This window comes from Nuphar pumila, chromosome 11, assembly GCF_984573655.1.
Source record: "Nuphar pumila chromosome 11, dmNupPumi1.hap1.1, whole genome shotgun sequence".
Classification (NCBI taxonomy): domain Eukaryota; kingdom Viridiplantae; phylum Streptophyta; class Magnoliopsida; order Nymphaeales; family Nymphaeaceae; genus Nuphar; species Nuphar pumila.
Genome location: NC_143259.1, coordinates 12,250,438 through 12,322,526, shown reverse-complemented (window position 1 = coordinate 12,322,526; position 72,089 = coordinate 12,250,438). Strand labels below are relative to the sequence as shown.

General features: G+C 37.0%; 2 protein-coding genes across 2 annotated transcripts; both read left to right on the top strand.

Moving 5' to 3' along the window:
- Positions 1-25,240: 25,240 nt before the first annotated feature.
- On the top strand, positions 25,241-26,530 carry LOC149821984 (E3 ubiquitin-protein ligase PUB23-like). The gene has a single exon (XM_089980203.1). It carries the CDS (start codon positions 25,241-25,243, stop codon positions 26,528-26,530), a length of 1,290 nt encoding a protein of 429 aa, XP_089836329.1.
- Positions 26,531-57,843: 31,313 nt separating this feature from the next.
- Positions 57,844-59,325, top strand: LOC149821983 (E3 ubiquitin-protein ligase PUB23-like). The gene has a single exon (XM_089981211.1). It carries the CDS (start codon positions 57,944-57,946, stop codon positions 59,258-59,260), a length of 1,317 nt encoding a protein of 438 aa, XP_089837337.1. The 5' UTR covers positions 57,844-57,943; the 3' UTR covers positions 59,261-59,325.
- The last annotated feature ends 12,764 nt before the right edge of the window (positions 59,326-72,089 follow it).

Genomic DNA, 72,089 nt, shown 5'->3' with positions numbered 1-72,089 from the left:
AAAACACGTTTAAGGTAGGGTTCATCCCATGCATAACATAGATCGAATGCAAACATATAAATTGTACATCTTGCTGATTCTATGGGCTGATTCATAGCTGATCAAATCTGGAATAGGTTTGGAAAATATTTTAAAAGTGTTTTTAACTCAATATCATGCTTTAAAACAGATTTACAAAAATCATTTTTTGTAAATCTATGCCTGAACGGCTAAACCAGGAAATCGGGTAACCTGAAATGCATAGTTATGTGTTCCTACGTAATTTTAGATGGTTAAATCTTTGTTTTCAACATGATTAGATGTATATTTATTTTCTTTCATATGTTTACAGTATGAATCATGTTTCAGTAAATTTATTTTATGTGCTTTATGGTGTTTTTGTATGCTAGCATCTTAAACTAGTTATTATGTACAAAAGTCATGATTTATTTTGATAGTTTAGATTTCAAAGCATGTATCATGATCATATGATGTCTCTTTATGATTGTAGATGATGTTTAGATATTGTTCATGTATTAATGCATGATTAAAAATTGATATTCCATGTTTATGCTTGAGTTTTCTTATTTTTCTCATGATTTATATTATATTTCTCATGTTGTCTTGATTTTCTTGACCGATCTATCGTGGTAAAATAAATATGACTCTTAAATCAGATTACCAATGACACAACCCTTTTAGGGATACCTTTCAGACATCTAGGATGTGTCTCATAAAAAATGGGCCTTATTGGAGGCACAAAAGTGAGGGTTATGACTGCTGCAACCCAAGACAAAAATTTTGTCATGTATGCAGAGCAATTCTTGATATTCGATCTTGCAGAAAATCTAATAAATCAATGGTTTCGAGTTCATGATTATTTTTTAGATATGTTATGTACATCATATAAATAGATCTAAAAAATATATAAAAAAGCATGTTTTGTTTTCTGTAAATCTTAAAGACACACAAATTGTGTAAAATTCAAGATTCTGCAGAAAAACTAGATCTGAAACTGTCATAGATAGGGCCCAGTCTAGAAAATTTATACGATGGATTTTTTTGAAAAACTCAGATTCTAAAAGCTAACAAACATACCTTTCACAAAAAAATTTGGGAGGGCAAAATCCCTCTCGGATTGGGTCTGATGATTGCTTATTTGGGAAACAAGATTCTGACAGGTTCTGTTAGAACAAAAAACAGTCTCGGGTCTATGAATTTCTACGAGCATACAAAATTATTTTTATGAGATCTACCACATGGAATTTAAATTTAATAGCCTCTAATATTACTGTAAATTTTTATGAAGTTATATATGTTCGTTTTGATGATCTATCAGACCCGTGAACAACATGTAAATTCTGATGTTATACAGTTCTTGATTTTAAATAATATCTTGACTTATGAATTTATTTTTCTAAAATCATGTGCTTGATTTTAATATGAGATGTTAATCATGTATATGTTGATGTGAGATTTGACATGAATATGCTGTATATATGCATGTAGATTATTTATGCATGATGGCGCTGGATGTTAAACATGAGAATTAAGCATGATAATTAAGTCAAGTGGTGTGCATAATCATGTATGTGTTATTCTATAAAATTTATGGATCATGTTGAATTGAAATGAGTCTCATGCATTATGGAGTGTGGTATGTAGTATGAGTTATGTTGTAAGTCATATGAGGCATGCATACATGGGGCTCGAATATGAGATAGGTTCGATGGAACCAATGGGGTGCTTGTGAGTACCTGATTTGACTTTGTTAAACATGCTCATATATATACACATACACACACACACTTTAATTTGTCTCTTGTGTGCACCTTACTAGAAAGCACGTACTTTGAGTTGAGTTCAAATAAGCTATGTTAGGACACCTTAGTGATTGTAAGGGTGTGAGTTCTAGCCTTGTGAGATCATAGTTTGAGCTGCCCATAATGGAGCTTGGGGTTGTTGAGCCTAGTGCAGAGTGCACATAATGTGTAGTTTAACATATTGTAAATAACAACTAATAGCTCATTTATTTCAGTGACATATTTTGGAGAGGGTAAGAGGTATACTCGCCGACTAACACATTTTGAAGAGTAGGAATCAAAGAGTAAGAATCAATTCTCTAGTCATTGGTGTAGGGGGCTGGGGGTGTCAATTTATCCTAAGTAGACAGTCAGGCTCTGAAGAGTAGGGATCGATTCTTTAGACCATTATTAAGTTTCTCTCTCGGTTAAAGACCTATTCAGTGGATGTTTAGCCTAGTTCTTCAAATCAATAGGTTAATTAAAATAGATATATAGCATAATAAACCCTTATCTGATTACTGAGTCAGGATTAGGTCACGAGTATATATCATTTATTAAATTAAAAAAAATAATACATTAAATTTGGTTCACCAGTGGTTAAATGATTCATTGAATATTGACATAAATTTCTATGCATGTCATGTATAATTTCTAATTCATGCATATGTTGGTATATATGGATCATTTTTATTATTGTTTTGATTACTAATGATATGATGTAGATATGTTACTTGATGGTAAGATTGAATTATTGTGTAATCTTGTATGATTAAATTATTATTGTTGTAATCTTTAACTGTATTAGGTTTATATGCTATGACATGCTATGATTTATTTGCATTGGAAAATATGTATGTTTTATACACTTATATTCTTTCTATGCCTATGTCTAGGGTGTTTTCCTACTAGGTTGTGGCTAATGCCCCTACATTTTAATATTTTAGGTAACGAATAAGCTAGAGGGCGATAACATGATGCTCAGTGTTGTGTCAAGAGGATCATATTCCTTTAAGCATGTTGGATGGACTAAATTAATTTATTTACTTTATTATTTTTTCTTTAGTCTTGTAAACTTTGATATTGGAAAGACTAATATTTGATTTATTGTAATTTAATTGATGGTTTGATTCTATTATTCCAGTCTTTCAAGTGTGTGTTGGTAACTGTAACCCGCCCAAGGTTTGAACCAAATCTAAAAAGCGATTTCGTTGTATTCTTAAAAATCACGTAAAGGAATTTAAAAAAAACTCTAAAATTTTTTGTTTCAAAAAATTAGGGCGTCACAGGCTGACAACCAACCTTTGACCTCCTTATCTGGGAGTGACACCCCTAGGCCTATAAATACCCCTAAGGAGTGGTTTCTCTCACTTCAACTCATCCTCCTTCAGAGTTTCTCTCTCTTCAGTCTCTTATTTTTTTCTTTCCTCAGTCATTCTTTCTCCTATTTAATAAACTTAATTGTTTCTTTTCCTATTTCTCCATCTATTTGACCTCAGAACCCTACCTGCCTATCTAGAATACCTACTAATTATAAAAAAATCGATCATTTACAGATTGATAGCAGAAGCCCTATCTTTTTTAATGCAGATTTGAGACCTTATCGCAAAAGCGCTGCCAAAATCTTTGCTCACCATCGGAGGTTTTGAGAAAGCACATAAAAAATACTACCAAAATCGCCATGATCAACCACAGACTTTAGAACACACTGCACAAGCACTGCCAAAATATACTTCTAATAAATAAATAAGGTATGTACCCGTATAACTCATTTGAGCATTCATATAGATTTATAGAATCTCTTATCTCTCTCCTGAGCCCCTAAGATTTCTAAAATGTAGTAATTCTGTCAAAATCTTTCTATATTTATACTCCTATATAGGGGAGGTTCTGTCAAAACTTTTAAAATAACTTTTAGATTTTTCATACTGAAATAGGGCAGATACTGCTCGATTTTTTATAATTTTTGAATACCACTATTTAGATAGGGTAAGTAATACTCAGGATGCAAGACATAGTAAGTATTTTTGTTTATTTAAATCTAAAGGACTCAATTTAATTAAAAAAAAACTATTACTATTTTTGGAAAATTTTAATTGTATGTCACCTATTTAAGGATTTAATTTTAGAATTTAATTTGATATACTGTGTAGGATGTGAAATAAAATAGTAGGCCCTGAGGTTATGACACTATTTTTCTTAATATAATTGAAAACATCTCACACTCTTATTTACAAGAATCATGACTTCAGAGCCGTAATTTAATTAAAATAATTTTATGAGACTTATATGTAATATGTAGCTAAGATGAGCATACATATGCAAAATTCTGGTTAAGACATAAGTGCTAACCTAGGATTCTAGAATTATCTAGAGATCCATTCTTGATTGAATGTATGCCTCATATTAATAATTCATGATGTTTGTATTTAATTACAATTATAGTAAATATTCTAACCATATATTGATGCATTTTTAATAGCATGAAAAGTTTTGTGGTTATTAACCCAAAAGTGCAACTATTATAAAATTTTAAGCATGTTATATTTATTTTAAAAATGGCATGCATTGAAAATATGATCTCAAAAAGATAATAAAAGTTGCACTAATGATTTGGAGCTTGTCACATTGAAAAATGGTAGATGAGTAAGTCAGTGAAATGTGAACCGAGCACCAATCAGGTGAAATTTTCAATTGTCTCTATGAAGAGTAATTTACAATACTAGGTAATCTAGATAAAATTTCCCGTGAGCATAAAAATCCAATATTAGAATCCCTATGACGATGAAAATCCAAGATTAAGAAATCTAAAGGACAATGGATCATTTCCCTCAACCACAATGGATTAGGGAGATTTTCAAGCTCGGCTGAAAGAGCAGGTAGTCCAACAACTATGTATGTGTGTTTAGCAGTTGTATTGCGATTGTAGCCAGTCACGAGAATCTTTGATGAAGGTTCCTTGACTCTAGAGACAACGTCTCTACTAGCCAAGGGTAAAATGTAAAATGAAATGTGTGAATAAATACTCCCTAAAGGTATGAATACTTACAATGTATCGAGCTAGTGGTATCTCGGATATTGAATCAAGATAGTCACTTAATTCTGTGAAATGTTTGTTAGCATAATATTTAATGCAAAAATAATTAAATTTAAAAGATAATAATATGGTTCATGCATATAGACTAAGCATGTAGATACATAATTATTTGTTTAATTAATTGTTTAAATTGATTATTTAAATTACATTATTTTAGTCATAAACATAAATCATAAGGGATTGTGAGATGCAAGCAATTTTTTATGATCATTTAATTAATCACAATAATTAGATTTGGTTCAGTTAAAGATATTACTATATGAAATGAAATATGAATATGTATTTAATTGTGATTGCAGTAAAACACATAAAAGAGATGTATCTTATGCATATATATTATGACATATGAGAGGTGTACTATATTTTTGTGCACATAATTTTGTACATACTGAAGATTTTATAGAGGTCTACTAATGCGTACTTTAACATTAAGTTGTCTCACTTGTTTTATTTAAAAAAATTCAGGTTCACAGAGATGAACAAACATATACTACAGTACACAAGTACTCAACTAAAATTTTGATTTAGATTATGTTAATTTGATTTCTCTATGAGTCTTTATTGTTTTTGGCCTGTATAAACTCTGATATTCATTCAATGGAATAAAATATTTTTTGAAATAAACATTGTATTTTAGTTTTTGTTACTTTTTAACCTCTGACGGGCCCAAATATCAAAATATATTTTTATTTTAAAATGACTTTCATTATGTTTAAAAAATATATATTTGTGAAAGTTTTAAGTCTCTAAAATTTTGGAGCATTACATTAATCAGGTCAACTATAAAAGAAACCATACCTGGACCCGATAAGAACTACATGAACAAGACCCAAACCTAAAATAATATCTTTTATCACTTTTATATTGAAAATTTGTGGGTCTTAATCAGAACTCGGGTCGGGCCCGGGTCTGGTATAAAATTTCATAAACTATACATGAGTCCATGTATTAATCAGACCTTTGTGTCTAGATTTGGGTCTTAATCAAGTTTTTTTATTTGTCACCATACTCGGACCCTATAAGGTTTGGTTCGGGTCAGGTCCAAGTAAAACCGACCCGTTGACAACCCTAGTCCCAACCCTGAAACCAACACCCTGAAGTTGGATCCAGACAGGCTTTGGCTTCTCTCTCAAGGAAAATGATTTGTTGAGCTGCGAAAAGAATTTCATAAGGTTGGCATTCTATTGCTCTGTAAAAATTTATTTGGATTTTCCTTGAATCTCCTCCATCATTTCTATCAGTTCTATATATTCCCCTTTTCTGATTTTAGGATCTATTATTGGTCACCCTATCGCTACTATTCCAAGTTTCAAAGCATTTGTTTTTTTGGAAAATGGTATCTCCATGCTTTTTTTTTTTGAAAAATAACTCAAAAACAAAAGAAAACATCATTTTATCCTCCATGTCCTTCACAAATATAATTCCTCAGGAATTTTGAATGCGCTTATATCCATTAGTTTAGAAATTGGGTTCAATAGATATTTTCATAAAATATATTTTTTGGGTAAAAAGTAAAAACACCAGATGAAAATTATCAACAGAAATAAGACAGGAAAATCAAATAGGATTTTTGTGTGTTATATTTGTTATAGCAATGAATCACAATATTTCAATATCTCATGGTACCCTTGACTATATGTAACCCTTAGTAGAAATATTACCCCATTTCATCACATTTTTTTGTGTGTGGATCAAGCTCATAGATATGCCAACACATAGCATAGGTTGTATAGCTTCGTAGTTTTATGCCACCAACACGATGACTGTAGGTATAGCAAGTTGAGCTAGTGCCCATGTCTGTGCTGGTGCAGTTTCTTGGGGTTATAAATGTAAAAAAAACTCTATGAATATGATCTGTGCAGTTTACCAAAAACCAGTTTTAGATTGTCTGATTGCATTGTATAAGCAGATCTTTTAAAGGCTTTAAAATTCAACAGTCCACGATGTATACAAATATTATGATTGAGAATATTATGCTTTTATATGGGAAAATCTGTGGTAGTTTTATATCATGATACCATATGATGGTACACACTATTGTTTGTATGGATCTAAGCTACCAAATGATAGACCTAACCATACATATGTGTTTAGCATAATTTATTTACTATGTTAGAAGGTTTTATCGCGTCTAGTAAATCATAAGGTCATATTTTTGAGAATGTGAAAATCAATGGTTCAAAATTCATGAAAATAAGGGTGGTGTAGAAATGGTATAAAACATTATATTTCATTCAACTTTAACATATGAAAATAGCAAATAGAACATGTTAAACAATTCAAAGGTTAGATTTTGCATTTGGAGCATAGATCTATGTAAATCAAGTGCGCTAACACTACAAGAAAAATGATAATTAGCGATGAAAGTTTATAAAAAAAATAATTCGTCACAAATTTGCAACGGATTATCTAGAAAAAACTATCCGTCCCTAAAATTGGAATTACTTGCGGAATTAGCGACGGAAAAAATCGGTCTCAAAATCCGTCACTAATTAGAGATGGATTAGCGACGAAAAAATTTTGTCTCAAACTCTGTCGCAACTTCGTGACGGATGAGCGACAGAATTTTTCTGTTGCTACTTTGTCGCTAATTGGCGATGGATTTTGAGACGAAATTTTTCCGTCGCTAATTTCCCTTGTAAAACCCTAATGCAAGCCCCTTTTTGTTTCATCCCTTGCACGCAGTCACCGCCTGTTGCCCACCTCCCGAGTTCTCTCCTTCACCTCTTCCTTCTTCCCTCACTCCATCTCTCTCGCCGCTGTGTGCCACCGCTGACCACCGTCGTGTGCCGACCTCCTCTTCTTCCTCCTCCTCCCCGAGTCCTCTTCTCACCTCCTTCCTTTCCCATCTGCAGGCCGCCGGAGCGGCACCATCATCGACCTCCTCTTCTTCCTCCCCCTCCCTGAGTCCTCTCCTCACCTCCTTCCTTCCCCATTCACAGGTCGCCGAAGCGGCGCCATCGCCGACCTCCTCTTCTTCCTCCCCCCTCGTCGAGTCCTCTCCTCACCTCCTTCCTTCCCCATCCGCAGGCCGCCGGAGCGACGACATCACCGACTTCTCATCCCATTAATACAATAAACACATAAACGTAAGAACACGGGAGAGTTCGTATTAGAGAATGCGAGAACGACAATGGTATGTACTTATTGTATTAATAAATATTGTAATATACAAGTTACAAGAATTACATTATCATAAACATTGTAATTCTTAATTATTAATTCATACTGTAATCATTACTTTATAGGAGTCATACGAGCAACAGATGTTAGAGCAATATTACGATGACTCCACTCAGCATCCGTCTTTTGATCCTGCAGCATGGGTGACTGCAACCGGTGAACCCCAAAAGGGTTGTGTGTTCGGGTTTGAAAGTAACATGAACACCACACCAGTCATTGCCTCCTGCAGTCAGGGCTCTCAGAGTTCTCCCGCCAGTATCAACTCCCATCATCCGATTGACTCTGCTGTTTCTTGGGATGGTGTTCGCCAGCTTCTTCAGGACACAATGCATGACTTTTTACATGAAGTCATTCCCAACCTTGTCCATAATGAGTTGTGCAACTTTATTCTGGATAGGAGAACTTTGTCGGCATTCAACATGAGCTCTGGTGCCCGTCAGGTATGAATGATTGAATCACTATGAATGTTTTATTGCTAGCATTAGAACACATGTATGCATGATTGAATCACTATAAAATTTTTGATAACCTTATAACACAAATATGCATGATTGAATTACTATAAAAGTTTTTTGACAACCTTAGAACACATATAAGCATGATTTCATCACTATGAAAGTTTTTTTACTGCATTATAACACATATATGCATGATTGAATTACTATGAAAGTTTTTTGACAACCTTAGAATACATATAAGCATGATTTCTTCACTATGAAAGTTTTTGACTGCCTTATAACACATATATGCATGATTGACCTACTATGAAAGTTTTTTGACAACCTTGGAACACATATAAACAAGATTTCATCACTATGAAAGTTTTTTGACTGCCTTATAACACATATATGCATGATTGAATTATTATGAAAGTTTTTTGACAACCTTAGAACACATATAAGCATTATTTCATCACTATGAAAGTTTTTTGACTGCCTTATAACACATATATGCATGATTAAATTACTATAAAAGTTTTTGACAACCTTAGAACACATATAAACATGATTTTATCACTATGAAAGTTTTTTGACTGCCTTATAACACATATATGCATGATTCAATTACTATGAAAGTTTTTTGACAACCCTAGAATACATATAAACATGATTTCATCACTATGAAAGTTTTTTTACTGCCTTATAACACATATATACATGCTTGAATTACTATGAAAGTTTTTTGACAACCTTAGAACACATATAAGCATGATTTCATCACTATGAAATTTTTTGGATTACCTTATAACACATATATGCATGATTGAATTACTATAAAAGTTTTTTGACAACCTTAGAACACATATAAGCATGATTTCATCACTATGAAAGTTTTTTTACTGCCATATAACATATATATGCATGATTGAATTACTATGAAAGTTTTTTGACAACCTTAGAGCACATATAAGCATGATTTCAATCACTATGAACGTTTTTTTACTGCCTTATAACACATATATGCATGATTGAATCACTATGAAAGTTTTTTGACAACCTTAGAACACATATAAGCATGATTTCATCACTATGAAAGTTTTTTTACTGCATTATAACACATATGTGCATGATTGAATCACTATGAAAGTTTTTTGACAACCTTAGAACACATATAAGCATGATGTCATCGCTATGAAAGTTTTTTGACTGCCTTATAACACATATGTGCATGATTGAATTACTATGAAAGTGTTTTTACAACTTTAGAACACATATAAGCACGATTTCATCACTATAAAAGTTTTTTGACTGCCTTATAACACATATATGCATGATTTAATTACTATGAAAGTTTTTTGACTACCTTATAACACATATATGCATGATTGTGATACATAACACATTTATTTGATAGCCTTATAAACCATATATGCATGCTTGAATCACTATGACATTTTTTTGACAACCTTTAAACACATATCTGCATGATGGAATCACTATAAATTTTTTTTGTCAGCCTTAGAACACATCTAAATTTTGTTAATGTCCTTCACTTTATTGCTAGTCTATGTGTCATTCAACCATATTACTTTGATTGCCTTAGATTAGATGCATTGCATATAATTTATTTCATTATATTTTGTTTATCAATATTAACATTTCGGTTCTCTTGTAGGATGCTGGAGATGATCAACGTAGAGGTGCTGATGGAGGCATGGATGAAGAAGCAGATTGAGACAATGAAGAGTATGATGCTCCAAATCTTGGCGATGATTAGATTCATATGTTGATTTTGTTTTACGTACTTGTTGTTTCAAATGAAACTCTTTGTATATGTTCACTTGTAACTAATTAGAACTTGGCAAGGATTATAGTGGGTTGTTAAATTTGTTTCACTTATAGCTTGTGCTAAATTTGTTTCACCTACTTTGTATATGTCTTTTTTATGTGTACTTTATTTTTTATACAATGTTATATAAATTGTATAACGAGAATTTTTTTCTTGATATTTATATTTTTTTTATTTTTTTATTTTGTGATGGATTAGCAACAAATATAATCTGTCATGAATATAGCAACAGATTAGGGACGAATATTAATCCGTCTCAAAAACTGAATTAGCCGATGTTTTGCGACGGAATGTAATCCGTCGCTAATCCATCAATAAATTGGCGACGAAATTTAGCGACGAAAATGTATCCATCGTGAAATTTTAGTGACGGATTATCGACGGATATGTATCTGTCGCAAAACCAAATCAGTCATTATTTAGTGACAGATTAACGACGGATCATGACATTCGCTAATCCATCGTGAATTAGGGACGAAAGTAGCGACAAATCAGTTCTGTCGCTAATTATCGACTAGGAAATTACGACGAACGCTATCCATGGCTAAGTCATCGTCAATCCGTCGCTAAACGAATTAGCGACATATTTGCGATGGATTATCATTTAGTGTCTGTCGCTAATCCGCAGATTTCTTATAGTGTAAGGTGGCATACCACCATAGAAGCACCCTTATATGAAAACTACGTACATTCCCTAATAAAAAAACCATGCTGTGAAACTGATGAAATAAATGGACACCTAGGAGTTTTAGCTAAAGAGTATGGTGTGCGGCTGATATTTTTCCAAGTTAATCAATTCTGGCTTCTCCGGAATATGGTTGCTTAACCTATTAGTCATATTTCACCTAATGCCCTACAAACACCCATTACACCACATTAATTTTCAAATGGTTTTGTTCTTCATTTGATTTGATAATTTCAACCACTTGGACAAGCTTTTCAATTATGTCCTCTTCGTCCCTTTGCCTTTTTTTCGGTAGCTTAGACCATAGTGACTGGTTTGGTGATTAGCTCTTCTTTTTTTCAACTTTTAATGGTGTATCTTATTCTCCATTTGTTTGGGAATCACTATGAAAAGATGTTATTTTTTTACCTTTTTCTGTCCTGTATCAAAACTATGAGATTGTGCATCCATTTGTAAGTTTAGCTTTTTTAATTATTGTTTCTTTCGACTTAACCAGGGCCCCAACCTCATGAGAATGCAACGATGAAGTGCTTCCAATGAATCAACAAAAACTAATGATAAAAAATAGTTGCCAATTTTTTTATGCAAGAACAAGCAAATTTGGGACCACAAAAAAAATACAAAAATAGCCTTAAAGTGCGTATAATAGCTTTTTATATGACAACAGATAAGATCACATAAATAACATAATTTTTTGTGTGCTTCATGAGGTCCACAAAAAAAAGTGTGTATCGCCTTTCGATCAGTGAAACTTCATCGGGCAGATTTTAGTAAATTATGGTAAAAATACTTTTTTTTCTACCTTCCTTTTATGTCAGGTATCAACTTGTCACGGTTTAAAGCATATGAGATCGTGAATCCATTTGTAATTAACCGGGAACCCAATTTCGTCGAAATATAACGATGAAGTGTGGATGATAAATCACAAAAAAATAGTAATTAGAAATAGTTTTTTGGAAAAGTCACCAATTTTTTTTGCGCAAGATCAAGTAAGTTGGGGACCACAAAGAAATCTTATAAAATATGAAAATAGCCATTGGGTGTTGATAATCACTTTTTATACCACAAAAAATTGCAAACATGAAAATCACATTCTATAGATACCAAATATATGCAGTTTTGCTAACATATTTGGGAAGTAACTATTATAAGGAGGTTTGCAAAACTTGTTTTTGCTCACTTCGTGAAGACCACAAGAAATATGTGTGAACATACATTTAAATGAGGGTTAAAGAAATGAGAAATGAAGTTTTCACTATTTTTCATGATTTTTATATAAGATATATGATTTTTTAAGGTATTTATGATTTTATAATTAACAAAGAAGACCACATAAATAACATAATTTTTTTGCATGCTTCATAAGGTCTGCAAAAAAATACACCACAAGAAAAATGTGGATTAGCGACGGACGCTATCTGTTGTTAATCCATCACTAACGTGTTTAGCGATGAAATAATGATAGAAATTGGCCGTCGCATAATCCTTGTCGCCAAAACATGACAAAATTTATCTGTCATAATCTGTCATTAATTAGTGACGGATCATGTTTGTCGCTAATCCGTCGCTAAATAAGGACTGATTTGGTTTTACGAAGGAATATATTTTGTCGCTAATTCATCAGTAAAATTTAACGATGAATACATATATGTTGCTAATGTCCATCGCTAATTGAGTGAGGGATTAGTGACAGATTAAATTCTGCCACAAAACATCGACTGATTTAAATTGGCGACGGATATTAGTAACGGATAATATCCATCGCAAATCCGTCACAAATTATTATTTTTTTTTTGAAATATGAATATCGAGAAAAAATTCTCGTTATACAATTTATATAACCTGTGTATAAAAAACAAAGTACACATAAAAAATACATATACAAAGCAGATAAAACAAATTTAACACAAGTTATAAGTTACAATACAGTCCTTGCCAAGTTCTAATTAGTTACAAGTACGTGAAACAAATTAAACCGATGAATCTAATCCTCGCCAAGATTCGGAGCATCATCCTCTTCATTGTCTTGATCTGCCCCTCCATCCATGCCTCTATCAGCTCCTCTACGCTGATCATCTCCAGAATCCTACCAGAGAACCACAATGTTAGTATTGATAAACAAAATATAATGAAATAAATTATATTCAATGCACCTAGTCTAATGCAATCAAAGTAAATGGTTGAATGACATATAGACTACCAATAAAGTGAAGGACAATAACAAAATTCATATATGTGTTCTAAGACTGACAAAAAAAAATTCATAGTGATTCAATCATGTAGATATGTGTTCTATGGTTGTCAAAAAAATGTCACAGTGATTCACGCATGCGTATAATGTTTATAAGGTTGTCAAATAAATGTGTTATGTATCACAATCATGCATATATGCGTTATAAGGCAGTCAAAAAACTTTCATAGTGATGAAATCATGCTTATATATGTTCTAAGGTTGTCAAAAAACTTTCATAGTGATTTAATCATGCATATATGTGTTCTAAGGCAGTAAAAAAATTTCATAGTGATTCAATCATGCATATATGTGTTCTAAGGCAGTAAAAAAATTTATAGTGATGAAATCATGCTTATATGTGTTCTAAGGTTGTCGAAAAACTTTCATAGTGATTCAATCATGCATATATGTGTTCTAAGGTTATCAAAAAACTTTCATATTGATTCAATCATGCATATATGTGTTATAAGGCAGTCAAAAAACTTTCATATATGCTAATATCATGCTCATATGTGTTCTAAGGTTGTCAAAAAACTTCCATAGTGATTCAATCATGCCCATATGTGTTCTAAGTCAGTAAAAAAACTTTCATAGTTATTCAATCATGCATATATATGTTTTAAGGTTGTCAAAAAACTTTCATATTGATTCAATCATGCATATATGTGTTATAAGGTAGTCAAAAAACTTTCATATATGCTAATATCATGCTCATATGTATTCTTAAGTTGTCATAGTGATGAAAGAATGCTTGTATGTGTTCTAAGGTTGTCAAAAAACTTTCATAGTGATTTAATCATGCATATATGTGTTATATGGCAGTCAAAATTTTTTACAGTGATGAAATCATGCTTATATGTGTTCCATCATGCATATAGTAGCTTAAAATCTAGTGACATGAAATAAATTACATGAATCTTTATACTTGATGGGCACCGGAGCTCATGTTGAATTCAGACAAAGTTTTCTTATCCCAAAAAAAGTTGCACAACTCATTATGGGCAAGGTTGGGAATGACTTCATGTAAAAAGTCCCGCATTTTATCCTCAAGACGCTAACAGACACCATCCCAAGATATAGCATGGTCAATCAGACGATGAGAGTTGATGTTGGCGCGAGAACTCTAAGAGCCCTAACTACAAAAGGCAACGACTGGTGTGGTGTTTATGTTACTCCCAAACCTGAACACACGACCCTTTTTGGGTTCACCGGTTGCAGTCACCCATCCTGCAGAATCAAAAGGCGGATGCTGAGTGGAGTCATAGTCATATCGCTCTACCATCTGTTGCTCGTATGACTCCTACAAAGTAATGATTATAATATGAATTAATAATTAAGAATTACAATATTTATGATATTGTAATTCATAGTAACTTGTATATTATAATGTTTATTAATACAATAAATACATACCGATGTCGCTCTCGCCTTCTCTGATACAAACTTTTTTGTGTTCTTATGTTTATGTGTTTCAACAAACACATCCTTGTAAGGCATAATGCCTCTTTTTTATGTTTTCTGCAAGGTTAAATGATAAAAAAACCAATTAAAAAGTATGAAGAAATACTTAAAAAGTTGACAATATATATTGATGAGTTATCATTTTCTTCTGTTGGCTCTCAAAAGTCCTAGATCCACCTGTGTGTAGATGAACATTGGCATCTTCGCTCGATTTTGTGCAGCCTTTGATGAGCGGTTTCAAAATTCATTGCTCGCCCATTTGTTGCACATTCCCTCCCAATAATCTCTCCTGATAGTAGAAAGGCCATGGCCCTTCCACTGCAGTGAATCATCTATCCCACCATCTGCTTTTATTGTTGCAATCTTCATATTATGCAGCATGTCGGCAAATCGATTGACAATCACCTTTTGCCACACTACCCTCGCATCTTTCTCCTCGTTCGCAGTTGCGAAGCGATGCGAAGCCTACAAATACTTTCAAAAAGTTAACACACATGACTATAACAAAAAATTAAATATGAAACACATTAGTTATGATAAATGTTTGCTTACCATGAATGAGGACAATAATCTTTCTAACACCTTCTTGGGGTACTCTTTTTATTGAGCGACTGGTCCTGGCAGATGTTGCAGTAGTGACTTCCTAATTTCTCGTACTACTTCTTATGGCTTGAACCTCGTGCTGCACATGAGTCGATACACATTAACAATCAATTGTTGGTATACAGTATTTATAAGATAAGTATTGGACAAGTGACAATGAAATATATACGATCGACTATCGATATACACTATTTGAATGAGTCGTCGTGTGTCAGACTGAGAAGGCCCTGCATCCGGCGTTGTCTCATGACGTGTATGAATAAATGATATAGGTGGGTCATGTGCAGACGAAACATCATCTATAGAAAATTGAGTTAGAAATTCACACAATGCACATTTAAACTAATCAAGTATACAATTAGTTAAATGATATACCTATCAAAGTTGCCCGTGAAGATGAAGGCTGAGACTGGCTACCACTGGGTGCTCGACCACTGTGACCTCCACAAACCATATTTTAACAAATAAAAATTTTATTTGGATCAGTTACACAACTCTATATCTTCATGGATACATAATCAAATCAAAAATAACTTCATGCAATACATTCAAATCATTATAATACATTGCAATATATTCAAATTATTCAAATCATTCACATCAAATCGATGCAATATAGTGCAAATCATTTAAATCATTCACATCAAACATTGCAATATATTCACATTATTGCAATACATTTCAATACATTCAAATCATTTAAATTATTCACATCAAACATAAGGTATGTATTACAAAATGTATTTTACTAGCTCGAAGCATTGATAACTTATCATGTGCAAAACCATTCATTTGAAGCATGTTTGAAGCATTGATAACTTATCATTCATTTTCATGTGCAAAACCATTCATAACATGATACATTCATTTGAAGCATGTTTTCATGATACAATTTTACACGAAAGGCATAATCAAATTGAAAATAACTTCATGCAAGCATGGATATAGTCACATCAAACATTGTAATATATTCAAATCATTCATATCAAAACAATGTCAAACATGTACCTATAACAAACACACTCCAATATCCTGGTAACTGCTACCATGACTAATATGGAATCCGAACTCCAAAAATAAAAACACTTTTATTTTCATACATTAAAATCATGCTCAGCATGATCTCTAAACTCCATCAAAGCAGTCTTAGATATTCACAACTAAGTGAGTGTGTGAACAAAAAAGTGTTGCATCCAAGAAATTAAATAACCTGTGGTGCGCTTGCATCACTTACTCACCACGGGTATTTACCCGATTTGCATTTCTTTTGCTTTTGCATTTTTTTCTTATTTCTTTTTGCATTGCATTTTTAACCGCATGAGATGCGTAGCACTAAGCATCGCGCAATTAGCTCAGCTACGTACCTGCAAAGCACAAATATACAAAACATTATAATATAAAATAATCTACTTCATCGCATCCCGTAAGATAGGGAGACAGGGAGGGGGACGAGCCCCTCCCTCGCATCCTGTAAGACAGGGAGGGGTGCAAAAAAAGAACAGGGAGGAGGCTGAGCCCCTCTCTCGCATCCCGTAAGACAGGGAGACAGTGAGGGGCGGTTCAGCTCCTCCTTGGCGAAAAAAGAACAGGGAGGGGGTTGAGCCCCTCCCTTGCATCCCGTAAGATAGGGAGACATGGAGACAAGGAGGTGGCTCAGCCCCTCTCTGGCAAAAAAAGAACAAGCAGGGGGCGAGCTCCTCCCTCGTATCTCGTAAGACAGGGAGATGGGGAGGGGGCTCGACCCCTCCCTGGCAAAAAAAGAACAAGGAGGTGGTCGAGCCCCTCCCTCGCATCCCGTAAGACAAGGAGACAGGGAGGGGGGCGAGCCCCTCCCTCACATCCCGTAAGACAGGGAGACGGGGAGGGGGATCGGCCCCTTCCTGGAGAAAAAAGAATAGGGAGGGGACCGATCCCCTCCCTTGCATCCCGTAAGACCGAGAGACAGTTAAGGGGCTCAACCCTTCTCTAGCAAAAAAGGAAATGGAGGGAAAGAAAGAGGCTCACCAGCTGGCAAAAAAGGAAAGAGAGAGGGGAGTCGGGGGTTACCTGAAAGGAGTCAGCGTTGGTGTCGGCAGACGAGAGAGACCGGAGTCGGAAGAGGGAGATGGGGTGAGGTCAGAAGGGGTTGTCGGATGGGGCTCGCCGATCGAAAAAATGACGAGAGCGAAAGTGAGGGGAGCAAAGGTGAGAGGGGGAGGTTGACGGGCGACGGACGGCGGGCGACCGACGATGGGCGGTGGGTGACAGACGACAGACAACAGGCGTGGGATAAAACAAAAAGGGAAAGAAAGGAGCTCGCATTAGAGTTTTACGGAGAAAATTAGCGACAAAAAATTTTCTTCGCGAGTCTGTCGCTAATTAGCAACAAATTCGCAACGAAAAATTTCTACCGCTGATCCGTCGCTATGTTGTGATGGGGTTTGAGACAAAATTGTTCCATCACGAACCCGTTCTTTAATTAGCGATGGTTTCGCAACGGATTTTTTTCGTTGCTAATCCTGCAAATAATTCGAATGTTAGCGACAGATAGTTTTCTCTAGCTAATCTATCATAAATTTTCATCACTAATTAGAGTTTTTCTTGTAGTGTTGGGTGGATCTTCTTTTGACGAGGGAAGTGATATATTGCATGAACTTAGTGAGTTTTGCACATGGGAAGGGTAAAAAGGTCCTAACAAAATTAGCTACTCGTGGTTTTGATCATCAGGCAGATTTTAGAAAATTGTGAAAGTTTTAAGAAAACACATCATTTTTATTGTAAGTACGATCATTTTCATTTTCATTTTAATTTTAATTATTGTTATTCATCAAAGTCCACACTAGAGACAACTAAATTCAGTTTCAATATGTCCCTGGCTCATTTTTCTTTCCTTGCATTAATTTAAAATGTTTATAAAACTAGATTTAGTATACGTTTAATATAAACTAACTAAGTGGCTCCTATTCCATCTTCATTCTCTTTGCTTAATACACGCCAAACATGAAGCAACAATGCTGGACATTTCCATGGAAACTACATGCTTGCTTACTCCTAATCATATTTTTTTTAAAGGCAAGCTGGGGTTAGGCAGACCCCTACCAGATAACTCTTAAGCCCCATGTGGCAGAGGGATTGGAACCTGGGCCTTCAGCTTGGCACAGGACCCCGCTTCCTTACCACATGGGATACCACCTCTGTGGCTGCTTACCCTTAATCTACACATACTAAATTGATGGTTTGGTTTGAAAAACGTTAAATGAAATAAACCTCAAGTTGGCCTTGTTACGGAGCTTGAGCTTTACTGGTTGTACTTTAGTTCACTATGTGCATTATTAAACGTTGACGCACCAATAATAATAATAATAATAATGTCTTGGTACTATATACTAAGATCAGAGCATATTTTTATTTTATCAGGTTTTGTTACTTTGTATGGATTTAGCCACCAAACGATAGATCTAACCACACATGTGTTTAGCATAATTTATTTATTATGTTAGAAGGCTTTATCACGTCTAGTAAATCATAAGATCATATTTTTGAAAATGTGAAAATTAATGGTTCACAATTCATGAAAATAAGGGTGGTCTTGAAATGGTATAAAACATCCTATTTCAAAACTTTAACATATGAAAATACTAAATAGAACATGTTTTCAAAGGATAGATTTTGCATTTGGAGTATAGATCTATGTAAATCAAGTGCGTTATGGTGGTATAGTACCACCGTAGGAGCACCCTTATATAAAAACTACTCGATTAAAGTACATTCCCTAATAAAAGAACCATGCTGAAACTGATGAAATAAAGGCACACCTATGAGTTTTAGCTAAAGAGTATGGTGCTCCAGAATATTTTTCCAAGTTAATCGGTTATGGCTTCTCCTGAATATGGTTGCTTAACCAGTTAGTCATATTTCACCTAATGCCCTACAAACACCCATAACACCACATTAATTTTCAAGTGGTTCTGTTCTTCATTTGATTTGATCATTTCAACCACCTAGACAAGCTTTTCAATTGTGTCCTCTTCGTCCCTTCGCCTTTTTTCTATAGCTTAGACCCATAGAGGTTGGTTTGGTGATTGGTTCTTCTTTTTTCAACTTTTAATGGTGTATCTTATTCTCCATTTGTTTGGAAAAATATTATATTTTTTTACCTTTCTATGTCATGTATCAAAACTATGAGATCGTGCATCTCATTTGTAAGTTTAGGTTTTTTAATTATTGTTTGTATAAAACTCACTTTTCAACTTAATCGGGGCACCAACCTCATTAGAATGCAACGATAAAGTGTCTCGCCAAAAAATAATTATCAGAAATAGTTGCCAAAAAAGTCATCAAATTTATTTTTTTGCACAAGATCAAGTAAGTTTGGGACAATAAAAAATACAAAAATAATCCTGAAGTGTATATAATCACTTTTTATATCATGAAAAATCACAAACATGAAAATCACATTCTATGGATACCATATATGATTTTGCTAAGGTATTTTGGGAAGTTACTATTATAAGGATGTTCACAAAATTTGTTTTTGCATGTTTCGTGAAGACCACAACAAAATATGTGCAAAGACATTCAGGTGAGGGTTAAATAAAGGAAAAATAAAATTTGCATGGTTTCTCGCAACTTTGGTATAAAATATGTGATTATCCTAAGGTTTTTGTGATTTTATGATTAAGAGATAGGATCACATGAATAACATAACTTTTTGTGTGCTTCATGAAGTCTGCAAAAAAAAAGTGTGAATCTCCTTTAAATGAGTGGAACAATATATTGCGCAAACTTTATGAGTTTGGAACATACAAAGGGTAAAAAGGTCCTAATGAAATTGGCTATTTACGATTTTGGACATCAGGCATATTTTATTTAAGTATGGAGTTGTTAGGGAAACACATCATTTTTACCACACAGTATGGTCATTTTCTATTTTAATTATTGCAAATCATCAAAATCCTCACTAAACACTTAAATTTAGTTTTAATATCCTTCATGTGATGTCCCTGGCTCTCTTTTTTCTTGCATTAATTAAAAATGTTTATAAAACTAGATTTAGTATACGTTTAATCTAAACTAAGTAACTCCTATTCCATCTTCATTCTCTTTGCTGAATACAAGCCAAACATGAAGCAACAATGCTAGACATTTCCATGGAGTTCCCTTAAACTACATGCCTGCTTACCCTTAATCTACACATACTAAATTGATGGTTTGGCTTGAAAAAAGCACTGAACCCCATTTTGGCATTGTTATGGTGTTTGAGCTCTTTATCAGATGCACTTTAATTCACTATGTGCATTATTAACTTTGACACAGCAAAAATAATAATAATGTCTTGGTACTTTGGTTGAAGTTGCACCAACCATGATTTGGCAGAAAGTGTGGGCCCCAGTCTTTGGTCATATTTCTTGATCTTACTTACTGCACTATTAAAGAGAGAAATGGGTCAGGCAACCTAACCTACATAGCCACTCAACAAAGAAAGGTCACTATTAGAGTCTTGAGAATTCCATCGGCTGAGGGTTTAAGCCTGCACAAAAAGTTTAAGTTTGGTATAAGTCATAGGCTGCAATTTCAGCTCTAATTTGATGATTGCTTGATGAGAATGTTTCACATGCAAGAAGTTAGTGATCTAACAGTGTGAAGAAAATGATTAACATAGGGTTTGGTAATTGTTTAAAACTAGACTTCAAGTTCCTGTTATCATGTAGTAGGCATTTTTTTTATAGGCAAGCTGAGGTTAGGCTGACCTCACATCAGTTATACAACCGTACCATTGGGTTTTGAACTTGCAACGTCCCAACACAAGGTGACATGCACAAACTGCACCTACCAAACAGGCGGATGCAATTGTTTAACTAACACAAACATCACTTTATTGAAATTTCTATCAATTCTAGATATTCATTCATTTAATGTGATTGCTCTCATTTTACTGGCCATAATTTCAATATGAGATGCCCCTCCCATGAAATTTACTGTTCTTAAACCGGAGAGAGAGAGAGAGAGCCGAAAATAATTCAACATTACCACTCATGAAGATCAACAAAATGTTGAACCCATGAACTGAACAAGAGCAAAAGCCAAAACAAATAAAGAAAGCACAAGAGAAAAGAACATCAGACAGATAAAATGGGCTCACGCCGGAGCCGCTTGCCCAGATTGCGACAAAGGATAGGTAGCATCAGCAGGAGGGAGTGGAAGATCACTAAGATGCATCCGCAAGATCATCGCATAAAAGAGAGAGAGAGAGAGAGAAAGAGAGAGAGAAAACCTACAAAATGGATCTTTGAGTGCCTCATGATATGTAAATTTTTTTTTTTGAAAGGCAAGCCGGTCCGACCCCTGCCAGTTATACAATGATACTGTTGGGATTCGAAGATGCAACGTTCCAACACAAGGTGACGTGCAGTAGCTGCTCCTACCAGACAAGCAGATTCCCCCGTTGGTCATGATACGTAACTTTTTCATTGATTGTAGGGTGGGCAATGTACGCATCACCTAAAGCCAGCAGAACTTTTGATGTACCAAACGTTCTGCACATGAAAACGAATACGCAAACTTATGCTTAAAAAAAAAATAAAGTCTTAACATGAATAGTCTGTGGCAATCATGTGCACTATATACTAATTTTTTAGCACAAGTAACCTTGCAAATGCTCGTGCGCACACAGAAACATACACTTTTGCACTCAAGTCTGCAAATGCTTATCTACATTGACATTACCTTTACAAATCTACCATGAAAAGCCTTGAAAACAAACCATAATAACATTTTTTTTATTGGCATATATAACTTTTATTTTTTAGCATCTAATTATATTTAAATGTTGAATGCCATTGAACACGAAGAGCATCTTTGAAATAACCTCCACTACACATGATCAAACAACTCATTCATATATAATTTTTTATGGCTGAAAAATCGATATGGAGCTCCATGTGACCTGGCAGTAGATGTATCCTTTCATAGAAAAGCCTATTTTAAATAAGTTGGATGTTTATCAACTTCTACTAAAAGTTCACCTATTTAAGTAACTCTACCACACGAAACTCTTACCATCTTCTTACACTATATACAACCTAACAGCCCAACTAGAATATGTGTTCTAAATATGGTGATGTTGATAGTTCATGTATGTCATGTATTAAGTGAATTTCACCTTATGAACAAGCATTAATCTTTTGTTTTTTTTATGAAGGAACCCTCACTGAGAACTGGGTCGGGCTCGGTTTTCCTGCGAGGTAAAACTTAGAGTTGAGTACACAATCACCCAGCCTTAGGTGCTCCAACCGTGATAAAGCAACGGCAGCTCCCATTCACCAGCGGGTTTCGATCCTGAGCCTTCAGCTTGATATATGACCTTTGCTCAATATGGGTAACTACTAGAGCTGTCAATGGGTCAGGTTTACCCAGACCCGACCCGTACCAGACCCTACAAGGTTAGGGTATGGTGATAAATAAGAAGGCCTGATTAAGACTTGAGTTCGGACCCAAAGGTCTGATTAATACATTGAGCCGGGTATAGTTTGTAAAATTTTATACCAGACCCAGGCCCGACCCAAGTTTCAATTGATAAAAAAATATTATTTTACCGGGTATGACCCAGGTCTGGTTCATGTAGTTCTTATTGGGTTCAGGTATGGAATTTCTCTTATGATGAGTCGGATTAAACCTGGGTCTAGACCCAATACCATGCCCAAAAATAGGGGTCAGGTCTGGTTTCACCTGGGTCCAAAACCAAACCCAACCCAACCCGTTGACACCCCTAGTAACCACCGTGGCGGGAAATTGGCAATAAGCATTGTTAGTTGATGCTCAAGGTTTACTCATCTTGTTTGACTAGAGATGGCAGTGGACCGGGGCGGGGGACGACAAGGTCTCCTGTCCTCCATCTCCGGTCTAAATGGAGAGGCCCCATTTTCCCTCAGTCCATTGTCATCCCTAAAGAGTATTTTAGCATTTTACTAACAAAGATTAGGGACGGGGTGGGGCGGGCAAGGCAGGCGGCGGAGGAAAGCATAAGTCCATCCCGCCTCCATCCCTGCACGGGTTTTGATTTTAACCTTCATCCCCCTTTCATGTCCTCTATCCTTGGTCCAAACGCGGCGAGACGGGGCGGGGTCCACTGTCATCCCTATGTTTGACCTACCTACTTCCCTCTCTTTCTCATTATATCAGCTTCACAAACTCATCAAATATTTTATAAAAAAACCGTGTTTAGTGGATTTAAGCCGGCTGATCTGATTGACCAAAACCAATCTTATATTATAAAATGAAATCAAGCCTCATGCTTACCTCTTATGCTACTCGGATCTCATACCACTAAAAAATTACCAAATGAAACCTACAATCTACGTAGAGGCTACCGCTATCTCTTGACTTTTTTTTTTTATATTTATCAAAAAGGCCTCTCTGACTTTTGTTAATGGACTATATAATACTCATGATGAGTTGACAACCAACCCGCTCCATGTATGTAGGCATCCTTGGTGTATGTAGTCACCTTGTGAAGGAACGTTGCAAGTTCAAAACCCAATGGTACGATTGTATAATGGTGGGGTCTGCCTTAACCTCAACTTGCCTATTAAAAAATAAAAATAGAAAGCCCACATTTTCATCATAATCACTCATTTTTCTTAATTAATGAGTTATTGTTTGTCAACCATTAGATTAAACAACTTCCATCCATCTAATTCTTTCTCGCACACCAAGACAAGACGCGCTTATAGTTCGGATCGGGTTTCAGAGGATCTGAAATCCATTCGAATCAGAAACCAGCTAGTGAATTGGATATGGATCCATACTGGTTGAAAACGAATAAAAAAACGTACGTAAAGAGAACAAGATGCGCAAGATCACGCCCATCTTGATTAATGCTTGCTGTCTGGATCCGGGTCTATATCCAAACTACTTGCAGATTCGAACAGAGAGTGTATCGCCAAGTTGGTGACGGCCTTGGAACTTAGTCACGTATCTCGTCATCGGGATTTTCCTGCAAAGGAAAATTTCACGATAAATTTATTTTTTTTTTCTCGTGAAATCTCAAAAAAAATCGGTATAATAAACTTTAAAATATATGTCTGCATATAAGAAAAATTAAAATGTATAAAATATAAATCACATTAATAATGCAATAATATCGTGAGATCAGGCCATTATCTTTTCAAGTGATATTCTCAAAATATCGTGTTTTTTCCGGATTATATAGGTTTTCGAAAATCTCGCGCTAGCTGATACGTGACTACTCTCTGAAATAAATCGCTGTTTTTTGCAACGATAAATTGAAAAATCGCTGAGGATTTAACCTTCAGAGTTCCGACTTACACGATTACGAAAGTAAAAAGTCTTCCAAAAAAATTTAAATATATATAAATATCGCCGTCATTGCAACGTGTACGTGTGGACCGACAAAGTAAAATATTTTTTTAATTACCACAAAACGCGTATAGCCCCTCCTGTTCTTTGTAGAACAAGTGAATAAGTAGATGACATTCATAAATGACCAAATTATCCTCTGATACTTGGATCCGTAAAGCCTTGAAATATGTCCTAAAGGAGAAGGAGATATTTGTCATTTAATTAAATGATTAAGGGCAGAACTCTTATTTCAACCTTTCAATAATGAACACCAATGAGAAAAATGTCAACCCCAACGGTCATAATATTCCCGGCAAAAGAAGAAAATTACATTTTTGAACACTGCGTATACAAAACTCCTTCTCCGCCTCTCCATGACAAAACACAGCTCACACACTGTTGATCATCCCCATTGACTTCAATTAAGATCCCTCTATAAAAACCTCCCCACCTCCCTCACATTATTCTCCATAATTTTGCCCACCACCATCCACAAATCTTGTATCACTCATCTTCTTCTACCTCTCTGTGACAGAAAGAAATTGAGAGAGAGAGAGAGAGAGGGAGAGATGGAGATCCCTCTTTACTTCAGGTGCCCTATCTCAATGGAGATCATAGTCGATCCCGTTACGACGTGCACCGGCATGACGTATGACCGGAAAAACATCGAGCATTGGATCTTCAATTGCCGGAAATCGACCTGCCCCGTAACGATGCAGAGGCTCGAAAACCTCGACCTCACCCCCAACCACACTCTGAAACGCCTGATAGACTCGTGGCAAAGGAGTTTCGGCGAAGAAGATACGCAGAGCCCGTCGCCTGCTTCATCTTCGGGCCGGAATCCGGCCGACCCTAAGTTGATTCTCGATCTCCTCCGGTCAATCGAGTCATCGCCTTTCAAGGTCACCGCGCTGAAGAAGCTCAGGGGGGCGATCGGATCGGAGGAAGAGAGTTGCCAATCGTTGGTCCAGTGCGGTGGGATCGAGATCTTAAGCGGGTTGCTTTGTCAGGCCTGGAATGATAACTGTGGCGAGAATTTCGCCGCCTTCCGGTGTTGTGAGGAATCCCTTGCAGTCCTTCACGGCCTGCCATTAGCAACTCTTTCAGGATCACTGATCCAGTTCTTGACCAGACCAGAGTGTGTGAGATCACTGATCTTAATGATCCAAAGGGGGAGCTCGGAATCAAGGCTTCACGCTGTTGCGATCCTGCAAAAGATTGCGAAAAAGGAGGTAGATTGGAGCCAAATTACAGGAGATCAGGATGTAGACATATTCAAGGCACTGCTAGAGTTGCTATCAGATGAGATCTGCAACGAGGCTACATCCTCTGCTCTAGAAATTCTTATAGACATATTGGTCGCTTCGAGAACAAACCGGGTCAAGGCGATAGAGGCAGGCGCCGTCTGCATGTTGATCGAGCTGCTGCCTGAATCAAGCAGAGGAAGATGTGAGAAGATGATGACAGTACTGAAACTGTTGTGTGAGATTGCAGAGGGTAGGTCTGCATTTGTTGATCATGCTATGGCAGTGGCAGTTGTGACTAAGAAAATCATGAGAGTTTCGGAACTGACGACGAGATTGGGAGTGAAGATCCTATGGTTGATCTGCGGATGCTATCCAACAGAGGGGTTTTTGGAGCAGATGGCCGAGTTCGGGGCTGTGTCGAAGCTCTGCGGTTTGTTGCAGATCAATGGTGGATCAGCTGCAAGTTCAACCAAGGATAGGGCGTTGAAGATGCTAAAGATGCATAGAAATACATGGAAGCGCTATCACTGTTTCCCCACACAGTTGCAGGATTTATTTAAAGTGGGACGTGCAACTCTGAGAAATTTTGATGGGGACATTTCTAAAGAGTAGAGTTCAATTATCTTGAATGTAAAATAAGAATAAAGGCAATGATTTTTTTCCACCAATCTGTTCTTGGTTTGAATCTCAGTGGCCATTTATGTTTGTGAATATTGTGTTGATGGTTGACAGCGTTATCTTTCTCTCTCTCTCTCTGTCTATCATTTTTTTATGTTTGTTTTGCGTTTACTTTGCAACAAAAGCACTTGCATCTTGTAAAGGTGATATATTCTATTCACTATTTGCCTCTGGAAGATACATGCATGCCACCATAACGAGAGACTAAAATATGTAGTCACTCATGCGAAGGATAAAAGATATATATATATATATATATATATATATATATATATATATATATATATATATATATATATATATATATATATATATATATATATATATATTGGATAATCCAAGGAAAAAAACTCCATCACCGACTGCACCTTGGGTGGCCTCCGATTGGTAAAACCCATAAGGCCCCCCTTCTCACCAGAGAGCACACCAAGCTTCGACCTTTCAGCAAGGGGTGTTACCAGCAGGTTTCGAATTTGTGACATCCCGTCAACTTGGTGACATTCACAAGTCGCCCCTACCAGATAAGTGGAGCCCTTGTGGGTGATAAAAGATATATATTTGCTGCTGCCTATTGCATGTATACTCTAGTTGGAAAATCACAGGTTTAAGTTTTATCTACTTAAGAGAAATGTGTAGGTGTGAAATTGATACGTGCCAAATGGGTTTTTTTCTGGCCTTTTGGTATTTTTTTTAGCATGGACCTCATAAATGTGTTGGGTATGGTTGATTTATGAGGAATCCACACCTGGATCATGTATTTTCAATTAAAAAAATGATATTTGGAGCCTCAAAAATTAACAAAGATTTTGAACTGTTGATTTTTAGAATCTTATAAAAACCCACCCACTAACACTTCAAGAGCTGATCCCTATGAAATCAAGAAAATAGATCACATCTGTATGATCAGAATTTAAAAATAAAACAAAAAAAAATAAAACTCATTTTAGCACGTATCATTTAGTACCTATCATTTTGCACCAACCAATTACTCTGTACTTAATGCAACATGATATAATATGTGCAGCATGACTTGTTTGATAAGCGTCACACCTTAATTTTTTTTTTAATGCAAAAATATGATTTTTTGAGATATGAACTCCTAGTACATTATGAGTCATTGATTTTTGAAGCCCTTAAAAAACCTACCCAAATGTTGCAAACACATGATTAAAAACTTGCTTTGTACTACACAAATTATATAGATCACATCTGCAAGGTTATAATCTTTGATAGCTGTGTGCGCGCCAAAGGCTTGTTTGGTAAGAGCAGTTAGTGCACGTCACCTTGTGTTGAAACGTTCCAAGTTCAAAACCCTAATGGTATGAGTTGCATAACTGGTGGGGCTCTGCCTAACCCTGCTTTCTTCATCAAAGTAAGATAGCTGTGTGCGCCAACTACATGTTTATGACCTGCTCTCTCTCTCTCTCTCTCAATCATTGTCATTATCGATGTGAATCGGCCTATCCATATTTCGATTCAAAACAACTTGGTCAGAAATATTTTTTTTATAATTTTTAATAGTTTCCTAACACATGCCTGCAAAGGCAACAACCCGCCCCCAACCCCATTCTCAATCTTCATTGTCCATCACTTCTTTGCTGATACGGATTTGTACCAGCTTGATATTTGGGGCTGCTCTGTTGAAAATGATCTGGTTCCTGTTCAACCATATCTTTGGCCAAGCGATCAAAATCCAGGGTCTCCACTCAATATCGTCCTTTCCACTCCATCCCGGCCAATGCCGATGCGAAAGCAATAGGTCTCATCGGCGACGAACCATTTGCTGGTTAAAAATTGGCTGATTCAGTGCGATTAGATTCAGAATGCGAATCGGCCGATTCCATGAATCGGTTCGAAAATCGATTCAAGGTATGGGTCCCATACGATTATGACAACATTGCTCTCAACCATACAAACCATACAACATAATGATATAGGTATAAAAAATGAGTATGAAGTAGATCCATGATGTGCTACCTAGCTGGACATGTATGTTGTTCCTTAAAGTAAAAGTTGAAATCAGACGGAAACCATGTCCAGCCATGGCCCATATCCAACTCATACTTGGATATCATAATGCAGGTATGTGATTAAATATTTTTAACAAAACATAAATGGCACAAAATGCAGATGTGTCAAACATGGTTTGGTCTGGCCAGAACTGTTCGGTCACTCTTGGACGAATTCACTCGGTCCCATAGAATTGAGTTGCAGAGGCTTCTTGCTCAATAAAGGACTCCTTCAATTAGGTCTAGGTCCAACCAACACCTGACCCAACTACTTCATTTAAATACGCGTTTTAAGAAGAAATTTGTGCAATCGAGTCAGGACTCAGGACGGTAGCTACTTAATTCGATTTGTGGAGGATCTGGATTACCAGGTAGAGGCAGATCCATACCTGGACCCAAATGGACCTTTTGTGCGCCCCTCCCTCCATGCACACACCCACAAGTAGGGACGTCAATGGATTGGATAAAAACCTAAGACAAAACTATATCTGATTATAATCAGATGCAGATATGGTTTTGGTTTTTCTGCTACCTAATATGAAAAATATCCGAACTTGACAGATATCTGAATCCATTTACATGTAAAGAGAGGATCTGATATATACATGAGCTTTCGTCATCTGACATTCTTATTCACTACATCAAGCCTAGGAGATAATAATGGCAAAACTCCTAGTAATGAAAATAATGCATGCATGTTTAAAAACCACATCTTTGTTGCTGTAAGTTTATCTGATAAGCATGCCTACTTGTAAGGGTGTCAATGGATCCAGTATCGGACCTGTCAGGATGCACTCAAACCCGAACTCAAGTTCAGGTTAGGTCAGAAAAGATTTTCAAACTCAACCCACATAACTTTTACGATGGGTTCCTTCGTACATTCAATCCTAGCCATCCAATCAACGGCTGAATGCTTCATCCATCTTATTTCAAATGATGGTATCCGTTTTCACGGAGAAACCACTCCAGGATCATAGACCTAGTGGCTCTGGCTTTGCCTGCCGTATGTGGCTCCCATGGTTGAAAAGCAATAAGACTCATTCACGAATAAGACTCATGACCAAGTTATGGCAGTTGGGACCATGACAACTTAGCCATAAGTCAATTCAACATCTAAGAGCCAGTGCCCCAACTGTAGGGATGGCAGTGGACCGGGGGAAAGCGGGACCCCGCCCCGCCTCGCCCCGTTTTGACCGGGGATGAAGGGTATGAAACAGAGATGGAGGCAGGGACGAAGGTTAAAATCCATCCCTATTCGTGGATGGACTTACACTTTTCCCCGCCCTGTCCCGTCCCCGCCCCACCCCATCCCCGGTCCTTCTAAAGGATGACAATAAACTACGGGGAAACGGGGTCCTGCTCCGCCTCATCCCCGTTTGAACCGGGGATGGAGGTCATCAAATGGGGATGAAGGCGGGGATGGAGGTTTTAATCTTGAGACGGGGCAGGGGTGGAAACCCTGTTCTCTGCCCCGCCCCGGTCCATTGCCATCCCTACCCAACTGTATCTAGACTTGACAAGAAACCATTTATGATAGTTCATTTAATGTCAACTGAGTCTGACCAGTCTCATAAAATGGCCTTTTCTTAACCTTTCTTTTTTTTGTATTTTGAAGACGAGCTGTATCTGGACTTGACTCATACCATTTATTCTAAGCTCATCCAATGATAATTCAGTCACAATCTCACAAAATAACCTTTATTTTTTTAACTGAACTTTTTCTATTTTTTTTTGTTTTGTAACACCTAATTTCTAAGCACCAATTTTCATTTATGACACAGAACACTGGCCTTGAAAATTAAAAGACATGATCGTATAAGCCATATTTTTAAATGAAACGTCGGTTTGCCCATTGTATTGGATGCCCAAACTTTTTTTTGAGGGAGAAGAAAATGGGGCGGACATAGGGGATGAGTCGAACCCATTTTGTTCAAGTTGAAGGATGTACCGGGTATTATCCGATCCAACGGATCCAGTTATCCAATGGGTTCAGATGACCACGTCAATTGAACCAAATGAGATATCTATATCACATCACAAGAAGATCAATCTTCCTAATGTGGGACCCATGCCACCTCGGCATATGAAAGACCTTCATCCAAGGAAACTCGATCGATCCATCCTTGAACATTCTAAAGATATCTCTATCTCCTCACAAGAAAGTTGATCCACCTAATGCGGGACCCTTGCCACCTCAGCGTACGAAGATAAAACTTCATAAGGAAGGTTGATGCACCCATGTATCTCAAGGAGATTGACTCACACATCAGAGGACCTAATGTGGGAGATGTCCCACCTAATGTGGAACAAACTCTTCTCAAGAAGGAATTGTGGGACGTCCAGACTATCAAGAGGATAGATCCTGAAGCATCCTCATCAGGGTACAATTCCCTGAGGAAAAATGTATAAATTGCAAGGACATGAGTCTGCCAAGACAAAAATTTCAATCATAGAGGTGGTTATCAAAATTGTTTTTCTTTAAGAGGTCATGGATTCTTACAAATGGGGAATCAATCTTCTTATTAAATGGGTCAAAATCCAAATCCCAACTCAACCCAACAAGATCTCAAACCAATCAAAACCGAAGCAGGTTATATGTTCCCCCCCCGAACAGGGCAGTTAGCTACATCTCATGATCGGGGGTCCCAAAGAGCACCACGTATGTAAGCATGTGTGTCTCGTATCCCCATGTTTGTCACCATTAATTAGCGTTGGAGTTTGATACGATTGCAAAGACTTAAGTACCCTCTCCTCCATTGGTGCAAAAAAAAATGACGGTTCTTGAAAAGGAGTGGTTGTAAAGACTTAAGTGCCCCGAAGATGATTATTTAAGACCAGTCTCTGCACTGCAGGATTATCCGAGAAAGAAATCTCCCCTGGAGGAGGCCATGAACATCAACCCTCTTACTCTCTCTCTCCCTTCTATTTCTGCTTCTGTGCACATCCATTAGAAGATCATACATTGCTCCATCAAGCACCGACTGACCTGCACATTGACTGTTGTGGAGCCTGATTCAAAGTTTTTACCCTTACAGGAGGAGGGTTTGGGGGCTCATCCCAGCGTGGGTAGCATCATTCAACTCTCACCCTCTCTCTCTCTCCTTTCTATTTCTGCTTCTGTGCACATCCATTAGAAGATCATACATTGCTCCATCAAGCACCGACTGACCTGCACATTTACTGTTGTGGAGCCTGATTCAAAGTTTTTACCCTTACAGGAGGAGGGTCTGGGGGCTCCTCCCAGCGTGGGTAGCATCATTCAACTTGAAGAGTTGTGGAGTCTGATTTAGAGTTTTTACCCTTACAGAAAGGGAGGTCTGAGAGCTCCTCCCAGTGTGGGTAGCATCATTCAACTTGAAGAGTTATGGAGTCTGATTCAAAGCTTTTACCCTTACAGAAGGGGGGTCTGAGGGCTCCTCCCAGCGTATTTATGGCCTTTTGCCCTTACAGAAGGGGGGATTTACATTTCGTAGAACACCCGTCACCGGAACGACGGCACCGCTGAGACCTCCTCACTAGGGAGAGGAAGACGACGTGGTGGAGCTTCTGCTGGCCATCCTCAGCGCGACTGCACCGACTGGGTTGCTGTCGAGAAGGAGGGCGAGAACGGTGACTCTTAGCTTGGGCAATCTTTCTTTTGATGATTGTGGTTGTAATGTATTGTTGAAGTTAAAATGGGGAATGAAATGACAATAGAAATTGTTGAAAATTTACAAAAATAAACTAGACTCAATAACGAAGACACCACTTTTTACGGATTTGAAATATGACATTCGGTTAGGGAGATATGGCTCTGACAAGTTGGTCCTAATTTGCGGAAGACACTACAAATCGCTATAGCGATTTGCGGAAGACACGGCTCTGACAAGTTGGTCCTAATTTGCGGAAGACACTATAAATCGCTATAGCGATTTGCGGAAGACACTACAAATCGCTATAGCGATTTGCGGAAGACACGGCTCTGACAAGTTGGTCCTAATTTGCGGAAGACACTACAAATCGCTATAGCGATTTGCGGAAGACACTACAAATCGCTATAGCGATTTGCGAATCGCTATAGCGATTTGCGAATCGCTATAGCGATTTGCGAATCGCTATAGCGATTTGCGAAAGACACTACAAATCGCTATAGCGATTTACGAAAGACACTACAAATCGCTATAGCGTTTCGCGATTTACGGAAGACACTACAAATACTACAAATTGTTGTAGGAATGCCCGATAATACTACAAATCATTGTTGGAAGGCCCAAAAAAAATTGGTCCGGGATCCGCGCCGGGGGAGCCCCCGGACCCCCCTCCTGTAAGGGCAAAAACTCTAAATCAGGCACATAAGTAGAGAGAAAAGGGAGAGAGAGTGAGAGGGTTGGTGTTCATGGCCTTCTCCAGGAGGAACCCTTTACCTCCCTTGATTTCTTCTCTACAGAGAGAGAGGGTTTTACAGTGTTTTACGAAGAAGGAAGAAGAAGAAGATGACGATGGAGCAATGTAGGATCGTCTGTTGGATGTGCACAGAAGTAGAGAGAGAAGGGAGAGAGAGTGAGAGGGTTGATGTTCATGGCCTTCTCCAGGAAGAACTCTTTGTTTACCTTGATTTCTTCTCTAGAGAGAGAAAGGGTTTTACAGTGTTTTACGGAGAAAGAAGAAGAAGACATGTTTGTCCTTTTTTTGAACAGAAAAAGAAGAAGACTTTGAAGAGTCAACATCATCCTCGACTTTCTGGATGGAGGACATGTTTGTCCTTTTTTTGAACTATTTGTTTTTTCTTTTTTGAATGAAGGGCATTTTTGTCATTTTTTCAAACTATCACTTTATGAGAAGAATAGCAATAAAGGGTACTTAAGTCTTTGCAACAACACCAGAGTCCGATGCAAAGTTATGTCAACATACACGGGAATACGAGCCCCATGTGCATGAATACGTGGCGCTCATTCGATCCCCCGAACACGGACGTGAGATTCAGTGAATCATCGGGGGCGAACATACACAACCCTCTCAATCAAAACCGCTAGAATAATTCTGCCTTCAATAACCAATCAAAGGATAAGAGTGTTGTCTGCCATATATGATTTAAACCTAATCATTCATCATTGAAGTGTTATCATAGATTTAACCAGATGTACTAGGCTGGTGACATCATTCAAGCATTGGTTGCTATGTCAGTTTCAAACAATCAAGTTCATGCATAGTTCTTGGATATGGGTACAAGCTCTAGCGTTGCATCAGATTCAGGTAACTTACATAAAAAATATTGTTGGAAATAGGGACAAGCTAAAAAATACGGTGTCCCCCCCCACCCCCCTCCGAACAGGGCAGTTAGCTACATCTCATGTTCGGGGAGAGATCCATTTGGATATGCTTTCAGTTTAAGCTTTTATTTATACTTAGGATCTTTTTAATATAATGGACTCATTTTGGAGATGCATCAAAGAGACCCAAAATGTCCAAGGTTATTCTCATGCTTGAAGGAAGCTCACCCTTTCTTCAGCCCATTTTACCTCATGCTACTGCTATCTGTATGGGCAGATTAAGTGGAGTGGAAACAAGTGAGGGAAATGTTTCAACCAGTGGCTCAGGAACTTCTTCTGGAATTTACTCAAGCACTTCATCCTTAGGAGGTCATTAGAGAGATGGTCCTTAATTTGTTGCTAACCATGCATACACACTATCGCTTTGAGAAAATTTGTGCACTTAAAATGCAACACTCAAGAGGACCTGCTTAGCCTTTATGCAGTCAACACATGGCTCTATATTCATGAAATCAAGAGATCCAAGGATTCTCACTTTCATGAGTCTTTGGACTCTCTCTTTCGAGATGTGTCCTAACCTCCGATGCCAAAGCAGATCACTACAAGAAGCATGTGGATTAGCGATGACCTAAATTCGTCGCTAATCTGACGCTAATTCATCGTTAAACAGCTTAGCGATGCATTAGCGTCAGATTAGAAACGGATAGCTTCCATCGTGAATTTTTCGACGCTAATTAGCGACAAAATATATTTGTCGCCCATTCTGTCGCTAAATTTCGATAACATTTATCTGTCGCTAATTAACGATGTCGTAGTGATGGAGTATATCCGGATAAATTTTGTCGCTAACTTTTGGTCGGCAAGTTAGCGACGGATTTGCGACAAAATATAATCCGTCTAATCCGTCATAAAATTTAAAAAAATAAATAAAAAAAAGAGCCCCGAGGCGTGCATCTCATACGCCTTTTCCATATTAAACACCATGGAGCTAAACTTTGTCCCATAAACAATTTATTAAAAGGTAAAAGATCCCACAAAACATTGTTGAATTTTTATTAGCAAGGATTTCATAATTTTCTTTGGGCTCAAATTCAAACTATCACATTTGCTGACCAAGTGAAGAGCTGATATGAATATAACTACCACAAGAAATGTTGCATTATATACAAAATTATGTAACAGTATGTTCCATTGCAACAATTTTCCATATTTAAAATTTGCACATGGAAAATGCTAAAATCTTGACAAATTGGATGTATAAGATACATTAGGCTGATGTGATCTTGTGGACTCAAACTACTCTTTGAAAATCTTATCATTATCCAATCTTTGTTCAAGCACAGCCAACACTCAGCTCATCATAGTCATACTGGTCAGACTTGGACTACTCAGTCCAACTAGAAAAGAGAACTCTTTCAAATTATGTTTGAATTAAGAAAAACAATTCAGTAAGAAGATCATAGATGAACATAATGTCATCCATTTGATTAAACTTTATAACAAAATGTTGGGCCTGACTAAGCTTTGTGCATGGCTAAATGCAGGGAAGATTAAGAAGAGGAAAAAGAGAAGTACCTTTTGCATGTTAGGATACTTCCACACCATAATCTGGTTCTGGGAATATCCATGAGTGCTTACTATTTCATTTACATTTTTACTCCACAAAAGATTGCAAACATGTAGCAGCATTATTATGAGGTTAATCAACTATCAAGAAAATAAAGAATAAACATTACTAGAGAAAAAAAAACTTCAATCTTTAAAAACAACAAAGAGAATAAATAACAAACATTAGAAAAACAAAAAAAAAACTTCAATCTTTAACTGTAACAAAAATTTTACCTGACTCCTCGTGTCTTTGAAATTTATTTGATTGTTGTTTGCAGTGTTCCAAAAGAGAATGCATCGGTTAGCAATTCCGCCACCTGACGCAAGAAGGCCACTTTGATGAGGTGACCAAGCAATGGCCTTCACAGCAGCAGTGTGCTCTGTAAGCTTCAGAAGAGGCTGTTGTGAATGTTGATTCCATATCAAGAGCTGGTTCCAAAAAAACCATCCAGTTGTAAGCAATGATCAATTTTTAAAGCATAGAAAAATGTTCTCTGCATCAAATGAATTACTATCTTAGAATATTGCAGACTTGATTGTCATTTCCACCTGATGCTAGTTCTCTGTCATCATGGGACCATTTTAATCCACATACCTTTCATTATAGCAGGAAAAGTAGAAGATAAATGTTAATTTGTCCATCATGAACAAACACACAAGCACATATAGTATGGGAGATAATCAAAATGGCATTAGCAAAAGCAGTACACCTCATATTTATGACCAACAAGTTTGCTAACAAAGACATTAGGGACACGAATATCATGTTGAAGGATGTGTCTGTCTCTATTTCCAGAAGATACTATGCATGAGCTCCATGCTAGCACTCATGTTCTTGTTTGATGACCATCCATGCTTCAGACTCTTTTGCAGAGAGTTCCATCCCATATCTATTAAAGCACATGCAATTGGTAATCACTATCTAAATTGCATTAAATTATGTGAATGTAGATAGGGCTTTGGCTTGTTAAAATCTTCATGGTGAATGGAGAAGATTAAAATTGCACATGGAAAATGCAACAATGACAACTAAGCGACATGCAAGAAAATGAACATATGACCGAAAAAAGACCTAATGTAAATTATAGTAACAGAAAACATAAATATAATCCACCCTCAAAGACTTACTCGTCGTCAACTATTCCCAAGGAATTTATTCACAGAAATGGCATTATGCCCATACATAACTGGTGAAATTCAGTAGCCTCAGATCCACCATTTCTTAATATCATCTGTTGCAAATGAATAAGATTCACTAAATAACTATAATTTTTAAGAAAATGCTTACATCTTAATAAAGAAGGATGCATCTATAAGAAAAGGAAAGAAAGAGAACAACCATATGGTAGCCTTACCCTTGGAGAGTATGAAACCACCAAGAACGACAATCTCAAGCATTGCAAAGGATCCAAATGTATTTGAAATAATCAGGTCACAGCCCAAGGAAGCAATTAAACGGAAAAGACCAGATGCCATTTGGTTAATTGCTAGAAGCAGGAGATATTGCCTGAACATCTTGTAGTTACAGCATGGGATAACATTTTGTATTTGAATTGCATTAGATTCCAACTAAGGGAAGCAATAGATTATTATTTCTTGTTCATACAATATTCTCTTGTTTAGGCAGAAAATGTGAAAGAGGCCATGATTTAATCAGAGATATAAATAATCTTCAAAATGAAATTAATGCCTCACCTGCAAACATTTGGATCAAAACCTACCACATAGTAAGTCAAAAACACCCATACAACAACCTCAACAATTGATACAGAGACATTAGCAATCCATGCAGGGAGTGAATACGCCCATGCTGGATAGAAACGCAAGTTTCTTTGCTTATAAAAAATAGGCAGTCTTGCAATTGTCATAGAAAGCTCAGCAAAGCCATTGAACATAAGTAAGACTAGCCGAAAAAATAGAGCACCTAGATAAATTACTCCATCATTCACAGTGTTCTGGTGCATCTCAATACGTAGAAAGAGTGTCATTGTGATAATGCCGACGACCGTAAGCTGTAACAAGATTAAAATATATAAAACGATTGAGCAGATCATGAAAAAAATCTTGTCAATAAATTGAAAGTGCAATAAGGTTTAGGAAATCAGCAGTGTTTTTTTACTTTTATTTCTTGAACTTTTGTATAAGCCAAGAATTCTCAGTTTCATCACAGGATTTGAGAATGGATGCATTTTAGGCCAACAAAAACCCCCAACAAAAAAAGAAATTAATAAGCACGAACCTATTTGTCCCTCTCTCTCTCTCTCTACCTCTTATGCAATTCCTCAGAATGAACCATCAACACCAAAATCCACACCTCTGAGCCCTCCAACTCCACCATCAACGACCCGTTCTTCCTCCAACTTCGCTCGCCGATTGCCTTCGACTGGAGCTCCTCCAGTGGCACATTGTTGTATTTCTCATCAAGGGGATCGGTCTCCTCGGTAGTCGCGATGGTAGCTGTGATCGACGGCAGCTTCCTTCTTCGCGGCCTTCTTGCTTAGGGCTTTGCCTTCCTCCTCTGTGAGCGAGGAGGGGTCGTCGTCGTCGGAGATGACGCAAACGACGATGGAGTCAACCTGGGGGAGAAGGGAGGCGAAGCGCCCTAAGCGTAATGATAGAGAGAGAGAGGGTGGGAAAAAATGCACCCTAATTTGGTAGCTTTAATTGAAAATTAGCGACAAAATTAGCGAGGGAAATATTCCATCGCTAATGTGCTACAAATGGTGTGGCAAAATTTTTTTGTCGCTAATTAGCGACGGATTGGCAACGAAAGTTTTTTCGTCGCTAATTTCATGAATATTATGAAGATTGGCGACAGATAGGTTACTCTCGCTAAGTCCGTCACTACTTTGCGACAGAAAAAATCCGTCGCAAATATCTGTCACTAAACATGGTTTTTCTTATAGTGGATAGGATTGATCATCCTTTATATCACGTTTATTGCCAATCACTATGTTCTCAATGAAGTTTTCCATCTCTGACTCCTTCTTAGTCCATCTAATCTTAACCTCGTTACCTATAATCAATCTAGGATTGATCATTGGTCACCAGGTCGTTGCTACTCTTAAAAGCATTTCCTTTTCTGAAAATTGTTCTCTCCATCTGCCATGTACCTTTTAGGGATTTTCATAAATTTTGGATGTCCACTACAAGAAAAATGCTTATTAGCGACGACTATTTATGACAGAAAAATTCTGTTGCCAATTGGCGACAGATTAACAAGAGAAAGAATGGCATTGCTAAAATACCATTTATTTAGGATTTTAGCGACGAAAAATAATTTATCGATAATCCATCGCTACTTTGCGATGGATTAGCAATGGATGTTATTATGTCGTCATATCCTCTGTAACGTAACGATGGATCAACGACAGAACTATTCTGTCGCAAAGTCGTCGCCAAATAGCGACAGAATTTGGCCATCGTTAATCTGTCGCTATGTTTTCCGTAAATCCATAATTATTTTCCCTTTTTTCTCTTTTATGTTTCGTCTTCGTCGTGTCTCCCCGACTCGCCTCCTGGCCCGCCTCTCGTCGTCCCGCTTACCGTTCCCCGCAACCCGCCGGCCTGCCTCCCATCCCCCCCCAAGCAGCCTCCCGTCCCACCGCCGCCCCATCTCCCATTCCTCCTCAGCCCGCCTCCTATTCCCTCTGAGCAGCCTCTCGTTCCCCCTGCCTCCCGTCCCCCCGCCTTCCGTTCCCCCTCAACCCGCCTCCCGTTCCCTCTGACCCGCCTCCCATTCCCCCTCAGTCTGCCTCCCGTTCCCCAGCCTCCTGTTCCCCCTGAGCCGCCTTCTGTCCCCTCGTCGGCCCGCCACCCGTTCCCCCCAACCTGCGTCCCAGTCCCCCATCAGCCCCTGGCCCACCTCCCATCACCCCCGACCCGCCTTCCATCCCCCCCCCCCCCCCCCCCCCGACCCGCCTCGGTGACTCCAGAGCAGCCACGACGTCGGCATTCGTCGTTTCACCAACCACAGGTGAAGGTTTTCCCACCTCTGTCTGTCTTCTTCCTCATTTTTTTCCTTTTTTCGTTAAGCAGTCAAGTAGATAGTTTTGTATTGTATTGTATTGTATTGTTTTGTATATTTGTGTGTTGCAGGTACATAGCTGAGCTCATTGTGCGATGTTTAGTTCTAAGCATCGCATGTGATTAAAAGTGCAATGCAAAAAAAAATTTAAAAAATGCAAAGGCAAAAGCAATTCAAATCAAGTAAATACCTGTGGTGAGTAAGTGATGCAAGTGCGTCACATGTTATTTAATTTTTTTGATGCAACACTTTTTTGTTCACACACTCACTTAGTTGTGGATATTTAGAACTGCTTTGATAGAGTTTGGAGATCATACTTAGCATGACTTTAATGTATGAGAATAAAAGTGTTCTTATTTTTTTAGTACGGATTCCATGCTAGGCATGGTAGTAGTTAGCGGGATATTAGAGTGTGTTTGTTGTAGGTATATGTTTGATATTGTTTTGATATTAATGATTTGAATGTATTGCATCATTTGATGTTTTTGTATCCATGATTGCATGAAGTTATTTTTCATTTGATTATGCCTTCTATGTGAAATTGTATCATGAATTTTTTGTTCAAATGAATATATGTATTTCATCATATCATTATTAAGATTTTCTTTTAACTGATGATGAAAATATATGTAATATTTTAGGACAAAATGGCTGCAAACCGTGAATGGATGTATCGTAGGATAGTTGATAATGAGGTGTCGCATGAATATATGGATGGTGTTGGCAGTTTTATTGAATTCGCAATGACAAGTGTCAGTATAGTGGATCCCACCGATCGGATCAGATGCCTCTGCATGTTGTGTAAGAATAATCGATTTGTAGAACCTCATGGCGTTAGACATCACCTATACAGGAAGGGTTTTGTTAGTAGTTATCAAAATTGGACACTTTATGGTGAAGAATTTTGGAATAATTATGACGCATGGTTGGATATGGTGCACGATAATCCATATGTGGACATGATATTTGATGCCGCAGGACCGAAAATGGGTTCTGTTGTAGGACATAGTGATGCACCAACTGGGGTACAGGAAGAAGCAAGAAACGATGCAGTTAGTACATTCTATGACTTACTTAGAGATGCCGATGAACCACTATGGAATGGTTGCGAGAGTCACACTATCCTGTTTGCAGTTCGTCAACTACTAAATTTGAAGTGCGAGTTTAATTCGAGTCAATCATGTTTTGACCGTTTGTGCTCTATTGTGAAGAGTATGTTGCCCAAAGATGAGAAATTGCCACAAAATCTCTACTGTGCAAAGGTTATGGTCAATATCTAGGTATGGGGTATCAAAAGATAGATGTTTGTCTCAATCACTGCATGTTGTATTTTAAAGATCAAGAAAAAGGCAGATCATGTTCATCATGTGGACATCCTCGGTTCAAGCCAAAAACAAAGGGAAATGGTAGCACAAGGTCAAAAGAAGTGGGGTATAAGTCACTCTGTTACTTCTCTCTCATCCCTAGATTACAACGTCTTTATATGTCTTCGAGAACAGCTAAGCAAATACTATGGCATGCAAATAAAGTTTGACATGATGAAAACAAGATCATACATCCTGTTGACGCAAAAGCTTGGAGGCACTTTGATCCTACTCATCAGAACTTTGCTTTAGAAGTGAGAAATGTTAGGCTAGGTTTATGTACAGATGGATTTAATCCATTTGGGGGTAGATCAACCCCATACTCGTGTTGACTGATATTTGTCACCCCATACAACCTTCCTCCAAACTTATGTATAAAGCGTCAAAATCTTTTCTTGTCTCTATTGATCCCTAGTATGACGTCTTCCAGCCAAAATCTTGATGTATATTTGAGGCCATTGATTGATGAACTGAAAATACTGTGGGATGACAGTGTTCTCACATACGATGCCCACAAAAAACAAAACTTCAATATGAAGGTTGTTGTTCTATGGACAATCAGTGACTTCCCTACATATGGTATGTTATCTGGTTGGAGCACACATGGGAGGTTAGCATGTCCTTACTGCATGGAGGATATAAAATCGTTTAGATTGACGCATGGAATGAAGCTGTGCTGGTTTGATTGTCACCGTCGATTTCTACCCAACGATCATCCGTTCCGACGACAAAAGAATATGTTTCGAGCAGGCACAACCGAAATAAAAGGTCCACCAACAAGGTTGTTTGGCATAGAGATTTTAAGATGATTGTGATATTTTCCACGTGAACAGACAGATGCCTGTAGAGCAACGCTCTTTATTGGATTTGAGAAGAATCACAATTGGCCAAAAAAATTTATATTTTGGGAACTACTATATTGGCCAACCTTATTGATATGGCATAATTTAGATGTCATGCATGTGGAGAAAAATGTATTCGATAATATATTTAGTACAGTAAAGAACGTGAAAGAGAAAACAAAGGATAATCCGAAGGCACATATGGATTTAAAAGTGGTATATAAAAGATTAGAATTGAAACTCAAAGAGTATAATGGCAAAGTACTGAAACCAAAGGCAAGGTATATGCTTGGTCCAGATCAAGTAAAGCTAGTATGTCAATGGTTGAGACAATTGAGATTTCCATATGACTATGTTTCTATCATTGCTCGGGCTATGAAGATAGACGAGAGACAGTTATATGGGTTGAAAAATCATGATTGTTATGTCATTATGCAACAGTTGATACCCCTAGCATTCTATGATATGTTAGACAAACCTATATGGGGGGTATTATTCGAGTTAAGTAGATTTTTTAGAACCTTGTGCGCAATTGAAATTGTAGTATATGAGGTAAAGAATCTCGAGGAATCTGTCGTAACTACTATTTGTCAGCTAGAGAAGATATTTCTACCAGAATTTTTTGATGTTATGGAACATGTGGTCATACATTTGCCATATGAACTTAGGGTTGGTGGACCTGTGCAATATCGGTGGATGTACCCATTTGAATGATATTTAAAATTTTCTTTTCAATACTATTGAGAAATTTATTGTAATCTTGGATGTATATTGTTGACAGATGCATGTTTGATCTTAAAAAGAAGGTTCAGAATAAAGCAAGAGTAGAGAGCTCTATTTGTGAGGCGTATACCTTGGAAGAGATTTCAAATTTCTCATATATGTACTTTGAACCTCACATTCCAACACATTACACATGCCCACCTCGTAATGATGATGGAGAACAATTAACTGTAACTGACAAATTGTCTATATTTCAACCAATTGGACATGCATTTGGCAGTTGTCGGTCAATACTCTTGGAAGATCGAGAGCAAGACACAACACAAATATATATCATTTTCAATTGCTCAGCAATCGACCCATACTTTGAGTAAGTATAGTTAATACGTAACATTAAGTTTTATACGTGTGTACATGGTTCGGTAACATAAGTTTATGTTAAGTATAGACAATTTGATCTGGAGTTGCGAAGAAAACTTTCACAACTCACTGATGCAGAAGTACAGAAAGAACATGAAATTAAATTTGTGGCATGGTTGAAAGAGTTGGTAAGGACAATTGTATACATTCTTTCTCTTTATACAACAATAAGATACTTAATTTGTCGTGATTATAGTCTTTGTTTGTGCTTGTAGGTCTGTCATGGTGATGTTAAAGATCAAGAAATATGTGATTTACAAAATGGTCCCTCTAAAGTTGTGCAGTGTTACAACGGGTACATCGTAAATGGTTATCATTTCCATACAAAAGACTATGGTGTCAACAAGTCAACGATTAATAGGCGTCAAGGGTAACAACTATAGTGAAAATGAACATGATTACTACGGTGTTATACAAAAAATAATGGAGTTAACTTAGGCACAAATAATAGCTTAACTTTATTCAAGTGTCAATGGTTTGATCCCACAACAACTTGAGTCGACAAAATATCAGGCATTGTGAAGGTGAATGCTAAGTCAAGGTTTGGAATATATGAATCATTCATATTAGCCTCGCAAGCTCAACAAGTGTACTATACTTCATATCTGACTACAAGGAAATCAGATAGAAATGAATGGTGGGCAGTTTATAAGGTGAAGTCTAAACTCTACCCCGAGTATGATCAGTTAAAGGAAGACAAGATTGTTGAAGACGATGAATATTATCAATCAGATGATATGTATGATTTCTCTTGTAGTCACGATGTCGCACATGGTATGCATGTCATATCTCTATTGACTGATGGCACATGCATGGAAGAATATGATTCAAATGATATATGAAGTGGATGGGCACTGAACGAAGAAGAAGATGATGACGAAGAGGAGGAGGAGGATGAAGACCATGAAAGTCAGACAAGTGATGATGAGTCATTCACGAGCTAGTGAAATACAACTTGTAATACAATTTGATTTGAATGATCTGAATGATTTGAATGTATTAAAATGTGTTGCAATGTTTGAATGTCTTGCATGAAGTTTTTTTTAATTTGATCTGAATGATCTAAATTATTTGAATGTATTGAAATGTATTGTATTTATTTGAATATATTGAAATGTGTTGCAATGTTTGAATGTCTTGCATGAAGGATTTTTCAATTTGATCTGAATGATTTGAATGTATTGAATGTATTGTATTGATTTGAATATATTGAAATGTGTTGCAATGTTTGAATGTCTTGCATGAAGTTTTTTTCAATTTGATCTGAATGATTAGAATGATTAGAATATATTGAAATGTATTGCATTGATTTGAATATATTGAAATGTGTTGCAATGTTTGAATGTCTTGCCAGTATAGTATTTTTCAATTTGATCTGAATGATTAGAATGTATTGAAATGTATTGTATTGATTTGAATATATTGAAATGTATTGCAATGTTTGAATGCCTTGCATGAAGGTTTTTCCAATTTGATTTGAATGATATGAATGATTAGAATGTATTGAAATGTAATATATTGATTTGAATATATTAAAATGTGTTGCAATGTTTGAACTCACTGATGCATGAATATTTTTTCAATTTGATCTGAATGATTAGAATGATTTGAATGTATTGTATTGATTTGAATATATTGAAATATGTTGTAATGTTTGAATGTCTTGCATAAAGTTTTTTCAATTTGATGTGAATGATCTGAATGATTAGAATATATTGAAATGTATTGTATTGATTTGAATATATTAAAATGTGTTGCAATGTTTGAATGTGTTGCCAATACATTTTTATTTGTTAGAATATGGTTCATGGAGGACACAATCGTCGAGCACCCAGTGGTCGCTAGTCTGAGCTTTCATCTTACGGGCTCCTTCGATAGGTATATCATTTAAATAATTCTATAGTTGAATAGTTGAAAGTTATATTATGTGAATTTCTAACTCATTGTTTTGTAGGTGTTGTTTTGCCTACACATGACCTACATACGTTGGATGCAGGGTCTTTTCAGTGTGACCCACGACAAGTAATTCAAATAGTGTATATCGATGGTCGATCGTAAGTATTTCATTGTCACTTGTTCAATATTTAACTTATAAAAAATGTATATTGATGGTCAATTGTTAATGAATATATTTTTATGTGCAATGCGAGGTTTGAGCAGCAAGAAGTAATACAAGGAATTACGAAGTCATTATTGCATCATCTTTCAGGACCGGTAGCGTAATGGAAAGAGTACCCGAGAGAGGTGTTGGACAACTTAATTTCTTCATTCATGGTATGCAATCATTTATCATAACAAGCAGTGTTTTATATTTATGTATGCTAACGTTTTGAAAGTATTTATAGGTCTCCCATCGCTTTGTGAGTGGAAACGAGGAGAAAGATGCGAGGGTAGTGTGGCAGAAGGTGACTATCAATCGATTTGCCGACATGTTGCACAATATGAAGACTGCAGCAAAAAAAACAACTGGTGGGATAGATGATCCACTGCAGTGGAAGGGCCATGGGCCGACTACTGTCAGGAGAGATTATTGGATGGCATGTGCGACAAATGGGAGAGCAATGATTTTCGAAACCGCTTAGCAAAGGCTGCACAAAACCAAGCAGCGATGCCCGATGCACATCTACACACAGGTGGATCTAAGACTTTTGGGAGCCACCAGAAGAAAATGGTAAGTCATAAATAAATAAATATATATATATATATATATATATATATATATATATATTATCAAAATTGTAGGTATTTCTGCATACTTATTAATTGATTTTTGATATCATGTCATATTGCATAAAGCAGAAAAATGATGCATTGTGCCTTACAAGGATATGTTTGTTGGAACACATAAACGTAAGAGCACGAAAGATTTTGTTTCAGAGAAGGCGAGAGCGACAACGGTATGTATTTATTGTATTAATAAACATTGTAATATACAAGTTACTTTGAATTATGTTATCATAACTATTGTAATTCTTAATTATTAATTCATATTCTAATTATTACTTTGTAGGAGTCATACGAGCAACAAATGATACAACGATATGGCAATGACTTCACTCAGCATCTGTATTTTGATCCCGCAGCATGGGTGACTGCTACAGGTGAACCCAAAAAGGGTCGTGTGTTCGGGTTTGGGAGTAACATAAACATCACACCAGTCGTTGCCTCTTGCAACCCGGGCTCACAGAGTTCTTCCGCAAGCATCGACTCCCAACGTTCTAATGACCTTGCTATGTCTTGGGATGGTGTTTGTCAGCGTCTTGAGGACAAAATGCAACACTTTTTAAATGAAGTCATTCTCAACCTTGTCCGTAATGAGTTGTGGAACTTTTTTTAGGACAAGGAAACTTCATCTGCATTCAATATGAGCTCATGTGCCCGTCAGGTATGTATGATTAATTATTCTAAATTTTTTCTTATAATTTTGCCAATATCCTTCAGTTTATTACTAGTCTATGTGTCATTCAACCATTTACTTTGTTGCATTATATCAGGTGGGTTGCAAATAATTTATTTCATTATGTTTTGATTATAAATACTAACATTTTTATTCTCTTTTGTAGGATGCTAGAGATGATCAGCGTAGAGGAGATGATAGAGGCGTGGAGGGAGGGAGAGATCGAGGGAATGAAGATGAGGATGATGCTCAAAATCTTGGCGAGGATTAGATTTTTGTTTAATTTGTTTGACAAACTTGTAATTAATTATAATTTCGCAAGGACTGTACTTGGTAGTTAAAGTTGGTTTAACTTAGCATTTCTGCTTAATTTGTATGCATTTTTTATTTGAATTGTTTTCTTATAAGCAGGATATATGAATTGTACGAGAAATTTTTCTCGATTTTCAAAATATTTAAAAAAAAATATTTTAAAATTTTATTAAAAATTAGCGACAGAGTAGCGACGGATATTATTTGTCGCTACTCCTTCGCCAATTTAAAGTAAGTGTCGGTTTGCGACGGAATGCAAGCCGTCGCTAATGTTCATCGTCAATCAGCAACGGATATTTATCCGTCGATAAATGGTAGCAACGAAAATAGCAACAGATTAAATTTTGTCGCTTAACCAAATCGGTTTTCGTTTAGCAATGAAATCATGACATACATGATTCGTCGCTAAGTCGTCGCCAAATAACGACGGCTTGGCGACAGATAAATTCCGTCATAATTTAGCGACGGGTTATGCGACGGATGATATCCGTCGAAAACATGTACCACGACGGATTAGCGACAGATAGCATCCGTCGCCATTGCGCATTTTTCTTGTAGTGGTCATGGGTAAAAATAAATTTAAAACACAAGATGAAAATTGTTAGCACAAATAAGATGCAAAGGTTGCCCCAATGGGGGATTGGCAGATTGGGGTGGGGCCTTTGCGGCTAGACGAGTCAAGGTTTGATTTTCATGGGTGTTGCCCTCTCAATCTAACACGTAGCATTAAGCCCTTGGGGCAAGGGTCCTAGCCTCCGAGTATGCTGCCGGCACTACTACAGTAGGTGTAGCAGGCTGAGCCAGCGCAACCAGGTCTCACTGCCGGGTGTTGTCACTTCAGGTTATAGATCCAAAAAAAATGAAACAAATCAAATTGGAATTTTGTTATGTATTCTATTTCTCATAGCAATGAAATCAAGATATTTCAACATCTCCCGTTCTCATTGGAATTCAGAACATTTTGTAAAATATCACGTCTTTTGCAATATTTTCAAAATACCGCGGAATTTGAAGTGTTTCTTTTTTTACTTGCAATTTGTAATATAATATCATCATTACTTACCATGTATAAAAATGTTGGCTTGGACATCTTCAGCTACAAATTAATTACTATGGAGATCATCTTAACAATCTTCAAATTAACATATATCAAGTTAATTAGTTCTAATGCTTCTCCAAAGTATAGTTTGTCATATTTCACCTAATGCCCCTGCAGGCACCCAATAAGGTCGCATTAATTTTCAAGTGGTTCTGTTCTTCATTTGATCATTCCAACCACTTAGACAAGCTTTTCAATTCTGTCCTATTCATCTCCTTGCCTTCTTTTTTGAAGTTTAGATTGTAGTGGTTGGTTTGGTGATTGACTCTTGTTTATTTTGGGCATTTTTTAACTTTTAATTAGAATTAACAATGTATATTGTGCTCCATTTTGTTTGGGAGTCACTTTGAAAAGAAATCGTGCTACCACTTCTAAGATTAGGTTTCTAATTATGGATATTAATTTAGTCCTCAATGTCCACACTTGGCACACCTAAATTTGGTTTTAATATTTATCGTATGCTTTTCTGAGGTGGGCCATGCAAGTCTGGTGGTCGTGGGGTCCCACCCGGGGTTTTCCTCGCTTTGGCAAGGGTTTCTCGTAAAAGAAAAAGCATATATATATATATATATATATATATATATATATATTCTCTGATGCCCTTCTCTCACTTTTTTTTGTATTAAGGTCTCATTTAATGCTTATAAAACTAAATTTATTGTACGTTTGCATAAATTAACTAAGCGGCTCCTATTCTCCTCATTCTCTTTTCTAAGCTTAACGCCAAACAACTTGCAAAAAAATAGAGCAGGGTTTGTCTTGGGCACCTGACCCAACCGAAAGAGTTTGGTTCCACTCATTTCCTATGACATCCCCCATCTTCATACACCGCTTAAATCTGATGATGAGGTTGTTTTGATCAAATCTGAGTTTATATATGGATTCAGCATGGTAGATTTAATAATAATCGACCCTTGGATTTGATTTTTTTTTATGAAAAAGATGTAGTTTTTAAATCATAAAATTTTATGTTTTATCAACCGTTGATTTTTGAATCACCAAAAAATCCTGCACACAAGTCTGATTTCAACTATTTAATATTGATATGTGAGTCTGATTTGATCAACACAACTTGAATCAATGAAATCCCAATGAGGGGTAAGAACTCAAGGATGAGTGGAAGCGATTTGAGACCGAAACCCGAAGATAAAGGTATGGGCATAAAAATTGCTAACCTGGATGTTATTCAGATAGATCTTGAGCCCATCCCATGAAAGACGTACATAGGCCAAGTTTGAGTTATGATTTTTGCTTGGATGGATCCTGACCCACTGACCCGTGTTTTTCATATGTTTTTATGTAAAAAATAATATTTCAAACACTATAAAATTATGTGCCTTGAGTTTGGGATTCTATTTCCCTGACCCAACATAAGCCAAGCCAAGTAATGGTTAGTGTGTGTGTGCACGCACCCTAGTGACAAAGTTGGACATTTCCATGGAGGTCCATTAAACTACATACCCCCATGCTTACCTTACTCTACACCTACTAAATTGATAATTGGTTTCAAAAAGTGAAGGTAATGATGAGTTGTGGAGCTTGATTCAGAGTTTTTTGCCCTTGCAGAAAGGGGGGTCGGGGGGCTTCTCGGTACGGGTCCCACTGCGATGAACGCGAGTGGAGGTCAGGGGACAACACGCCCAAGAAGAATTTTTTTCCCTGGGCTTATGTTTGAGACCCGGTTTCTTATGGATCAAACCCGATTTGTTTAGGTTTAGAGTTGTTGCCCTTGCCTTGTATAAATTCTTTTTTTTCTTTTTCTCTTCTATTTGTCGAGAAAGAGCAATAAAGTTTTTTTCTAAACGGTCGTGGTTTTTTACTCTCTCATATTTGAAGGAAGGTTTTTCTACGTAAATCTGTGTTTTTATTGTGTTTTGTTTCTTTAGGTTGTTTTTTGCTCGGGGTTTTCGTAACAGGTAAAACAAACCAAATTTTGGCCTCATGAGCATGGAAGTGTTGATACTTATTTAACACTGAAATGAGTAACAATGTGTATTATTTAACAATATGCATTATTAAACACTGAAAACTGAAGGTAAAACTACATGCTTGAGCTTTAACAATTGTACTTATTTAACAATATGCATTATTAAACCTTGACACTAAAATAAAAAAAAGGATCTTGGTACTGTTGAAGTTACACCAACCATGATTTGGCTGAAGCATGAATCCACTCTTGGCATAATTCTTGATCTTACTTGCTGCACTATTTTTTTTCTTTTTTACTTGATGCGCTTTACCTACTGCACTACTTGCACTATTAAATACTGAAATGAGCCAGGCAACCTAACCTACATAGCTACTCCACAAAGAAAAGGTCAGGGCTGAGACATGAGACTTCCATCGAGGATTTGTGCCTAAACAAAAAATTGAAGTACGAGTCTCAAGTCACAGTCTGCAATTTCAACTCTAATTTATTAGATAGAAGGGCATGACTCACTGAATTCGACTGTTCCCAAAATGTCAAGAAAATACACACACACTCTCTCTCTCATATTTGGTGTTAAATTTAAGGAACATGCATAAATCATCTTTTTTAATATTTTTTTTGTAAATGGGACCTTTTGGATGTGATCTAAAGGTTTGTTTAGTAGAAAAAGAGTTTTGAATGGTGTTATTGTATCATGTAAGGTTTTTTTAATAGCTTCAAAAATCAATGGCTCACAATGCATTAAAATTTTATGACTCAAAAAACATATCTTTAGATCGAAACAACACAACTCAATGATGGACGTGTAGCAAATAAACCATACTGAACACATTTATGTGGTCAGGTCAGATTGAGTCGATAAAGCTTGAACTTATGATTTTTTAACTCAATAGTTTTGTACCTTTGATAGCTCCAAATATTAACCATATATATATATATATATATATATATATATATATATATATATAGAGAGAGAGAGAGAGAGAGAGAGAAAGAGAGATGGGCATAACAGTGGATATACAAAGTGTCCACTGCTAGGTGAGCCATTTTCGCTGATGATCCCGTGCGGATCACTGGCTAATTTTTTTTATTTGCATCAAATTATGCTTTAGCAGTAGTCGCGGTTGTTGCTAAAGCGTCAATTTCCACCCAGACCTTTATCAGCGAGGGGTCTTGACCCAATCTTCACTGTCACTAAAGGTCATAAAAATGCAAAAAAAGAAAAGAAAAGAAACAATCAGACACGACGCTTTGTCCGACGAAAGGGCATCCATTGTTACTTCCTTTCATGTGTGTATATATACAGGGCCGGAGCGATGGGCACAGATAGGGTGTCAACTGGTCAGACCTCCATCAAAATGGCCGAGTCTAAGATGGACAATCCGACTAGGTGGTGTCAATGTCAGGCCTGGAACTGTATTTGATCGGATCTTTTATAAAAAAAATCATACATGAATAGGATAAAAATTACACAATGAAACCCGATCCACACTCAGGTAAAGATTTTTAAGTTTTTACATTGAAAGTTTGTGAAACTTAATCAGAACTCGAGTTAGATCCAGGTTTGGTATAAAATTTTATAAACCATATCCAACCCATTTAATAGAACTTTATGGGGGCAGACTAAATTAGTTAATCAGAGCCCTTCCTTTGGAGAGCGGATTTTGTAAAACGCTGGGTGAGATTAGCAATCTCACCCTACGTTTACAACCACAAAACCCACCCCACAGCTCAGTACAAGTGAGACCCACAGACGGGTGGCTTTTGTGGCTGTAAACTTTGTCACCCAGCGTTTTGTAGGATCCACTCTCCCTTCCTTTGTTACCAAACTGTGATCCTACCAGATCTGGTACGGGTCAGGATTGGATCGTACTCCACCTGTGGACACCATTAGGCACAGGCACTACGAATGTATATGGCTAGGGATGGCAGTGGACCGGGGGAAAGCGGGGGCCCCACTCCGCCTCGCCCCGTTGGACCGGGGATGAAGGGTATGAAACGGGGATGGAGGCGGGGATGAAGGTTAAAATCCATCCCCGTCCGGGGGTGGAGGCGGGGATGGACGTGCACTTTTCCCCGCCTCGTCCCCGCCTCATCCCCGCCCCGACCACTTAGCCCCGCCCCGCCTCATCCCCGTTTGAACCGGGGATGGAGGATAAAATCCATTTCCCGCAGGGGATGTAGGCGGGGGTGGAGGATAAAATCTTGAGGCGAGGCGGGGGTGGAGACCTTGTCCCCCGCCCCACTGTCATCCCTATATATGGCATGGGTTCGGGTAGGATATGGAAGTGACCAAACCCATTTAATCGGGTTTCGTAAAAAAAATTTAAATCCGTTTAAAAAATCTTGGTTCGCGGATTCAAATTTGGTTTTTAAACATGATCTAATGGATCCTGAAAATATTTCGAAAAGTTGACACTAAAGGGACTTGAACTTAAGACTTATGGAAAAAATATTTTTCAACTAATTTATATATCACATACTCATTCATACACTTAATATATATAGAGATATTACCTTTTAATATGCAGTAAAAATGTCAAGGTGCGTGCCCACCTATATATATATATATATATATATATATATATATATATATATATATATATATATAGTCACTAGAATGTGAGAACTGGACATATGAGAACTAATGTGTGAACAAAGATTTTCATGATTTTTTTTTCTCTTGAATATAATCATACGGATGTGATTTACATGCTTGTTTTATAAGAACCCGCTTTTGAATCATCCAATTTTGTTGCATAAACTAGATTTTTTTTCAGGCTTTTAAAATCAATGGTTTATAATCTTTATAAATATTCAAGCATTAAAAAATCATATTTTTTTATCGAAAATACACCATCTAATATTTGATTCCTAGCAAATTCACAATGCCGAGCACATCCACATGGTTGGATTTGCCAAAAAAAAGTATTGAAAATGTACATCATTTTAATTCTCATATTCTAGTGACTATATATATATATATATATATATATATATATATATATATATATATATATATATATATATATATATATATATATTAACTAGAATATGAGATCTAGAAATATAGGCATTTTCAACACTTTTTTTGCAAATCCAACAATGTGGATGTTCTTGGAATGGTGAATTTGTTAGGAATCAACCATTGGATCATGTATTTTTGATAAAAAATGTGATTTTTGAATGCTTGAATATTTATGAAGATTATGAGTCATTGATTCTAAAACCTTAAAAAAATCACTTTTATGCATCAAAATCCCATGATTTAAGAGTGGGTTATTATAAAGTCAAGTATGCAGATCACATAGTTAGATTCAAGAGAAAAAAACAAAGAATTAATGAAAATAATGGTTCACACATTAGTTTTCATATTCTAGTGATTATATATATATATATATATATATATATATATATATATATATATATATATATATGAGAACTGAAATACGAGAACTAGAAATATGGGCATTTTCAACTTTTTTTTTAAATCCAATTGTGTGGATGTGCTTGGAATGGTGAATTTTCTAGGAATCAATTGTTGGATCCTGTATTTTCAATGAAAAAATATAATTTTTGAATGCTTGAATATTTATGATGATTATGAGCCATTGATTTTAAACCTTAAAAAAATTGCATTTATGCATCAAAATCTGATGATTCAAGAACTGGTTCAATAAAAGGACCTTTAGCGGTGGTTGCTGATGCAAAATGGACCATGCACTATATATATATATATATGAGAGAGAGAGAGGTTGCTGATCACTGCTAAAGCGCTTTTTATGTGCAGGTGCAATCAATTTGGGTCGTCGATCATCCCACGATGGAGGGATGAAGAGAAAAATATTTAATGAAATTCAGCGATGATGGGCAATTGCGTACAAAACAGCGTAGGTTTTAGCTGCACACAATAAACCAAAATCCTATAATTAAAAATAACACAATCCAAGCAAACAATTTATGTAGAATGCATCTATGCTGCCCACTTGAGCCAATTCAACTAAATCATGATTTCCAGCCAGTGGGTGCACCCGGTGCATCCTATCATTATTAAAGTGCCTGTGTATTTGTATGCGAAATACGTAGGAAAAGTAATGCAAAATATATTTTCCGACCCTTCCAAACGAGAGACTTTTTTTGTTGAGAGAGATTTTTTAAAAGTACACTTTTTGATAAGAAACATTCCTCCATGAGGGATGGTGGAAGAATATTTTCTACCAAGAGAAATTTTATTTTTACACTCCCCACCACCCATCTCACCACCACCCACCATCTCAATATCACCACCACCATCCATCTCACCACCACCTTCCTCCTCCTCCTCTCTCATTTTTTCACATTTTTTCATTCTGTTTTTCTCGTGCTACCCCAAAAAGCCAAAAACTTTCTTTTGAAAAACTTTCCATAACAAAACTCTCATAGGCAAAACTTTCTTTTTCGATGAGAGTTTTTCTCTCTTCCAAACTTGTCCATAGTGCCTCATGATATCTAAATTTTTCTTTGATGGTTGAGTAGGCAGAATATGCATCACCAAAAGCTAAGGGTGTCAACGGGTTGGATTTAGTTCTGATACAGTAGAATCAGACTTGGACCCAATTTTTGGGTATGATATTGGGTCGAAACCCAGGTAAGAAAATTCATACCCAGACCCAATAAGCACTACATGAACCAGACCCGAACCATACCCAGGAAAACCATATTTTTTATCATTTTTACTTTGAAAATTGTGGGTCTTAATCAAAACTCAGGTCAGGTTAGTGTCTGGTATAAAATTTCACAAACTATACCTGAGTCCATATATTAATTGGACATTCCTGTCCAGACCCGGGTCTTAATCGGGTCTTGTTATTTTTCACCATACCCGGACCCTATAGGATTTGGTTTGGGTCAGGTCCAGGTAAACCTGACCCGTTGACACCCCTACCTAAAGCCATCACAACTTTAATGGTCCACATGTTGTGCAGATGAAAAAATAAATATGCAAGCTTATATGTGTACAACAAAAATAAAGTGTTCACATGAATAGTCAGAGGTAATCATGTGCATTATTTACTAGTTTTTTAGCAGTTAATATAAAGCGTGCGCACACAGATAAACATACACTTTTGCAGTAAAGTCTGCAAATGCTTATCTACATTATTTACCTTTACAAATCTGCCATGAAAAGCCTTGAAAACAAAACCATAATAACAAATTTTTTTGTAGGCACAGCTTAGCTTTTTAGCATCTTATATTTAAATGTTTTATGTTATTGAACAAGAATAGCATCTTTGAAATAATCTCGAGATCACATGATCAAACTACTCATTCATAATTTTTATTGTGGTTGAAAAAAATTCATATCGAGCTCCATGTGACCTGGCAGAGCATGTATTTAATTTTTTTATCATCATCTACCGAAAATTGACCTATTTAAGTAGCTCTACCACAAGAAACTCTTACCATCTTCTTACACTACAACCTAACAGCCCAACTAAAATACGTGCTGACCAAGGCACTATCGTTTTCTATATGTGCTAATGGTGTTATTGATGGTTCATGTATCTCGTGTATGAAGTTCACCTTCAGCAACCGTGTCCGGGATTGGATCCCAGCGGCCTAAAACTCCAGGGATAGGTCCCTCACCCCTAGAGCTTATGCTGGGCTTCGGCTTATGCAAGGGAGTAGTGCTTGCAGTCTGACAACTAAGGTCTACTCCGACTACACTTACCTAGGGGTGGCAAAATCTGACACGACCTGCCAACCCGCTTCTTAGCCGGGTTTGGGTTTGGCTTAAACGGGTTTGTATTGTAAACGGGTTGACCCGCCTAACCCGTTTATTAAATGGGTCGGGTGTGTTAATTAGGGGTATGCCAACCCGCCAACCTGTTTAATAAATGGGTTAGGCAGGCGGGTCAACCCGTTTACTCGAACCCGACCCGACAACCCATTTACCCGAACCCGACCCGCCAACCCGTCCACTAACCCACCAACCTGTTTACCCGACCCGTTTATTAAACGGGTTAACCGTTTAATAAATGGGTCGGGTTCGTGTTTGTCACAGTCGGGTTCATGTTGAGGTATGCTGACCCGCCAACCCGCAGACTCGACCTGATTGCCACCCCTACACTTACCCCCATTGGGGGTCAATAAGCATCATTATTGACACCAGGTTGAATGTGATTTTGCTTGTAATTGGTTATGGTTTGCCTGACAGATGTGATCTACGAGATATATATATATATATATATATATATATATATATATATATATATATATATATATATATATATATATAAAATCCCAGTATGGATCAGAATTTTTCAACTTTATAAAATCCCACCCATGTGTCGGCATCAATAACTTTAAGATTAGGGATGGCAGTCGACCGGGGATGAAGGGTATGAAACGGGGATGGAGGCGGGGACGAAGGTTAAAATCCATCCCCGTCCGGGGGTGGAGGAGGGGATGGACGTGCACTTTTCCCCGCCCCGTCCCCGCCACAATGCCCGCCTCATCCCCGCCCCGACCACTTTTCCCCGCAATATCCCCGCCCCGCCCCGCCTCATCCTCGTTTGAATCGGGGATGGAGGACATGAAACGGGGATGAAGGCGGGGGTGGAGGATAAAATCCATCCCCGCCGCGGAGGCGGGGCGGCGGTGGAGACCTTGTCCCTCACCCCGCCCCGCCCCACTGCCATCCCTATTTAAGATCCGATCCTTATAAAATCAAGTACATAGATCACACAGAATTTAAAAATAAAACAAAAAAAACTTGAAAAAACCTATCAAGCACCTCCTAAATGTTCAAGCGCCTATGCTCTCTCTCTCTCTCTCTCTCTATATATATATATATATATATATATATATATATATATATACGAAAAAACCACCCTCAACACTTGCCAATCTAAATAATAATCATAATAAGCATCGTTGATTGATACTCAAGTTTTACTCTTCTTGTCCATTTGAACATGGAATATGTCCAATCTGCTCAAAAACGAATATATATATGGATCTTTCATACGATCTGAAATCCATTTGAACCAGATACTTGCTAGTGACTTGGATATGGATCCATACTGGTCAAAAACGAATAAAAAAAACACATGTAAAGAGAACAAGATGTGCAGAATCACACCCATCTTGATTAATGCTTGCTGTCTGGATCCGGTCTATATCCAAACCACTTGCAGCATCTACCAGAAGTTGTACCCCGAGGTGGTGACGGCCTTAGAACATAGTAACACATCTCATTATTGGGATTTTGCAGGCAAAGAAAATTTTCATGATAAAATTTTTAAAAAATTGTTTTTCTTGGGAATGTCTCAAAAAAAATATCCGTATATTAAACTTCAAGATATATATATATATCTATATCTGAGAAAACTAAAACTTTAAAATATATAAAAATATAAATATCTCATTAATAACGCACAAATATCGCGACAAACCATTATATTTTCACAGAAGGTGATATTCTGAAAGTATCGTGTTCTTCCGGATTATATAGCCTTCAAAAATCTTCTTGCTAGCTGATTTATGTGACTATGCCCTGAAATAAATTGCTGACTTTCTGTAACGATAAATTGAAAAAACACGGCGGATTTAACGTTCGGAGTTCCGAGTTACACGAAGGTAAAATGGATTTTAAAAAAAAAAATAACATTAAAATAATCGCCCGCAGCTCAACCGCTGTAGCGCGTTAAAAAAAAGCTGCGCTTCTTTGTAGAATAAGTCTAAGACCCCCCTTTTAGACTGCACCCCAAAATGACCAAATTATCCTCTAATACTTGGATCCATGAAGCCTTGGCAGACAAAAACGCCCTAAAGGGCGTTTGCGTGCCCCACCATGACCAGACAAAACAAACTGGGCACTACTGAGCCCAGAACCCACGAGAACACTCCCCCCATTTGAGCGGAAAGGGTTTCCATGGAGGTGTTCCGATTCGGTTTCGGCCGAAAAAAAAAGGGCGGAAGAGGGTGGCAAGTGACACGCAAACGCCATCTAAAGATGAAGGAGAAATTTGCCATTTGATTAAAAGAGCAGGGGTATATTACTTATTTCAACTCTTCATTAATGAACCAATTAGAAAATGTCAACCCCAACGGTCATAATATTCCCGGCAAAATAAAAAAATTACATTTTTGGAAGCTGCGTATACAAAACTCCATCTCTTCCGCCTCTCCATGACAAAACACGGCTCACACACTGTTGATCATCCCCATTGACTTCAATTAAGATCCCTCTATAAAAACCTCCCCACCTCCCTCACATTATTCTCCATAATTTTGCACACCACCATCCACAAATCTTGTCTCACTCATCTTCTTCTACCTCTCTGTGACAGAAAGAAACTGAGAGAGAGAGAGAGAGAGGGGGAGATGGAGATCCCTCTTTACTTCAGGTGCCCTATCTCAATGGAGATCATAGTCGATCCCGTTACGACCTGCACCGGAGTGACGTATGACAGGAAGAACATCGAGCATTGGATCTTCAATTGCAGGAAATCGACCTGCCCCGCAACTATGCAGAGGCTCGACAACCTCGATCTTACACCCAACCACACTCTGAAACGCCTGATAGACTCGTGGAAACAGAGTTGGGGCGAAGACGATACGCAAAGCTCGTCGCCTGATTCGTCTTCAGGCCAGAATCCGGCCGACCCGAAGGAGATTCTCGATCTCCTCCGGTCAATCGAGTCCGCGCCTTTCAAGGTCTCTGCGATGAAGAAGCTAAGGGGGGCGATCGGATCGGAGGAAGAGAATTCCCAATTGTTGATCCAGTACGGTGGGATCGAGATCTTAAGCGGGTTGATTTGTCAGGCCTGGAATGATAACTGTGGTGAGAATTTTGCCGCCTTCCGGTGTTGTGAGGAATCCCTTGCAGTCCTTCACGGCCTGCCATTGGAAACTCTTTCAGGATCACTGATCCAGTTCTTGACTAGACCAGAGTGTGTGAGATCACTGATCTTAATGATCCAAAGGGGGAGCTCGGAATCGAGGCTTCACGCGGTCGCGATCCTGAGAAAGATAGTGAAAAAGGGAACCGATTGGAGCCTGATTGAAGGAGATCATGATGTAGACATATTCAAGGCTCTGCTAGAGTTGCTATCAGATGAGATCTGCAACGAGGCTACATCCTCTGCTCTAGAAATTCTTATGGACATATTGGTCGTTTCAAGATCGAACCGGATCAAGGCGATAGAAGCGGGCGCTGTCTGCGTGTTGATCGAGCTGCTGCCTGAATCAAGCAGAGGAAGATGTGAGAAGATGATGGCAGTACTTAAACTGTTGTGTGAGATTGCAGAAGGGAGGTCTGCATTTGTTGATCATGCAATGGCAGTGGCGGTTGTGACTAAGAAGATCATGAGAGTTTCTGAGCTGACGACGAGATTGGGGGTGAAGATCCTATGGTTGATCTGCGGATGCTATCCAACGGAGAGGTTCTTGGAGCAGATGGCGGAGTTCGGGGCAGTGTCGAAGCTCTGTGGTTTGTTGCAGATCAATGGTGGATCAGCTGCAAATTCAACCAAGGAGAGATCGTTGAAGATGCTAAAGATGCACAGACATACATGGAAACGGTATCCCTGTTTCCCCGCACAGATGCAGGATTTCTTGAAAGTGGGACGTGAAACTCTGAGAAATTTTGAAGGGAACATTTTGAAAGAGATGAAGTCAATTAACTTGAATGTAAAATAAGAAAAAGGGCAACGCATTTTTTTTCCTTATCTTTTCTTGGTATCAATCTCAGTCAACATTTTCTATTTTTTTGCCATTGCCATGCTTCTGTGTGCATTGTGTTGATGGTTGGGAGCGTTGCTCTCTCTCTCTCTCTCTCTCTCTCTCTCTGCGCTCCTTGATGAGTTTTATGTTTTGTGTTCGGATGTTTTTTGTGTAAACCGTGTTTTCATGTTTTGTTGTTGCGTTTGTGTCGACGCTTTGTTGAGTTTCTCTTTTTAAGTAATGTTGATCAATTTTAGGTTTTATCTCTCTCTCTTTCTCTCTCTCTCTCTCTCTCTCTCTATATATATATATATATATATATATATATATATATATATATATATATATATATATATATAGCGGGTCAATGAATTTTTAATTGCGCAATCTCTGAGTTGCCCATGATGTATTTGGGCATGCTGTTACAAGTGAAACGTCTCTCTTTCGTTATTTAGGCTCCAACTATTCAAAAAGTAAAAACAAACTTTTTTCGTGACAGGTGTCTTATCTCTCCATCGCTGGCCATCTGACTTTAATCATACATGTTCTTTCTTCTATTTCTGAATTCTTCATGTCAATGTTTGTGATGTTTGTGGGTGTGGAGAAGCAGATTTGTCGTTTAATGACGGATTTTCTTTGGTCTAGGTGTCAACTCCAGATTAAGCGTCATTTGGTTGGTTGGCGAACGGTGGTGTTACCTAGGCGTATGGCTGACTTAAGTATTTTTGCTCCAAGACGGATGAATATTGCTTTTGTGGCCAAGCAATGTTGGATGGCCCATCAACCAGGTTCTCCATGCGCTCGTTTGTTTCACGCTAAATATGGTGCTCCTGATTTACCTCTTTTTTGTCATGGAATCCGGAGGTTGGCAATCTCGCACTTGCAAAGCACGTGGCTGAGAGCTTTATCGTTCTTCAGAAATCAAATTGAAGATGCAAGAAATTACGATCAGTGGTTGTAATGGGCGATTGCGCCAAATGATGTGTTCCTCACCCATAAAGTATATAAATTGTTGCTCTTCTGGGGGGCAAATTGGTTCTCTGAGTGTGTGTTATGGGCTAAAGTCTTGATTAATTTTACATGATAGGATTCAGACACACAGTTATTTAAAGAAGTTGAGCTTTCAGCTTCCTAGCTGGTGTGCGCTTTGTTAAGTTGCTAAAGAAACTGCTTCTCATTTATTTTGTTTCTGCCTAATCTTTGTGACCCTATTTAATAGGATGTGGAGATCTCCAAACGTAATTGTCAAAGAGGAGTCTTTTGTGCTTGATCTGCTCTTGAGCCCTATTGGAATTAGACGATATAAGCGTCTCAAAGACGTGGTTGCTTACTACTTGGTGGTTTGTTTAGATGACACGCAATGATGCTACTTTCCGTCAAATTTTGATCATCCTTAATAATCTTGTTCATAAAATTTTGGTTGATGTATATTACATTCTACGTATGCATTTTAGAGACCTCTCATTCCCTTTGACCAAGGTTCACTCATCAGTGGTTTCTTTTAATCCAACGAATCCTGGTTGAGCTTGGCTTTGTTGTCCATTGTTATATGTTTATAGTTTCTTTTTCTTTAGCCTTTTATTTTTCTATGTTTTTGTTTTGTTTTCTATACTGTTCGGTTCATGGGTTCAACATTTTGTTGAGAGGGGTAATGTTGATCTTCTTTCGGCTCTCAATTCATAATTTGCCTTGCAAAGATATATTCACGCCACCATAATGACAATAAAATATATAGTATAGTCACTCAGGTGATGGATAAAGGATGTATATTTGCCATTGTATAATCTAGTTGAAAAATCATAGGCCCAAGTTTTATCTAGTTAATCCACGATAGATATTGTCAGCATGACTTGTTTGATAAGCGCCGCACCTTGGATCTTTTTTTTAATGCAAAAATATATTTTTTCAAGTCATGAATTTCTGATACATTATGGGCCGTCGATTTTGGAAATTCAAAACCTGTTTTGTACTACACAAACTATGTAGGGTTATGATCTACAAAAATTAAAAAGAAAAAAGAAAAAGAAAAATAGCATTTTCTATTAGATTGTATGTACAGAAGGCTGCAATTTATGGTTGTGAAGGGTTGACATTGTTCTTATCTTTCATACATGACCGGGTCTCTCTCTCTATCTCTGTCAACCATTGTTGTCAACATCATTGTGAATAGGCTGATTCGCGACCCAAATCGACACCAAAACGAGTTGATTCGGTTTATTTGTAAATATTAAAAAATAAAATATAATATTTTTTATATTTGCCTGATACGTGTCATCTGCTGGTTAAAAATTGTCTGATTAAGCTTGATTAGGTTCAGAATCAGAATCAAAATCAGCCAATTAATCATTTTGAAAATCGATTCAGGGTCCGATACTATTCTCACAACATTGCTCTCAACCATACAACATAAAGATATAGGTATAAAAAAATGAGTAGAAACTACATTCATGATGGGTTACCTACCTGGCTGGACATGTAGTTCCTGAAAGTAAAAGTTGAAATCAAACGGAAACCATGTCGAGCCATGGCCCATATATCCAACTCATACTTGGGTATCATAATGCGGGTATGTGATTAAATATTTAGAACAAAAAATAAGTGGTACAAAATACAGATGCGTTACACACGGTTTGTTCTGGCCAGAAATTGGCGTTGACATTGGTTCACTTAAACCTAGCCGACATATTCCACTGGGTCCCATAGAATTGAGTTACTGAGGCTTCTTGCCCAATAAGGACTCGTTCAATTTGGTCTAGGTCCAACCAACATCTGACCCAACTACGACTCATTTAAATGCACGCGTTTGCACAATCGGGTCAGACTGGTGCCTACTTAATTCGATCAGCAGAGGATCTAGGTCTGAATTACCAGGTAGAGGCAAATCCATACCTGTACGCAAACAAAATCGACCTTTTGCCCCAGCATTAGGGCTGGGAAACATTAAGGGTGGCAATCGGGTCGGGTTGGCGGGTCAGCATATCTCAATACAAACCCGACCTGTTTATTAAACGGGTCGGCTGTGGCAAACACGAACCCGACCCATTTATTAAACGGGTAACCCGACACGACACGTTAACCCGTTTAATAAACGGGTCAGGTCGGGTAAACGGGTTGGCAGGCCGGGTTCGGGTAAACGGGTTGGCAGGTCGGGTTCGAGTAAACAGGTAAACGGGTTGGCGGGCAGGTCGGGGTCGGGTAAACGGGTTGGAAGGCGGGTTGGCGAGTCGGGTTTGGGTAAACGGGTTGACCCGCCCGCCTAACCCGTTTATTAAACGGGTCAGCTGAGTTGGCGGGTTGGAATACCCCTAACACGAACCTGACCCGTTTAATAAACGGGTTAGGCGGGTCGACTCGTTCCGTTTAAGCCAAAACCGAACCCGGATAAGAAGCAGGTTGGCGGGTCGTGTCAGATTTTGCCACCCCTAGGAAACATGCTGAGGAGCTCATGATTGGGCTCGCCATGAACTCATGTGTGTTTGGCTCTTGTTGGCCAGCAGAGCCACAAGCAGCTCATTAAGCAAACACGAGTGGAGCACGAACGAAGGGTGCCTGGCTCAGTTCAGCTCGTGTAAGCTCCTAAGAATATAAGATATAGAGGCTTTTAGTGCAGTATCTAATACAAAAGAGAGTTTTAGTGCACATGACGTTAAAAAGAGGTCTTCAGTTCAAGTCCCATTGTTGTCAATGTCAAAACACATGATTTTTCTTTTTAACGAGCCAGCTCATGGCTCAGTTCAGCTTACTCGAGCTCGGCTCATCTAGTTACAAACAGGAAAACCACTTCTCATATAGCGTTCATGTCCATCAAATGCAGTCCAACAGGAAAACCACTGATTGTGATCAATATGAGAGAGCTATTTATGCAATGGCCCACTTCTCATATAGCGTTCTGACTCCTTCACTTAAGCATTTAATGCAAATTTATGGTTGATAGGCCTGCAACATTTGGTCACCATCTGTTTATCTCCTTATCCAGGGAACATTAATGAAATAGTGCAGTGTAAGGTTACTTTTTGCAACCAACGGGCTCCGCATGGTTGGTAGGAGCTGTCAATGCACGTCTCCTTGTCTTGGGACGTTGCAGGTTCAAACCCCCGTGGTACGTAGTACGCTGAATAATAATCGTGGCAGCTTGCTTTTTAAAAAAATGGCTACTTTTTTTCAGTGATCCAGCTTGGTGTTTAACCTAGGTTCATATGAGATAGCTAGATGGTTAGGTCGCACTATCATAACCGAACCATCTCCCTCAATTCTGGAGATGCGCTGCTCATCATCTTTGCTTTTCAATTCTAGTCGTATCAATGTCTTGGACCCATTTCACCCTCCTCAGCTCGAGCGATCTTTCATGGCATCAGTTTTGTGGCCAAGGACACTTACCCGTACCTTGGGTTTCAAACTCATGATGTTTCATCAACTTTGCCCCTATTAGATGATGAGTTGAGCTCATGATTAAGATTACATCAAAAAAAATTTTATAACTAGGACTAGAAAACAAGCCAAGCTGCTCGTGGTTCAGTACATGAAGAGCTCGTTCAAACTCTTAAAATAAGCTCAGCAAGCTCAATATGAACAATAGGTGCTCGTCTCGACTTACTGAAGCTTGTTATGTAATTAGAAATATATTATAGACATATTTTACATATAGTTTTTTGTAACCTTATTTCTTTCAACTCTAAAACAAATATAATATTTTTTTAATAAACAAGCAAGCCCAAACTCACCTCGTTTAACTTGGGCTGATTGTGAGCTTAAATTTAGTTTGACTTATTGGAGTGTTGATTTTTTTAACACTCAAATTGAAATATAGAAACTTTGAACTTTACTTCGGTATCTCTTCACCTATGCAGTAGTCTCTAATTCTCATAACTTAGATTATAAGTGAAAAGAAGAAAAGAGAGAGAGAAAAAGAGAAGAAGATGAGGGCTTGAGAGCCGATTGAATCTTTGTATCATCTTAAGCTTTCTTGAATACATTGTCATTTTGGCAACTTGCTTTTTACTTTTTTCTATCTTATTTTTTTCTCTTCCCTCAACTTACTTAGCTTCTCTCTTTTATAGAGTTTCTTCCTTGAGTTTAGCATCCCATAATGAAAGTTATTTTATCATGAACATTATTTTTGTTGGATAGAGGTCATTTGTACCGGTAACCAGCAAGCATAGTAAGATAAGTTTATTGTAACCAGCACAGGTTACCCTCTTTTATTGTAATCAGTAAGCACCATAAGGGAGGTTTACCATAGCCTGCATATTTATCTTATCATGTGTAAATGAATGTATATTTGATAATTCTAACACACTTGCACATGTATTTAAATTATTTATTTATTTATTATTATTATATTTTATATATATTATGCAAACAATTTGCCCCTCAATTTCTTTATGTTTGAAAGTAATTTCAAATATAAAGAAATCACCTTTATTTATTTCACTACAAGAAAAATGTTAATTAGCAACAGAAATTGACGATGGATTATTTTTGTCGCAAAGTTGCGACGGTTTAGCGAGAGAAAAGTAGTCATTATTAAAATTAAAATTTGTTGCAGATTTAGCGACGAAAATATTATGTCTCATACTCCGCCGCTAATTAGCAACGGATTAGCGATGAAAAAGTTCTATGTCAAACTTTGTCGCAACTTAGCGACATAAATTTTTCATCACTACGGAAGTCGCTACTTAGCGACGGAGTTTGAGATGGAATATTTTCGTCACTAATTCATCATTGTTTTTCGATATAAGCTCGTCTAAAATGTGATATTCTCTCTCTCTGATTTCCCCCAAATCGAACCCTAACCCTTACGTCTTTGTCGCCCATCTCTGCCGCCCATCTCCACCGATCCTCCTGTCCGACCACCACTACCCCTTTTCCTACAGCTCCACCGATGCCTCCTCGTCGGGCGACCGACCCCATCCGGTCACCCCCCCCCCCCCCTCTCTTGGTTTTTCTCCCTCTCGAGACTCCTCAGTCGTCGGAGCCCCCCGTCCGTGCTCCCTCTCCTCACTGAAGGCCCTCGTCTGCGCTCTCTCTCTCCCTCAGGTGATCCCTCTCTCCCCCTGTGTTGTCTCCTTCTTATTCTTTTATTCTTTTTTTTTCATCTTGGTCTGGTAGGGGCCATCGGCCCCTGCCTCCTCCTTTTGAAGAGCCGCAGGGGCCTTTGCCCCCCCTCCCCCCCGCCCTTTTTTTTTAGTCATATATAATTGTGCTTTGCAGGTGCGTAGCTGAGCTAATTGTGTGATGCTTAGTACTAAACATCACATGCGGTTAAAAATGAAATGCAAAAAGAAATAAAAAAATGCAAAGGCAATAACATGCAAATCGGGTAAATACCCATGGTGAGTAAGTGATGCAAGCGCATCACAGGTTATTTAATTTCTTGGATGCAACAATTTTCTGTTCACACACTCACTTAGTTGTAGATATCTAGGACTTCTTTGATGGAGTTATTTAATATTTATTTTGGCTCGATTTCAATCGTTAATTCTTGCCTTGAGAACAGAAATGTTCAAATCTTTATCTCTGCCAGGGGTCCGGAATTTTAAATCCCTCATACAGGGTTTGCCACTTACATCTCATTGCATATCATTTCATATCATCTCACATCATTGTATGTCATTGCATGTAATCTCATTGTATTGCATGGCATTGCACCTCATTCTCGAGATCCAGTACTCCCATTTTTTTAATCCAGATTCGATTTTAAAATTTTTCTTTTAAAATTAATTCCAAATACCTGGGTTTTAAATCGACATTTTGTCATTTGTTAACCACAGGATTTTATACTCTTTTATTTCAAAATATTTTCTTTACAAAATGATCTGGATTCATTTCAAAATCAATTTTTAACTTATTTCAATTCTCAGACGAGACCCATCTAGGTGGTGTCACTTTTGGATTCTTTCATTCTTCAAATTTCTCAAATTTTCAGAGTCCTAGTCAGGTCAGGACTCTATCTTTTTACCTTTTAAACCTTTTTCAAAATTTCATTTTATTTTAAGTCAGAGGTAGGCTTATCCCGTATCAATTTCTATCATTTTGGCCAAAATCTCAGAGTTTCAGTTGGATTAGGACTTTTTTTCAGAGTTTCAGTCGGATCAGGACTCTACTTTTCACTTCTATTTTTATCTCTTTTCGAGAAAACTTTTCAAAACCTTTTATTTTGACCAAAATTATAGAGTTCCAATCGAATTAGGACTCTGTCTTAGAGTCCTAATCGAATCAGGACTCTATCCTGATTTCATTTTTTTATTTCATTTTTATTTTTTTTCAAAAGTCCTTTTTAAAATCTTGTCATTTGCTTCTCAAAAAAACTCAGAGTTCTAGTTAATTAGGACTCTTCCCCAAAGTCCTAGTCGGATCAGGACTCTGAACCTGACTTCAATTTCTATCTAATTTTCACCTGTTTTCTAAAACCCTAACATTTGTTTTCTAGAAAACCCTAAATTTTAAGAGTTTTAGTCGAATTAGGATTCTGTCTCAGTTGGATCAGGACTCTAATTCTGATTTCAGTTTTCACCTTGTTTTCATCTGTTTTTGCGAAAAAGTTTCTAAAACCTCCTTGTTTGTTTAAAATTCTGAGAGTTTTAGTCAAATTAGGACTCTGTCCCAGAGTCCCAGTTTGATCAGAACCCTAACTCTAACTTCATTTTTCAGCTCATTTTATTAAATTCTGAGAATTTTTTTTAAAAATCTTTTATTTATCTTTCAAAAATATCAAAAATCTAGAGTTTCAGTCCGATCAGGACTCTGTCACAGAGTCCTAATCCAGTTAGGACTCTGTTCTGAATTTCTGTTTTCACTTCTATTTTCATTCTCTCTACTTGTTTTTCAAAAATTAGTCTATTTTTTTCAGAGTTCTAGTTGATTTAGGACTTTATTTCAGAGTTTTGGTTGAGTTAGGACTCTTACCCTGGTTGCATTTTCTGAATTATTTTCACTAGTTTTGAGAAAATCCCTTAAAAAACTTCTTCATTTAGCTTTAAAAAATCTAAATTTTAGAGTTTTAGTTGGTTTAGGACTCTAGCCTAGAGTTTCAGTTTGATTAAGACTCTATTTTCAAAACTTCTGATTTTCATTTGGTGATTTTAACTCTATTTTAAAAACCATTTTCAGTTTTTATTTCAACTTTTTTTAAAACCCTGATGTAGAGCCCACTCAGTTGGTGCCACATCTGGATGAGTCTTGATCCATTCAGAACTCTGATGGACTCAAAATCTCCAATTTCAAAACCAACTTCATTCTAAACCCCTTTTTGAACACCTATATTTTTAAATTTTAAAATCATTTTTAAAAAATTAAGTGGGGCCCACTCTGGGTGGTGCCACATTTGAAGAAGTTGGGGTTAGCTTAGGGTTAGTCAATATCATAGTTAGGTTAGGAGTCTAGAAGAGTCCAAACTTGATTTTAAAAGTTATATTTTTACTTTATATTTTAACTTTGATTTTAAAGTTTTAAAAATTAGGGTTTTGAAAAAGCCAAGTGGTGCCACATTTGGGGTCTCCTAAGTCATCTAGAACTTCATTAGGTTAATTAGGATAGTTAGCTAGAGTTAGTTTAGGTTAAGAGTCTTCACCAAAATTGCCCTCCATGTAGTCATTTTAGGAAAGTTTTAATTAACCTAAAATTCTTTCTAAATTAGTGTTTTCAAAAAGTTATAAAAAGAGGCAAAAGGGGGGGGGTCGACCCCTAGTCTTTGCTCTTCTCTTTTCTTGCTACTTCTCTCTCCTCCCAGCACTCTCTCCTTCCTTCATTGAAGCTGCAGCCCCCAAGGTAAATTTCTTCCACTTTATTTCATTAATTTTATTAGTTTTTTTTTTGCTTTTTTCTATAGTTTTCACCATTATCACCCCTTGTGTGTTGGATTCAAGCTTGGCTTCCATCCAAGAATCATAAAATCGATTAAAGAAAGCAATTTAGCATTGTTTGAAAGCATTTTCCATGATTCCAATCCATTCAAATCTTTGGAAATACCATTTTTTATATTTAAGCCCAATAAAAGATGAGATTCACCCCTTAAATGGGTCGAATCTCTCTTTTTAAAAGCTAAATCAAATCCAATAGTGTATTCCATGATTTTTTTTTATTTTCTTATCATATTAAAGTTTATTTTACTCATCCAAGCATTAAATCCAAATTTGTGATATTATTTGCATATTTTTCTTATTATTTTTCACATTTAGATTAGGGTTTTGCAAGCTTTATCGATAATACGCGATTTTCAATCTCAGACACGCGGAAATCATGTTATTTCATATTTAAGTTTCAGTCAAAAAATACAAAATTTTTTAGGGTTGGTCCATGGAGATGTCAGTGATTTCTTGTAAAAAAATTGGATTGTTTTGGGTTCTGGAACCTTGTCAAAAAAATAGAAAACTGAACTTTACTTTTTAAACCATGAAATCGCTATGGGGATTCTAGAACAACTTGCAGAGGCTCATCAGAGATCCGATCGATAATCCGTAAGTTGCAGTGTCTTTGTTGTCATGTCTAGTATTTCAAGTAATTTTTTTTTAGATTTTTAGGTGTCTATTTGTTATTTTTTCTCTGTCAGAAAGTAGAATTGGTTTTACAGAGTCCGTTATACCTTGTTTGAACCCTAGTTTGACTTGTGTCAAATGTATCTCTCTCACCGAAGATTTGATCGATGATCCGTAAAAACAAAAATCTTCTTATGTGTGTCTGCTTTCATCTGCTAAAATTTTATAATTTTAATTACTTTTTTCTATATTTCCCTATACCCAAAACCGGATGTACTTATTTCAACTTGTTATATATTTGTCAAAATTGAGCATATATTGCCAGAACGATATCTCCCTAACCAAAAATGATTTTTCCAATTTGTAAAATAGGAAATCTTTGTTTTTTTGTCTAGTACATCTCTGTAAATTTTTATGAATTTCTATAGTGATATGATACCTGATTCAAGCCTGACACTGTGACAGGTATGTGACTGGAAGCAAAATCGTGTATTTTAGGGTTTTATTCAATTTTTATATTAAAATAATATCAAAAACATATTTTTTAATACAATTTAATTTTAGGGTTATCATAATTATCCATATCGATTTTTACAGATTTTTGAGTTCATTTGATATATTACCTGATTAAATTATGAAAACAGGATGCCCGTGGAGTATCAGTTCGAGTAAAACACTGGCGAAAAATCACTATTTTTGTGATATTTTGATTTTTTATATAAAGTTTCATATTTTTAATGTTTGATCATATTTATATTCATGCTAAGGTGCTTCACACCCAATTTGGTATTTATTTGAATCCATTTGATCCCTAAATCCAAAGTTTTACCAAAATCTTTTCTAAAAACCCTAATTTCAAGGTCATAGTCTTATTTTCAGGGGTATTTTTATCATTTTTTCCAAATTCTAAATTTCAAAGTTTTTTATCTTTATTATTTCTTCAATTTTATACCATATTTTATTATGTTTATCTCAAGAAAACATGGAAAAAGGCTTATATCCAGATAAATCCAGTAATTTTTAGATATTATTAGATAAATCCACAAAAGTCAACATATTTTCAGTAACAAGTTTTCTAAATTTGCAGGAATATTCAAGACTGTATTTCTTTTTTTAAATTCAATTAGTGATGTAAATTAATTATAAATTTGGAATAAGAATTTATTTTTCCTGCTTAGAATAGGATTGCATTGCATATAGTTTATCTCTTTAAATAATGTCAATGTGTGATGGATGATGATTCATGCATATTCAAATTCACCATGGTATACACAAATGGCACGTGTACTAGTTTCTAAGGAGTTGATAAACTCGGTAGGTTTCGTATTTTTTGCCATAGTCAGAATGCGAACGAAACTCATATTTATCATTTTTTTCTAAGCCACAAATAGCCTACACTCTTAGGTATTTTCAGAAATCATTGCATATTTCAAAGTTTTCTAAACATTTTTCTTCTTTTAGAATCAAATGAAATATTATTCAATACAGATTCGTGGACATAGTCAGGGATATATAATGAATCTATTTCATCAAAATTCTATAAGGCACATAAATTTCTTTTTCAAATGATCTTCTCAAATTCTTCAGAAAGTACTTTTGTAAATTGCATTCATGCATCATCTAGGTTAGAATACATCATGAAAAAAATTTACAAGGTTACACACCCCTTCTTTTGATCAAATCAAGGGTTTAAAACTCAGATTTCATTTTTTCTTAAAATCTCTAAGTCTTTCCTTCAAAATTCGATTTTCTTAAAAAGATTTTTTTTCTTCATAAATCAATTTTTCTCTTTCTTCAAAGTACTTTCTCCAATGTGATTCACGATTTTCAAAATATCTTTTTTCCAAGTATTTTTCAATATTTGAAACATACATCATGTTTTCAGTCAAAATATTTTTAAGTCATAGCACATGCTTGATTCTTTGTGCATTTAGGAAATAAAATATCGATTTAGACAAGTTGAGCAAAGCAAAGCACCAGATTGATCTTTGGTTCGATTACCTCTGGTTATGGTGCCAAGAATGGTTGAACCTCGTATCGACATGCGAGTCCCATTCTTCAGAATTATCCTGCATTTTAAAATGAAGGTGAGTTATTTTCAAAATCTTTTTCAAATGTCAGTTTGACTTGCAAAAGTAAAATTTTGCAATGATAATAGTATTGAAATTATTTGAATGATTTGAATGTATTGCAATATTTGAATGTATTGCATGAAGTTATTTTTATTTGATTATGTATATATGAAGATACAGAGTTGTGTAACTGATCCAAATAAAATTTTTAGTTGTTAGAATATGATTCGTGGAGGTCATAGTGGTCGAGCACCCAGTGGTAGCCAGTATCACCCTTCATCTTCATGGGTTGCTTCGATAGGTATATCATTTAACTAATTGTATACTTGATTAGTTTAAATGCACATTGTGTGAATTTCTAACTCATTTTTCTATAGATGATGTTTCGCCTGCATATGACCCACCTACACCAGCTGTTCATACAAGTCATGAGACAACGCTGAATGTAGGGTCTTCTCAGTCTGATACACGACCACTCATTCAAATAGTGTATATCGATAATCGATCGTAAGTATTTCAATTTCACTTATCCAATACTTATCTTATAAATAGTGTATATCGATAGTTAATGTGTACTAATTCATGTGTAGTGCGAGGTTCGAGCCACAAGAAGTAATACGAGAGATTAGGCAGTCACTAGTTCAACATCTACCAGGACCGATCACTCAATGGAAAGAGTACCCGAATGAGGTGTTGGACAAATTGTGGTCCTCATTCATGGTATACAATTGTTTCTTATAGCTAATGTGTTTCATATTTAATTTTTTGTTATAGTCATGTCTACTAACTTTTTGAAATTATTTATAGACTTTGAATCGCTTTGCGACTGCGATGGAGGAGCTGGACGCGAGGCAGGTGTGGCAGAAGGTGGTTGTCAGTTGATTTACAGACATATTGTACAATATGAATATTGCAGCAAGAAAAGCATCTAGTGGGATAGATGATCCACTGCAGTCTAAGGGTTATGGCCTTCCTACTATCAGGTCAAATTTTTGGGTTGCAATGTGCGACAAGTGGGCGGGGCATGAATTTTGAAACCGCTCAGCGAACGCTGCACAAAATTGAGCAAAGATGCCCGATGTCCATCTACAAACAGGTGGATCTAGGACTTTTGGGAGCCACCTAAAGAAAATGGTAACTCATCAATATATATATATATATATATATATATATATATATATATATATTGTCAAATTTATAAGTATTGTTGCATACCTTTTCAATAATTTTTTTATCATTTAACTTCGCAGAAAGCAGAAA

Excerpts from the sequence above, each read along its gene's own strand:
- LOC149821984 (XM_089980203.1), top strand. The coding sequence starts at position 25,241 with ATGGAGATCCCTCTTTACTTCAGGTGCCCTATCTCAATGGAGATCATA.
- LOC149821983 (XM_089981211.1), top strand. The coding sequence starts at position 57,944 with ATGGAGATCCCTCTTTACTTCAGGTGCCCTATCTCAATGGAGATCATA.